The sequence below is a fragment of the Miscanthus floridulus genome, chromosome 18 (assembly GCF_019320115.1).
Source record: "Miscanthus floridulus cultivar M001 chromosome 18, ASM1932011v1, whole genome shotgun sequence".
Lineage (NCBI taxonomy): Eukaryota > Viridiplantae > Streptophyta > Magnoliopsida > Poales > Poaceae > Miscanthus > Miscanthus floridulus.
The window spans coordinates 57,025,427-57,097,515 of NC_089597.1; the positions used below are offsets into that span (position 1 = coordinate 57,025,427).

A 72,089-nucleotide genomic window follows, 5' to 3' on the forward strand; every position below is an offset into this window, starting at 1 on the left:
ACTAGACTTACGAGCTAGGCTGATTATATGGTTCAACAACAACAGTATATGTTTACTTGGACTGAAACATTTAATATTGCTCATCACAAATATAAGCAAGAACTTAGTCAAATTTGTGATAGAAGTAGTTGCCAGTTGCTAAGAAATCTGATTTTGCATACAGGAGCATAACATTCGTATTGTAACTGTATTTAACATTTACATATTCATTCACAGGGTGCCAACTTTGATGGTAGTGCAGTTTTGTATCACTCCTTTTCATGTCAGACTTACAAGGAAAATATATAATTTAGACAGATTTTATGGGTATAAGCATGCTAGCTAATTCAAAACAGTAGCGAACCATAATCGGCAGCATTTTACCTTTGCATCATGCAACTGAGAATTGGTAGATCTGATCAAAGCTTCTTTGTCAGCCACCAGGCGCCTGAGTTCATCGATGGTTGCATATGCCTGCATTCATCTTAGCCACGGAGCTCTCCACGGATCTCAGCGCCTCCTCCTTCTCGAGCAGGTTCTTTTGCAGGTCATCGATCTGCTCGCGCAGCATGGCAACCTCATCCTTGGGCTTATTTTCAGCTCCGGACAGAGAAAATGGCACAACCGAGCCGCCGTCGCCGTTGGAATCTGGGGCACTCTTCTTGGCTGCATCACCAGGGTCTCTCCGCTTTTTGGCGGATACGCTCTGTGGCAACTTGACACTTTTCAAATCACTCGCCTGTAAGAATGAGCATCCATCCGTAAGTTCATCACTACCAAATCCAAAGAGCATTTGTCATGGTAGTTTTACAATAAAGAATCACAAACTGTCATTGTGAGGTCTAATCTGAAAGAGGGGAAATTGCAACTAACATTGGAGACCGACAGAGGCATAATTACAGCATCCAGCGACCATTCTAGTTCATAATGTATCTCAGTAATTAGTAGTAAAAGAATTCACATAGTAATTAGGATTCATGTATTTCACCTCTACCTACAATCAAATTTCAAACCTGGGCAGAAATACAGTGTCTGCTATTAAATTCTGCTCATGCACCAAACAGGTTGACAAAATTAAGGTGACCCTACTTGGGTCAAGTAGCACAAATTCATTCAATATTAAATTACAGAATCGAGAAACTGTCGCAACTATCTGCTACAAACTCCAAAACATACATACAGTCCCATTTGCTAAACCTATTCTAAACAACCACGAGATTTGAGACAGTCGCCAGCAGGATGCCTATGGTGCCTATTTTACCCCATCTTTCAATAGACACCCCAATTCAGAGTATACACAGTTTATCCCAGAACTCCGATTAACAATTTCCTAGGCCCTGATAAGCAATTGAAGACCCCGATTCTAAATACTGATACAGCTATGGACAATTTTTTTTTGAAAAAAAAAGGAACTATTAGCAGATTAACAGAGCAGCCAACGCACCTAGAACCAAACAAACGCGATGGAACTGGGCACCGGACATGTCGCCAACATGTCAGATTCGAACGTAAAAAACCGACGCAAGAATAAAATCGGCAAATCCACAAACTATCAAAGGAACAGAAAGAAAGACGCAGTGGTAAATTAGGGAAGAAAGGGGGTGAGAAGGCGGTAACGAACCTTCTTAGGCGGCGCCGGCGTGTAGACCAGCGAAGCGCGGCGCGAGTAGGCCGGGTTGGCCCTCCGGTCCTGCACCCACCAGGAAGAAGAACCAACACAGAACAGCGGTCAGGCAGCGCATGGAGACGAAGCCCAGCAGGAGCGCGGAAACCCCGGTAGCCAGCCCCCCCGGCGAGATCTGCGCGCGGCACCCGGAAACTGTTACTCACCATGAGCGACTCGACGAGCGGCACCATCTCGACGAGGTTCTTGAAGAGCACCCGATCCACGTTCCCGCCGCCGCCGCCGTCGCCGGCTTCCGCCGGCTGCGGCTGCGGCTTGTGGGATCGATCGTGCATTTGGTATTTCTGTTTTCGAATCGAGTGGAAATCGGAAGAAAGGAGGTGGAAATGAAACGGCTGTCTGCTGGGCCTGGGAATTGGGACAGGAATGGAAATGGAAAATGGTCGGGTGATGTCAGGCTCGGGTCAGGGTTTAAGGCTCTCCGAGGCGTTGGGTTCGGATGCCGACCGGGTCGGCCCGGCCGCGGCTGGCTTTTCTGTGTTTTCTACGATACGAAGCTTGATGAGGAGGCTTGCCGGAACAAATGGAGATGCTGGCTTTTGGCAAAAGTGCTGTGCCACTGATTACGAGTGATTACTGCGGGAAATGCAAGTGGGATCTGGGTGTTACGCATATAAAAATTTGCTTGATAGCGTCAAGCTGAGGGCTGCTACAGTTATAATCGATCATTGACATAGTAGCCAAATTATGATTTTATGAATTTCAAAAAAAAATTATGATTTTATAAAAGTTCCTTTTGAGATTTTCTACCTTTTCTTAATATAGGAATACTAAATTTCAATAGTCAATCATTAACACGGTATTTTTCATATTACCACCATTGGGTTATAATAATTAGATAAAATAATCTCTAGATGATCCAAATTAAACACCCGAAATTATGAGTTGGATAATAATAATAATAATAATAATAATAATAATAATAATCCAAACAAGTTATTGCAATCTTATAATCATTCCAAACCTACAAATAGGAGATCATATTCATAGGTGAATAGACAATAATCCAGCAACTAAAATAATATATAGGTATCTAACATCCAAGATTATTATAATCTGTAATCTATATCATAGTAATCTCATTAATAATTTAGATTAAGCTAATCTGAATTTGGTCCAAACAAGTCCTAAGTACTCTCTTTTCAGTCACCAAATCTCGGTATTATAAAACATATTGAGTTAAAAAAAGGCACTTAAGAAAATAACAGTGAACAGATTTGTAATAGTTTCTCAGGATCAGACATATGACAAACATCATCATCTTTACCATGGCAGGTACTAGTAACATGATAGGAGGCTACCTATCGTGCTCCTATGGAAAGAGCATTGTTCTTCGCAAAACACAGAACCAAACACAATCCACTCCAACTCGAATTTTTTCACATAAGCCAAAGGAAAATGTGCGCACCATAGAGAAAATGGTGGTGAGATTGATGTAGACCTAATCAAACATTGGGTCGTGTCAGGCTATTTTTGGGTATCGCACTTTGAATCAGGTTTCTTCAAATTCGGTCGGGTCATGTGTCAAGAATCATGGCCTGAACCGATCCAACGCACCGGGGGGCTAAGTTTAAACAAGACAAGCAAAAGATGACATTGGTCCAAACCTTTGACACCCAAGCCAAGCCTTGCCCGATCTAGAGCACCGCTGAGACCCTACATCGTTGAGCTCATGCCTCTATTCACCTTTTGGCCAAAAACACAAGTATGGAGGAGAACGTAATGTTGCGACTACACAACACCTCGATGGAAAAGAAGAACGATGCTGAAAAGGAAGCTGTCAGTGACAGCCGTGAATTTTTTTTTTAATTTTAACATTTTTTTGTAAACTAATTTTAAATCTAACACTGTTTTTTTCAAAACTAACACTTTTGGCCACGCCTATTGCCATGGCGCGGCGAAAAGCATGTGTCACGTCATGTATGGTGGCGCAGCGGGTGGCTGACGTGGCGACGACCGGAAATGCTGACCGGTGACGTGGCAGGGCCTACCGCGCCACTGATCTTGGCACGGCAGAGCCGAATAAAAGCCCCGCGGCTAGTCCCGCCTGCCCGCGCCTGGCCGCCGCGCCCGCCGCCCGCCCGACCCTCCGTTGCCGCCTCCCTCCCTTCCCTTCCATTCCCCGGCCGCCTCGCTCCCTCCTCGTCCTCGTACAAGATAATGACGCACTTTTTATTTTCGTTTGAATGGTGGATAGGAATATTATGAATGTGAGTTAAGGTTAGGAGGAAAATTATATTTGGGAACTATGGGCTACGGTTTTGAAGGAAAGATATTAGTTTAATTTTATCAATGTTAAGATTAATTATTTAGTTAGAAGTATGTTTATCATGTATATTTTTGTTGCTATAAGTATTGGTTATATTATTTTAGTTGCAATGCAAATAATTATATTTTATATTAATTTGCGTTGTTTTGATTGATGTTTAATTTGAACTGTTTTATTAGATGGAAGACATGTTTCGGGAGCAGTTGTGGCGAAAACGGGTCGTCCTAAAGAATTGTACCACGACGAATCTAGCAAAGATGCCCCGTCCCTCCTGAACTCCATGTCCCTAACTGTGACTGTGGTCGTCCGGCTGACGTGTTTCAATCGAGACATCCGGACACAACAGCTCGTTGCTTCTACACATGCAGTCGTTTTAATGTAAGTAATTATTTCCGTATGATTTTTTTCTTCATTTGTATTACTAGGTTACTAATATTTTATTGGAATTTTGTTGTGTAGGCCCATGAGAGATGATTTTTCTTTCAGTGGATCGATGGTGCAGACAAGTTTGACCCCGGGTACCTTCTTTTCGACGATTGGTGGAGAGGGCGACATCCACGAGAGCACTTCGAGCGGTGGGTTCAACCTCCCCCTAACCCCCCCTCCAATGACGGCTAAGGAGAAGCACTTAGCCGTAGTTAGACGACTCGAGGAACCTCCTCTGTGTGATTGCGGAGATCGAGTTGTGATAAACTCTGAGAATACGTTGGAGTTTGTGTCCAAACAAGCATGAAGTAAGTGCAAAGTGTATGTGTTGAAATGTTGAGCAAATAAATGGACGACAAGTTGCCACGTAACATTTTCATTGGTTCATGAGTCTGCATGTTTCGGACGACAATATTCGTTCGACGTAACGAACTATGTCACAGGAATATAAGGATCCCTCGAACGCCTCTTGGAAACCTCGTCGTGCGGTGGAAGAAGGGGATCATTGTACTCCACCTCAAGAAGGGGGTACATCTAGTGCGGCGTGGGAGGGGCCATCCTGTTACAAATTGATAAACAAAGGGTTAGAGTATTCAAATTAACAATATTCAAATTAACATTATGTAGCATTGCAAAATTTGAACTACTTGTTATGCAATACGAACACAATATGAAGCACCTGCTGCCCTCGTCTTCTATGCCTGCTAGCCTTGTGACCAGATTCTTTGCAAATGGAGCAAAGATTCCTGCCACGGGTCTCATTGAAGTCTCCCCCGCCGTACATGTCTTCGTCGTACCCTCTCATAGCGTCCATATTCCCCTTGAGTCGCTTCTTCTTCCTCCTATCCTTCCCTACCTTCATTAAATCCGGATGCAGCACGTAGTCATAACCATTATAAGGTGGTCACTATATCGGGTCAAGGTATGACTCGAAGCTCATCTCCCAAATACTAATGGTGTTTGAACAGAGATACAAGGGTGACATATATGGCAGATCCTCATAGTTGTACTCGCGAACCCTACAGGCCATGATCATATGAGAGCAATGGGCATGCATGATCTGAGGGACATTGCAACTGCACTATACCTTTTCAAGATCAACTTAGTAGTTTCATCCACAATAATGTTTGCCACCCAAGCTTGTGCCACCCTTGCCCCGTACACTAAAGATATGGCGCGCGGGGTCCATATGGCTCGGCGGTGTGCTGCTTGGCCAATTCCTTAGCCTCCTTCAAATGTTCAGCTCCGGCCTTTCTAAAACGCCCCTGCTCAGCTATATTCCTCTGCGCAAGTTCCCACCTCTTCATAAAATATTTGTTGCACTTATGAAAGAACTCAATAATTCCAGACACAGGCAACGATCGAACTCCGGTGAATACACGGTTGAAGGACTCTGAGGAGTTAGTGGTCATGATGCCATACCTGAAACCCTCTCGTCATATGCTAATGCACACTGAGCCTTTTGTTCCATCTGCGCCTCTAACCAGACCTTTCCCGCTTCATTTACCATCTTGTCTAGTTCTCTCTTTGTCTCCTTGAACTGGTGCTCTGTACGTACACAATATAGAGTCTTTACCTTATTACATACCTCCTGCTTCCGCTGGCACCGCCAGAAATTAGCGGCAAAGTGTCTCATGCACCATCTATACACTAGAGGCGGGAATCCATCTATATGCTTAGCTACAGCATTAAGAAGCCCTGAGTGACGGTCCGAGATCAAACATATAGTGCGAGATAGGCTAAGCACTTGTACACATAGAAGCTGCATGAATCATGACCACGATTAATTGTTCTCTCCCTCTGTCAAAGCAAAAGCTTGGGTACTATCTAGTCTTTAGGATCAACAACAGCAGCCATCATCAAGGTGCCCTTATACTTTCCTGTCAGGAAAGTGCCATCAACAAGTACGACTGCCCGACAAAATAGGAATGCATGTTTCGTTTGCGCGAACGACCAGAACACACGATAGAGGACATGCCTCAATGGGTCTCGAACACACATCCCTCCGATGTCCACAAACCATTTCAAGCCAGGGTTATAGTAATGCATTGCACATAAGATGTGGGGCACCCTGTTGTACGCTTCCTCCCAACTACCCCATCAAATCGCCAGGGCAATTTGCTTAGCATGCCAAGCCTTTCCGTACTTTACATCATACTTAACGAATCCAAATATGGATTGTTGTAAAGAAGACACCGAAATGTCATTATTGTCATCAACGAGCCCCAATATACGACGGACAAGGTAACGTGCAGTGAGTTGCTGATCATTTTCCTTCCCCCAATTGGATAGGCAAGTGTGCGGTTCGACAACTTTACTTATCCTCCACTTGCCATCACTCTGTCTCTTTCGTGCATTTAACCTCCACATACAACCGTTTTTGCATATCACGTGGTACCTCAACTCCTGGTCCGAATGAGTGACGGTGTATGTCAACGAAATATGGTCGGCAGTCCACCGAGGGGGGTGCCCGTGGTGGTAGATTATCGGTAGACGGTGCGTGTAATCAGGAACCAGATGGTGACACAAGGCGCAGAGACAGTGATTTAGACAGGTCGGGCCGTCTGATCGACGTAATACCCTACGTCATATGTCTTTGGTGTATTATATTGAGATGTATACAGATTAACTTGTCCTCTAGGGAATCCTTGTCTCTCCTTATATACTCCGAAGAGACAAGGTTACAAGTAAAGTATCCAATTTGGTACTATTACAATATCTAGTACAACTTGTAATCTTGATGTGCACGCCTTGATCTTACGGGTCGGGCCACCTCGGATGGTGTGGCCCATGTACCATCTTGTGGTACCCGGGGGTATATCCCCCACAGCTAGTCCTCGAGCGCCATGTATTCTGATGCGACACGCCATTTTAACCTTCCCCAAACAGTGAGGCTTGAGTTCTTGACATCTCCGACCACCGTTGTCGCCGGAGAAGTAGGTTGTCTGAAGAATGTATGGTGCTCTTAAGAAGAAAGAAAAAGATTTCTGTCCCAGGAAGTGTGACCACTTGTATTTCTGAAAAGAAATGTAAGTGCGTCTTGAAGCGTAGCATCTTTGATCATCAGAGGCGTAGTGGTCGAAAAACAAGCACATTCACCGCAAGGTGAAGTGTGCCCATTTAGTCCCCGAGCCTGGTAGTAGGTGACATAGGCACGTGGTGCCAGGGTCTAAAAAGAATTCCTAGTTAAGTTGAGAATCCAATCGTCGTACAGGCGATACGAGATGCACCGGCAGGTGCATCGTACCGATGTAGTCCCCGAGCTTGCTGGAAGGCGAGGTATGAGCCTTGTAGCAAGGTCTAAACGAGAAAGAATATCCCAACTGTATGCGAGTCGCCAGTCGCATGTAGTTGAGACGCAAAGTCCCCGAGCTGTGGTCACAGAGTGGTCGAGGCAGTCCCCGAGCACAGGTCGAGGAGCGAGCGACGAAGTCCCCGAGCTGTGGTCGGAGAGTGATCGAGGCATTCCCTGAGCGTAGGTCGAGAAGCGAGCGATGAAGTCCCTGAGCATAGCTCGAAATTCCTACAATATAAATATGTAGAATGGTAGTACATGATGTACAAAATAATAAATTATGGAGAAAAAATCAGCAGTGAAGAAACAATGCTCAACAGTCATTTGCAAATGAGCATGATGTGATAAAGCAGTTGGTGCTTTGTAAACATCAGTGTTAATGTGAAGTTTGTGTTTATACTTAATATAAACCGCCCGACCAGTTAGTATGTAGCAGAGTCTCTAGCCCTAGCTAGCCCGTGAACCATAACGCGGGGCGCGGAGCCCATGCATGTGTAGGAAGAACAAAGCGTCGCTAAGGAGCCGCTGCCGACCACCCATAACACAGAGGGCAGACGCTCGTGCACGTGTAGGGAGGAGCCAGAGACAGGGCCGTCTCTGTAGGCATCGAGCGTCAACATGACTGGTCGAGGATTTGCATTAAGTATAGCTGTATGTTATATTTAAGATGGTATACATGGACAAACGTTATTTGAAGAATAATCATGATGAGGACGTTGTGGAGGAACGTCGTAATGAAAATTGTGTTAAATATAAATATTAGAAGTGTACTTATCTTTGATAGAAATCTGGTCGGCGGTGATGAAGTCGTCCGGTCCTTGAGCTTTTCGGCCTGTTGTGACGTTGGTCGTAGTTGTCATAGCGCCGTTCTTTGTGGCGATCATCATTGCGACGTGGTCTGGTGGTCAGAGCTCGGCGGAGCTGCTCGGGACGTGGTCTGGTGGTCTGGTGGCCGGAGCTCGGCGGAGCCGCTCGGGACGTGGTCTAGTGGTCGAAGCTTGGTGGAGTCGCTCGAGACGTGGTCTGGTGGTCGGAGCTCGGCGGAGCCGCTCTAGACGTGGTCGACGTGGTCGGAGATTGGTGGTGTCGGTCCGCGTACGAAGATGTGTAGTCGATCTACTTCATTAACATGCAGCCTTCCTTCCCCATACGTGGATGCATGTGTACAGGCAAGTCTTGGTAGCTTGCATGGCGGTGTAGATGCAAGTACGTAAAGCCTGCACGTGATCTATGTATATGCAAGTTGATCTGTTGTATCTTGGTTTGGCTTGCATGTCTTCTCATATGTACGTGAGGCATGTACAGATTGATTGACTTGGCTTGCATGATGATCTAGCTTGCTGGCTTGTTGTCGTTCGGCTGACGCAAAGGCACATATTCATGTATGTACTCATCCATAACGAATCTGTCAGGTCTCACGGACTCGACGATAGGCTCTTCGGCGACGGGGAAGCAACGGACTCCACGGAAAACAGAACGGCAGCAACAAAAAGAGGCTCTAGGCCGTGCGACATGTAGCAGATGCGGTGCCCGGACCCGCCTAGATCTGGCGCCTTTTTGTACTGGTCCGGTGCCTTCACCAAGTTAATGGAAACCTACCGGCCCCACCTTAATCAGAGTAGACGTCGGGTTCGATTGTTGCATGACCACGTGAGTCTTCGATCTAGGTTGTTGGTCTTGGCACGGTGACTTGAGTTCGGCAGCAAATCTCCATGTTGACGTCGTAGGCAAGATGAAAGTCGATCTCACCAGGAAGTAAGTCTTGAGATCCCATTTGGTTCACCATGGATCAGCACACACACCCCCTACCTGGCGCGCCACTGTCGACGAAATATGGTCGGCAGTCCACCGAGGGGGGTGCCCGTGGTGGTAGATTATCGGTAGACGGTGCGTGTAATCAGGAACCAGATGGTGACACAAGGCACAGAGACAGCGATTTAGATAGGTTCGGGCCGTCTGATCGACGTAATACCCTACGTTTTGTGTCTTTGGTGTATTGTATTGAGATGTATACATATTAACTTGTCCTCTAGGGGACCCTTGTCTCTCCTTATATACTCTGAAGAGACAAGGTTACAAGTAAAGTATCCAATTTGGTACTATTACAATATCTAGTATAACTTGTAATCTTGATGTGCACGCCTTGATCTTACGGGCCGGGCCACCTCGGATGGTGCGGCCCATGTACCATCTTGTGGTACCCGGGGGTATATCCCCCATAGCTAGTCCCCGAGCGCAATGTATTGTGATGCGACACGCCATTTTAACCTTCCCCGAACAGTGAGGCTTGAGTTCTTGACATCTCCGACCACCGTTGTCGCCGGAGAAGTAGGTTGTCCGAAGAATGTATGGTGCTCTTAAGAAGAAAGAAAAAGATTTCCGTCCCGGGAAGTGTGCCCACTTGTATTTCTGAAAAGAAAATGTAAGTGCGTCTTGAAGCGTAGCATCTTTGATCATTAGAGGCATAGTGGTCGAAAAACAAGCACATTCACCGCAAGGTGAATTGTGTCCACTTAGTCCCCGAGCCTGGTAGTAGGTGACGTAGGCACGTGGTGCTAGGGTCTAAAAAGAATTCCCAGTTAAGTTGAGAATCCAATCGTCGTACAGGCGATACGAGATGCACCGGCAGGTGCATCGTACCGATGTAGTCCCTGAGCTTGCTGGAAGGCGAGGTATGATCCTTGTAGCAAGGTCTAAATGAGAAAGAATATCCCAACTGTATGCGAGTCGCCAGTCGCATGTAGTTGAGACGCAAAGTCCCCGAGCTGTGGTCGGAGAGTGGTCGAAGCAGTCCCCGAGCACAGGTCGAGGAGCGAGCAACGAAGTCCCCGAGTTGTGGTCGGAGACTGATCGAGGCAGTCCCTGAGCGTAGGTCGAGAAGCGAGCGACGAAGTCCCCGAGCATAGCTCAAAATTCCTGCAATATAAATATGTAGAATGGTAGTACATGATGTACAAAATAATAAATTATGGAGAAAAAATCAGCAGTGAAGAAACAACGCTCAGTAGTCATTTGCAAATGAGCATGATGTGATAAAGCCGTTGGTGCTTTGTAAACATCAGTGTTAATGTGAAGTTTGTGTTTATACTTAATATAAACCGCCCGACCAGTTAGTATGTAGCTGAGTCTCCAGCCCTAGCTAGCCCGTGAACCATAACGCGGGGCGCGGAGCTCGTGCATGTGTAGGAAGAACAAAGCGTCGCTAAGGAGCCGCTGCCGACCACCCATAACGCAGAGGGCAGACGCTCGTGCACGTGTAGGGAGGAGCCGGAGACAGGGCCGTCTCTGTAGGCATCGAGCGTCAACATGACTGGTTGAGGATTTGCATTAAGTATAGCTGTATGTTATATTTAAGATGGTATACATGGACAAACGTTATTTGAAGAATAATCATGACGAGGACGTTGTGGAGGAACGTCGTAATGAAAATTGTGTTAAATATAAATATTAGAAGTGTACTTATCTGTGATAGAAATCTAGTCGGCGGTGATGAAGTCGTCCGGTCCTCGAGCTTTTCGACCTGTTGTGACGTTGGTCGCAGTTGTCATAGCGTCGTTCTTCGTGGCGATCATCATTGCGACGTGGTCTAGTGGTCTGGTGGTCGGAGCTTGGCGGAGTCGCTCGGGGCGTGGTCTGGTGGTCGGAGCTCGGCAGAGCTGCTCGGGACGTGGTCTGGTGGTCTGGTGGTCGGAGCTCGGCGGAGCTGCTCGGGACGTGGTCTGGTGGTTTGGTGGTCGGAGCTTGGCGGAGCCGCTCGGGACGTGGTCTGGTGGTCAAAGCTCGGTGGAGCCGCTCTGGACATGGTCGACGTGGTCAGAGATTGGCGGTGTCGGTCCGTGTACGAAGACGTGCAGTCGATCTACTTCATTAACACGCAGCCTTCCTTCCCCATACATGGATGCATGTGTACAGGCAAGTCTTGGTAGCTTGCATGGCGGTGTAGATGCAAGTACGTAAAGCCTGCACGTGATCTATGTATATGCAAGTTGATCTGTTGTATCTTGGTTTGGCTTGCATGTCTTCTCGTACGTACTTTAGGCAAGTACATATTGATTGACTTGGCTTGCATGATGATCTAGCTTGCTGGCTTGTTGTCGTTCGGCTAACGCAAAGGCACATATTCATGTACGTACTCATCCATAATGAATCTGTCAGGTCTCACGGACTCGACAATAGGCTCTTCGGCGATGAGGAAGCAACGGACTCCACGGAAAACAGAATGGCAGCAACAAAAAGAGGCTCTAGGCCGTAAGACATGTAGCAGATGCGGTGCCCGGACCCGCATGGATCTGGTGCCTTCTTGTACTGGTCTGATGCCTTCACCAAGTTAATGGAAACCTGCCGGCCCCACCTTAATCGGAGTAGACGTCGGGTTCGATTGTTGCACGACCACGCGAGTCTTCAATCTAGGTTGTTGGTCTTGGCACGGCGACTTGAGTTCGGCAGTAAATCTCCATGTTGACGTCGTAGGCAAGACTAAAGTCGATCTCACCAGGAAGTAAGTCTTGAGATCCCATTTGGTTCACCATGGAAAAGCACGCACACCCCATACCTGGCGCTCCACTGTCGATGAAATATGGTCGGCAATCCACGAGGGGGTGCCCGTGGTGGTAGATTATCGGTAGACGGTGCGTGTAATCAGAAACCAGATGGTGACACAAGGCGCAGAGACAGCGATTTAGACAGGTTCGGGCCGTCTGATCGACGTAATACCCTACGTCCTGTGTCTTTGGTGTATTGTATTGAGATGTGTACAGATTAACTTGTCCTCTAGGGGACCCTTATCTCTCCTTATATACTCTGAAGAGACAAGGTTATAAGTAAAGTATCCAATTTGGTACTATTACAATATCTAGTACAACTTGTAATCTTGATGTGCACGCCTTGATCTTACGGGCCAAGCCACCTCGGATGGTGCGGCCCATGTACCATCTTGTGGTACCCGGGGGTATATCCCCCACAGCTAGTCCCCGAGCGCCATGTATTCTGATGCGACACGCCATTTTAACCTTCCCCGAACAGTGAGGCTTGAGTTCTTGACATCTTCAACCACCGTTGTCGCCGGAGAAGTAGGTTGTCCGAAGAATGTATGGTGCTCTTAAGAAGAAAGAAAAAGATTTCCGTCCCGGGAAGTGTGCCCACTTGTATTTCTGAAAAGAAATGTAAGTGCGTCTTGAAGCGTAGCATCTTTGATCATCAGAGGCGTAGTGGTCGAAAAACAAGCACATTCACCACAATGTGAAGTGTGCCAACTTAGTCCTCGAGCCTGGTAGTAGGTGGCGTAGGCACGTGGTGCCAGGGTCTAAAAAGAATTCCCAGTTAAGTTGAGAATCCAATCGTCGTATAGGCGATACGAGATGCATCGGCAGGTGCATCGTACCGATGTAGTCCCCGAGCTTACTGGAAGGCGAGGTATGAGCCTTGTAGCAAGGTCTAAATGAGAAAGAATATCCCAACTGTATGCGAGTTGCCAGTCGCATGTAGTTGAGACGCAAAGTCCCCGAGCTGTGGTCAGACAGTGGTCGAGGCAGTCCTCGAGCACAGGTCGAGGAGCGAGCGACGAAGTCCCCGAGCTATGGTCGGAGAGTGATCGAGGCTGTCCCTGAGCGTAGGTCGAGAAGCGAGCGACGAAGTCCCCGAGCATAGCTCGAAATTCCTGCAATATAAATATGTAGAATGGTAGTACATGATGTACAAAATAATAAATTATGGAGAAAAAATCAGCAGTGAAGAAACAACGCTCAACTGTCATTTGCAAATGAGCATGATGTGATAAAGCAGTTGGTGCTTTGTAAACATCAGTGTTAATGTGAAGTTTGTGTTTATACTTAATATAAACCGCCCGATCAGTTAGTATGTAGCTGAGTCTCCAGCCCTAGCTAGCCCGTGAACCATAACGCGGGGCGCGGAGCCCGTGCATGTGTAGGAAGAACAAAGCGTCGCTAAGGAGCCGCTGCTGACCACCCATAACGCAGAGGGCAGATGCTCATGCATGTGTAGGGAGGAGCCAGAGACAAGGCCGTCTCTGTAGGCATCGAGCATCAACATGACTGGTCGAGGATTTGCATTAAGTATAGCTATATGTTATATTTAAGATGGTATACATGGACAAACGTTATTTGAAGAATAATCATGACGAGGACGTTGTGGAGGAACGTCGTAACGAAAATTGTGTTAAATATAAATATTAGAAGTGTACTTATCTTTGATAGAAATCTGGTCGGCGGTGATGAAGTCATCCGGTCCTCGAGCTTTTCGGCCTGTTGTGACGTTGGTCGCAGTTGTCAAAGCGCCGTTCTTCATGGCGATCATCATTGTGATGTGGTCTGGTGGTCTGGTGGTCGGAGCTCGGCGGAGCCGCTCGGGACGTGGTCTGGTGGTCGGAGCTTGGCGGAGCTGCTCGAGACGTGGTCTAGTGGTCGGAGCTCGGCGGAGCCGCTCGGGACGTGGTCTGGTGGTCGGAGCTTGGCGGAGCCGCTCGGGACGTGGTCTGGTGGTCGGAGCTCGGCGAAGCCGCTCTGGACATGGTCGACATGGTCGGAGATTGGTGGTGTCGGTCCGCGTACGAAGACGTGCAGTCGATCTGCTTCATTAACACGCAACCTTCCTTCCCCATATGTGGATGCATGTGTACAGGCAAGTCTTGGTAGCTTGCATGGCGGTGTAGATGCAAGTACGTAAAGACTGCACGTGATCTATGTATATGCAAGGTGATCTGTTGTATCTTGGTTTGGCTTGCATGTCTTCTCGTATGTACGTGAGGCATGTACAGATTGATTGACTTGGCTTGCATGATGATCTAGCTTGCTGGCTTGTTGTCGTTCGGCTAAGGCAAAGGCACATATTCATGTACGTACTCGTCCATAACGAATCTGTTAGGTCTCATGGACTCGGCGATAGGCTCTTCGACGATGGGGAAGCAACGGACTCCACAGAAAACAGAACGGTAGCAACAAAAAGAGGCTCTAGGCCGTGCGACATGTAGCAGATGCGATGCCCGGACCCGCCTAGATCTGGCGCCTTCTTGTACTGGTCCGATGCCTTCACCAAGTTAATGGAAACCTACCGGCCCCACCTTAATCAGAGTAGACGTCGGGTTCAATTGTTGCACGACCACGCGAGTCTTCGATCTAGGTTGTTGGTCTTGGCACGGCGACTTGAGTTCGGCAGCAAATCTCCATGTTGACGTTGTAGGCAAGATGAAAGTCGATCTCACCAGGAAGTAAGTCTTGAGATCCCATTTGGTTCACCATGGATCAGCACGCACACCCCCTACATGGCACGTCACTGTCAACGAAATATGGTCGGCAGACCACCAAGGGGGGTGCCCGTGGTGGTAGATTATCGGTAGACAGTGCGTGTAATCAGGAACCAGATGGTGACACAAGGCACAGAGACAGCGATTTAGACAGGTCCGGGCCGTCTGATCGACGTAATACCCTACGTCCTGTGTCTTTGGTGTATTGTATTGAGATGTGTACAGATTAACTTGTCCTCTAGGGGACCCTTATCTCTCCTTATATACTCTGAAGAGACAAGGTTACAAGTAAAGTATCCAATTTGGTACTATTACAATATCTAGTACAACTTGTAATCTTGATGTGCACGCCTTGATCTTACAGGCCGGGCCACCTCGGATGGTGCGGCCCATGTACCATCTTGTGGTACCCGAGGGTATATCCCCCACAGCTAGTCCCCGAGCGCCATGTATTCTGATGCGACACGCCATTTTAACCTTCCCCGAACAGTGAGGCTTGAGTTCTTGACATCTCCGACCACCGTTGTCGTCGGAGAAATAGGTTGTTCAAAGAATGTATGGTGCTCTTAAGAAGAAAGAAAAAGATTTCCGTCCCGGGAAGTGTGCCCACTTGTATTTCTGAAAAGAAATGTAAGTGCGTCTTGAAGTGTAGCATCTTTGATCATCAGAGGCGTAGTGGTCGAAAAACAAGCACATTCACCGCAAGGTGAAGTGTGCCCACTTAGTCCCCGAGCCTGGTAGTAGGTGACGTAGGCACGTGGTGCCAGGGTCTAAAAAGAATTCCTAGATAAGTTGAGAATCCAATCGTCGTACAGGCGATATGAGATGCAATGCAGGTGCATCGTACCGATGTAGTCCCCGAGCTTGCTGGAAGGCGAGGTATGAGCCTTGTAGCAAGGTCTAAATGAGAAAGAATATCCCAATTGTATGCGAGTCGCTAGTCGCATGTAGTTGAGACGCAAAGTCCTTGAGCTGTGGTCGGAGAGTGGTCGAGGCAGTCCCCGAGCACAGGTCGAGGAGCGAGCGACGAAGTCCCCGAGCTATGGTCGGAGAGTGATCGAGGCAGTCCCTGAGCGTAGGTCGAGAAGTGAACGACGAAGTCCCTGAGCATAGCTCGAAATTCCTACAATATAAATATGTAGAATGGTAGTACATGATGTACAAAATAATAAATTATGGAGAAAAAATCAGCAGTGAAGAAACAACGCTCAACAGTCATTTGCAAATGAGCATGATGTGATAAAGCAGTTGGTGCTTTGTAAACATCAGTGTTAATGTGAAGTTTGTGTTTATACTTAATATAAACTGCCCGACCAGTTAGTATGTAGCTGAGTCTCTAGCCCTAGCTAGCCCGTGAACCATAACGCGGGGCGCGGAGCCCATGCATGTGTAGGAAGAACAAAGCGTCGCTAAGGAGCCGCTGCCAACCACCCATAACGCAGAGGGCAGACGCTTGTGCACATGTAGGGAGGAGCCGGAGACAAGGCCGTCTCTGTAGGCATCGAGCATCAACATGACTGGTCGAGGATTTGCATTAAGTATAGCTATATGTTATATTTAAGATGGTATACATGGACAAACGTTATTTGAAGAATAATCACGACGAGGACATTGTGGAGGAACATCGTAACAAAAATTGTGTTAAATATAAATATTAGAAGTGTACTTATCTTTGATAGAAATCTGGTTGGCGGTGATGAAGTCGTCCGGTCCTCGAGCTTTTCGGCATGTTGTGACGTTGGTCGCAGTTGTCATAGCGCCGTTCTTCGTGGCGATCATCATTGCGACGTGGTCTAGTGGTCTGGTGGTCGGAGCTCGGCGGAGCCGCTCAGGACGTGGTCTGGTGGTCGGAGTTTGGCGGAGCTGCTCGGGACGTGGTCTGGTGGTCGGAGCTCAGCGGAGCCGCTCGGGACGTGGTCTGGTGGTCGGAGCTTGGTGGAGCCGCTCGGGACGTGGTCTGGTGGTCGGAGCTCAGCGGAGCCGCTCTGGACGTGGTTGACGTGGTCGGAGATTGGCGGTGTTGGTCCACGTACGAAGACGTGCAGTCGATCTGCTTCATTAACACGCAACCTTCCTTCCCCATATGTGGATGCATGTGTACAGGCAAGTCTTGGTAGCTTGCATGGCGGTGTAGACGCAAGTACGTAAAGCCTACACGTGATCTATGTATATGCAAGTTGATCTGTTGTATCTTGGTTTGGCTTGCATGTCTTCTCGTATGTACGTGAGGCATGCACAGATTGATTGACTTGGCTTGCATGATGATCTAGCTTGCTGGCTTGTTGTCGTTCGGCTGACGCAAAGGCACATATTCATGTATGTACTCGTCCATAACGAATCTGTCAGGTCTCACGGACTCGGCGATAGGCTCTTCAGCGACGGGGAAGCAACGGACTCCACGGAAAACAGAACGGCAACAACAAAAAGAGGCTCTAGGCCGTGCGACATATAGCAGATGCGGTGCTCGGACCAGCCTGGATCTAGCGCCTTCTTGTACTGGTCCGATGCCTTCACCAAGTTAATGGAAACCTGCCGGCCCCACCTTAATCGGAGTAGACGTCGGGTTCGATTGTTGCACGACCACGCAAGTCTTCGATCTAGGTTGTTGGTCTTGGCACGGCGACTTGAGTTCGGCAGCAAATCTCCATGTTGACGTCGTAGGCAAGATGAAAGTCGATCTCACCAGGAAGTAAGTCTTGAGATCCCATTTGGTTCACCATGGATCAGCACGCACACCCCCTACCTGGCGCGCCACTGTCGACAAAATATGGTCGGCAGTCCACCGAGGGGGGTGCCCGTGGTGGTAGATTATCGGTAGACGGTGCGTGTAATCAGGAACCAGATGGTTATAGAGGCACAAGACACAAGATTTATATAGGTTCGGCCGCCGTGTTGGCGTAATACCTACGTCCCGTGTCTCATTATTCTGTATTGATTGAGGTGATCCATTGTAGATGTTTTTGAGGGGGACCCCTGCCTCTCCTTATATAGTCTGGAGGAGGAGGGTTATAAGTAAAGTATCATATTTGGTACTATTACAATATCTAGTACAACTTGTAATCTTGATGTGCACGCCTTGATCTTACGGCCGGGCCACCTCGGATGGTGCGGCCCATGTACCATCTTGTGGTACCCGGGGGTATATCCCCCACAGCTAGTCTCCGAGCGCCATGTATTCTGATGCGACACGCCATTTTAACCTTCTCCGAACAGTGAGGCTTGAGTTCTTGACATCTCCGACCACCACTGTCGACGAAATATGGTCGGCAGTCCACCAATGGGGGTGCCCGTGGTGGTAGATTATCGGTAGACGGTGCGTGTAATCAGGAACCAGATGGTGACACAAGGCGCAGAGACAGCGATTTAGACAGGTTTGGGCCATCTGATCGACGTAATACCCTACGTCCCGTGTCTTTGGTGTATTGTATTGAGATGTATACAGATTAACTTGTCCTCTAGGGGACCCTTGTCTCTCCTTATATACTCCGAAGAGACAAGGTTACAAGTAAAGTATCCAATTTGGTACTATTACAATATCTAGTACAACTTGTAATCTTGATGTGCACGCCTTGATCTTACGGGCCGGGCCACCTCGGATGGTGCGGCCCATGTACCATCTTGTGGTACCCAGGGGTATATCCCCCACAGTGTACGACCTATGGTGGTACACAGCATAGTCCTGAAGGAAGAGCTTCATCTCTGATATTGTATTGAATATCATCTCCTTCCTAAGGGTTTCTTTCTCATGGTCATACAATAATTTCCTACACATCTGGAGACCAGTGTCACAAACTGCCATATCCGTCGTGCTGACATCCCTATAGTTCGGAACGTCTCTGAAAGGTACGTTCATCGACCTTAGTTGCTCAAGCTCAATCGCTGTGTAAGGTGGTGGTGGAGCATACTGCTGCGCTTCGCTAATTCTAGCCCATGAATCATAGGTGGTATCATCTGCTATCAAATCTGTGACTAGTCTACCCTGAGCCTAGATACCATGCAAAACCTCAGTTGGTACTGGTAATGGCATAGTATGAACCGGTACTGGCATGGCATCAACCGGTGTTGGCATAACATCTACACCTCCTTGGTCATCATCAGAATCGTCTGAATCACTGCTAACTACATCACCGATCCTGTCCTCCTCCTCCTGCTCCTCCTCTTCCCGTTCGAACTCATTCACATCAAAATCATTGCTTATACAACCTACTGCAGTTGAATGAAACTGCTCCTGCGTCAACTGACCATCCAAATCCATGTTATCCTGAGTTGCTTCCCCTTCGACCCCTAATTCTTGTTCATTGCCTCCTGCGTCCTGAACACCATGCATCCTGTACCTATTCTCCACCACCACCTCAGCCATGGGCACATTGGAACCTTGAAGCACCCTAGTGTAGCGGGACTAGTGAGCAGGGTCGCGCAAGGCCATGAGGACATAATGTGCCCTAGTCTTCCCAGTATCAAACCTCCCATTCAGTGTGAAATCACTGCCAAACTTTGCATTCAAATGGACACAAAGGTCGTTGAAGCTAGGAGGTTCATCAAACCATTTCAATTCTTCTTCCATATCCTCAAACATACCATCTTCTCTCCTAACACTTCCTCCATATAAAACTCTAACACAACAATCCATCTGCAAAAGCATTTCAAAAAACTTCATCAAGTCGTCGAAATCATCGTACGTAATGTCCATAGTAATATTAATACATATTCTAACTATAACTATACTAACTAATCTAATATTAACATCTATACAAGGCTAACTACAACAACTAATTAGACTAAATACAATATATAACTAGACTCACTAATTGTACTAACTAAACTACCTAACTTTACTATCTATACTAACTTACTATATTACCTATACTAACTAAACTAACTAACTTCACTAACTATACTAACTATACTTTACTAATTATACTAACTTTATTTATTTTACTAACTTACTATACTAATAATGTCGATTCAATCAACAAATGCACTAGGGGAGTACCTCGCGGCAGCGGCGCTCGTCCTCGCGGCAGCGGCGCTCGTCCTCGCGGTGGTGGCGCGCTAGATCAGGCCGGGAGGCGCGGGCGCTAGCCTCGACGGGCGCGGCGGGCAGCCGCCGTGCGTGGTCGGAGGATGTGGCGCGCCGGCGTGCTGGCGCAGCGGCCGCACCGAGCGGCCGGCGTTCATGGCGTGCCGGCATTCATGGCGTGCCGGCGTTCGTGGCGCGGGCGCGGCGGCCAGGCGCAGCCAGGCGGGCTTGCTGCTCGGGCAGGCAGGACTAGCCGTGGGGCTTTTATTCGGCTCTGCCGCGTCACAGATCAGGGCGCGGCACTGCCGTGCCAAGATCGGTGGCGCAGCAGGCCCTGCCGCGTCACCAGTCAGCCTTTCCGGTCGTCGCCACGTCAGCCACCCGCCACGTCACCATACATGGCGCGGCACATGCTTTTCGCCGCGCCATGACAATAGGCGCGGCCAAAAGTGTTAGTTTTGAAGAAAAAACAGTGTTAGATTTAAAATTAGTTCCGTGTTAAAATTAAAAAAAATTCACAGCCGTGACGAAGACTCTTGGCAGAACATTAGCAGGAGAGAGGATAAGTGGTGAATGGATAATGATACAGAGAGGATAAGACCGATCTAGATATACTCGCACTCATCTATAAAAAAAATAGAAATCTCGCTTGTCAAGAGTCAAAGAATCTAAATTTTGACAAATATATATACAATAGTTCTTAGTGCCAATATTCAACCATGTGCTTAGCTAATCTATTTCTGTGTTTCTAAACATCCGCATTTGTCCATCATGCATGATTTGCCTACACATCAAACCATGAAGCCTAGCTAGAGTATTCCATTTTTTCCTTTTTTTATCATGTTGACACACTACCATGAAGCTTATGTTTTTAATAACAGAAAATAACATTCGGCTTCATCCTCTCAAAGGAGGAATCAGACCCCGCTTATTACAAAGTTCACCACTCAAAACGGTCGCACAAAACTCAGAAGACAAAAAACGACTAAAACTCAAGTCTAAAGGTAAAGGACTACCATGAAGCTTATAGGACATCTAAATTATGATAACCTAGGCTGATGTCGTACTAATAATCATTTTGAATTTACTCTCTTAGGCTTTCCTTTTAAGAGATAGGGAAAACTAACATATAGCGCAAAAGTGACATTACACATGAATGCCTTATTCAAATGTTTTCGTTGATCACACAAATCAACAAACATAAAACATGTTCGTATGTGGTTTTAGATGCTTTAACATGACATTTTTTTGTAGCCTATATTGTTATGTGAAAAAATTTAAACGCGAGTGTTTTATCCATATTGCAACACAGACATATTTGCTGGTAAAAGCCAAAGTTGAGTAGCTTTGAAGCCACGGCCTGTTCTTACTATCGTCCTACTAGAAACATAACTAAATGCTAACAGTAAATAATAGTCATTCCATGCCTCGTACGTTCTCTTGCGGCCTTGCCGACTAATTCTAGTACTTACAAGCTCTTGAAGGAGATGATAACCACAAGCCATGCTGAATATAATAATAATAATAATGGCCAATTATATTCACTCGTCTTAGTACAGCACGGACGAAGAGCAGGAAGGAACCACCGTACGGCTTACCGGGCGGCGGGTATGTAGCCACGCTTATTATGCTAACGAACGACTGAAGGAGGAAAGGCCGCCCGTACGTCCTGCGTGTCTCGTCGACACAAATCGACTTGCACGCTACTTGATCCCAGTCCCACCTCCAAGTTTCAGAAGAAACGCTCCCGTTTGGCGGCCGCTCAGCAACATGGCCGCCGCGCGCCCGCTGCCCGTCCGGCCGCCCGAAATTTTTTATTTTTCGGCCCTTTTAAAAAAAAATATTTACAAATAAACCCATGATGGTTTGATTTCCGTTTATGAGCCCTAACTTCGGCGCCATGGCTTTTTGCGCCGAGGAAACACGGGCGCCGAGGAAACACGTCTCGGCGCCATGGACAATGGCGCCGAGGTCTTGGCGAGGCGTCGGACGTGGCGGTGACCTGGCGCCGACGTGGACAAGGCCTCGACGCCATAGATCTTAGCGTCGTAAATCTTGACGCCGAGCTGATAAACAAGTATAATTGTTCCGAGGAACATGCAACAATGCCATTGCGGTTCAGCTAGTTAGGACGCACGCGGCTTAGCTCAAAGGCCCGGGTTCGAACCGCAGCGTTGAATCTTTTTTTGCTACATTTTTATAAGCAATAGAACAAAAAAATTATTTCGAGAAACATGCGTACTAATGTGTAGTACAGGTAAAGCCCTATGCATTTTAGTAGTCTCTGTTTCATATTCCATGGGAATATTAAGGAAGATGTCTGTGACAGAACACTGGAAGTTCCGTATGGTGTGTGGTCTCTGAGCTCTTATCCATCTTTTATTTTGTTTCTGAAAAGATAACAAATTTGACATTAATACTTCATCTGATAGCAGTTAACTATCAATTACAACTTGGAGATGAACTGATACCAATTAAGTACTCAATAACTCAGCTCACCTCAAACATCATACCAAATAAAAAGTCACCATCACAAAATACTGTTATTTCACTATTCAGATGTCCTCTTCAGCAAATGTTCTGGAACACAACTTATAAGGTTGAAGAATCTGAGGATATCTCAAGTATCTCCCCATGCTAAATTGAATGCCCTACAAGTGAAACATCAACATACACAACACCCTCTGATTGTACCAGACAACAAGCATGTGTTGGTCTTGCTTAAATAAACCATACAGCAGTATTTTTTCAGCATCCATTGGCAAAATGCCGTCCCTATCAAGTTATCATATACAGAAGATCATGGCTCGATAATGGTATCACAAATCATCCAGCTGATAGCATGTAGCAACAGTTGTTCCAGCAGTTGGTGAGACCCTCCGACCACTACAATTAATTATTAAATGCAAGCTCTATCCTGTGTTGTTTCTTTTCCTGTGATCGTAGCACCAACAAGAATTGATTACATTGAAACAAAATTAAATTTACAAGCAAGCTCAGAAAAAGTACCTAAATGAGAGGCACGACATACTTGCTGGATGATGCCGTGGTACCAATATATAATTCATAGCATAAATTGGTATTTGAATTCCATTTAGTTTCACAGACATCCTTGACAACTCAAAAGGGTGCCTACTGCCATCAATTGTTGCATCAGGTACTCTGTGACTATGACAAGTTCAGTAGAAATGAGAATTGAGAACTACAAAATCATTAATGATACAGTTCTATAAAGAAGTAGGATAAGGCTGATGTTTCAATAAAGTCAATTTAATATCGCTAAAACTAATAACAGCATGAGAACACTTTTCAGACAAAGTAAACTGTCAAAGAGCCAGCTACAGAATTATAATAATTTTTCTCGAAATAATTTTTTTTGTTCTATTGCTTATAAAAATGTAGCAAATAATTTTTTTTATTCTATTACTTATAAAAATGTAGCAAAAAAAGATTCAACACCAGGGTTTGAACCCAGGCCTTTGAACTAAGTCACGCACGTCCTAACCAGCTAAATTGCAATGGTGTTGTTATATGTTTCTCGGAACAATTATACTTGTTTAACAGCTCGGCGCCAAGATCTACGGCGCCGAGCTCGGCGCCAAGATCTATGGCGCCGAGGCCTTGTCCACGTCGGCGCCAGGTCACTGCCACGTCCAACGCCTCGCTAAGACCTTGACGCCATTGTCCATGGCGCCAAGACGTGTTTTCTTGGCGCCAAAAGCCATGGCACCGAGATTAGGGTCTATAAACGAAAATCAAACCATCAAGAGTCTATTTATGAATACTTTAAAAAAAAGGCTGAAAAATAATAAATTCTGCCCGGCCGCGGCCGGACAAATAAATCGCAATCGCAGCGGTCCAAAAAATAAACGAGAGCAGCCGGGGCTGGGGAGGCCACCATTTGGAGAGACCGGCGCCCGGCGGCGGCGCCACCTCTCCGCTTGTGCTTGTGCACGTCGTGCTCGTACAGAGCGTGTGTTAATTTTGGACCACCGCTTTGAGGTTGTTCTGACGCAACGCAGTAATAACTAATACGCAGTCAGTGTCTGTCGGGTCAAGGTAATTTAAAGGGATATAAATATAATTAAAATTAAAATATGCTCTTGTACTCCTGTACTCTACTTTGTGCGTTCACGTTGATTTTCCTCACATATACTCTCTCCGTCAAGGAAAGAATGTAATTATGGGATCTGTGTTAGTCAAAATAACTCAAATTTGACTGATTTTATAGTAAATAATATTAACATTTATGTCTCAAACAAAATTTATTATGAAAATATATTCTATAACTAATCTAACGGTACTTATTTTATATCATGAATGATAGTAGTTTTTTTATATAAATTTAGTTACAGTTTAAACGGTTTGACTCCTTAAAAAATGAGAATTGCATTCTTTTATAGACGAAGGGAGCAGTAAGTATGTTGGGGCAACCGTGCAATGTTCTGATCTTTTTTTGCCTAGCTGCCGGAGGCATTATAATGCTTTGCAGGACGGAGGTAGTACCTTAAAAATAAAACTTCGATCCAAGTTACCAAGAAAACTGGAGATTCACAGTTCTAGAATGAGCTTATGGGTATTATATGACAACTTCTTGGCATGGGGATGTTTAATCCTAATAGTGTCTAATTGTCTATCAAATTATATTTTAGGGACATAGGTGACCACGAAACCAGCCCTTAAAAATCCAATACCCTACATTATTCATAGAAAACAAGCCACAATTGCTCACAAGAAGCTATTTGTGTTTGACAAATGTAAACCAAAACTATTTTACAAGTTAAAAAAAATGAGATCCAACCGAGGAGGACCTAAGTGGTTTTTCATTAATAAGGAGAGAAAAAGACATCCAATTTTAGTTGAAAAGATGACTTGAACCTGAGTGATTTGTACATGACCACATCTCTCACCCAACCAGTTGAGCTAGGCTCGCTTACTACTATTTTACAAGTTCTATTCAAGATGAATGTATTGACTTCGGCTATAGGCACATTTGTGATAATTGTGGATAAACTCCTCTTTTCCGAAGGTTGAAGCACATACTTCCATACATTGTGTTAAAAAAATACACTTTTTTATAAAATTTTAGTAAAAATTAGAGGAATTTAACTTAAAACCATCGTCGGAAAAAGTACATGACAATCAAACATCAAACGAGAACCACCGACCATGTGAAGCCAATAATGTTCGAAATGTGGCTTGCCGAGAAAATGAGCTAAAATACAATCATCTTAATGCCAAGGTCAAAAAAGCCTTTTTCTGTCAGATTTGAGGAGAAAAAAACTGAATTAGTAAATAGCGGGTAGCCCCTATTTTGAGGGCACCATACTACTTTTTGTGTGCTCAAGATAAACCCAACAAAATCCTAACTCTGCCCCGTACCGTACACGCAGGCACAAGTTGGGCTTGCTCTTTACAACGAAAAATGGGCTGGGCTAGGAAGATTTGACGAGGACTGTCCGGACTGGGCTAGGAAAATTTGACGAGAACTGTCCGGACTGGGCTTTTTAATTATGTGGCGCTTTGCTTCATTAAGCCGTGTTTGTGAAAACAACATGGATCAAAATGAATACCGAATTAGGCAAGGATAATGGAACGGTAATGCTCGGAATCGTACGTCCGTCCATGCCGGACGCCCTTTCTTGGCGGACCTACTGTCCATAAGCCAATCCGTGTCTATTCGCTCCCCTCCAGTCACTGCAGATTAAAAAAAATTCACGCATCACCGCTACTGTGCTCCGCGACCGGCTCTGCTGCGGCTCCCGCACGCCCCCTCTCTGTCGCGCCTCTTGCCGGCCTTCCTCTCCACCATCGTCATGCTTGCTCTGCCGCTGCATGCTCCCCCCATGACCGCACCGCCGCGCACGTGCTCACCGCTCGAGGCCGCACCACCCGATTACTTTTCTCGCCTCCACCGCGGGCACTGAGTGCGCCCTATCGCCGGCGGCAGCGCAGCCGCTCACCGGGGGTCGCATAGCCACCCGCCCCGCTGCCATCCTCCTCCACTGCGACCACACAGCCAGATCCCGCTGTGCTGTGCTTTGCCCACATGGCTACCATGTTTGTTCAAAGCGCATGTTGTAAGCGTATGTTTTGAGTGTTTTAGATGTTTCACAGGTATGTTGCAATATTTTAAATAGATGTTGCAAAAGTAGATCAGGATGTTGCATATATTGCAATGGTTGTATACGTATGTTGCAAAGGTCTGTTACCAATGTTTCATCTGTGTTTTTTGGATGCATGTTGCAAGTGTGTTTATCTACATGTTGCATATGTTTCGCACATCCGTTGAATGTGTTTTATCTGGATGTTGTGTATATTTGCAATGGTTTTCTAGTGTTTTCATGTGTTTTTTCAAGTGTTTCAAAAGCATATTTCAAGTGTTTCATCTACCTTTAAATGTATGTTGCAATTGTTGCATTTAGATATTTCAAAAGCAGATCAGGTGTTGCATCTCTCCTCCTCGCCTTCTGTTGCATCGTCTCGGTGTTTCCTCCTCCCGACGCCAGCAGGGCATCCATACAACGCCGCGGCCAGGTCCTTCAGAATTAGAGGTTTGGACTGGAGCTCCGGTTTTGGGCGAATCTGACCCCAACGGTTAGATCTGAGAGAGCCGTTTGAGGGGGGTTGTCCATTAGTTCGAGGAGGGGCTAGGAGATAGTGTGGGGGGCTTGTCCAGGTGCCTTATCTTCTCCCCCTCCTCTCCCACTCACTCTTCTTCCCCACTTGCTCATTTGAGACCCCAAAGGAAGAACAAGCTCTCTCCTCTATTAACTCTCTCACTCCCAAGGATTTGTGCTCCAATCAAGTGAGAGATCGAGCTCTAGTGTTGATCTTGAGAGTTTCAAGAGCATCTCCTCCCTCTCCTCTCTTCTTCAAGATTGGTGCTCATTCATGAGAGAATTTGGGGGAAACCCTAGTGTGTGCATTTGAGGTTGCATATTTGGTGGCACTAGGTGGTGATTGTGATTGTGGATTCCTTATTACTCTTGGTGATTGCCGTCACCTAGACGGTTGGTGATTTGTTGATTGGTGAGGGGATTTGGTGATTGTGTCCGCCCCTAATCAAGGTGCTTGTGAGGGGTTCTTGAGCCTTCCCCGTGGGAGATCACGAAAGGCATCTTTAGTGGATTGCTCGTAGCTTGTGGATCCCCATCTTGTGTTGGTTGTGTGGCACCCAGGTTGCGGATTAGGCATGTGATGCCTATTAGCGTGTGAACCTCCAAGTGGGTGAATCGCTACAACTGGGGACGTAGCTTGCCGTCAAGCAAGTGAATCTCAGTGAAAAATCATTGTGTCATCTTATCTCTGAGGATTTCATTAGTATTCTTTGTGACCGATTGATTATCTCTTGCCACGATAGTATAACCCTCACTCTCTTGTATTTACTTTCTAGTGTAGCTAAGCTCTTTAGTGTAACTAGTTTGAAGAGCTAGCTTGTGTCTTGTTTGTTTGGTTAGTGAGACTCTTTAGTTAGTCTTTGAGAGCTCACTAACTTAGAGAGTAGTGACTTAGCCCTTGTGTGAAATAGAGATCATAGCAACTAGAAATGTGGATAGGTGGCTTGCATTTTTAGTAGGCTAGCGCAGCATTTGCTTCGCCGCTTAATTGTCTAACCACTTGGTTTAAGTGTTGTTGTAGAAATTTTTATAGGCTGTTCACCCCCCTCTATCCATTAGGACCTTTCAAGTGATATCGAAGCCATGGTCACCATGATTTGAGGCTTAACAACCTTCGGTGTCAAAATGACTCAAATCAACAACACCAAGAAGCCACCTGAATTTGATGGCACAAATTATCCATATTGGAAGGTAAAGATGACCGCCTATATCAAGTCAATCAATAGAAAGGTGTGAAAGGTGGTGGAGACCAAGATTGAGATTGCCAATGCAGGAAACTCCCACCGCGTCCAAAAAAGTATTGCTCCAAAACAATGACATTGCTCTTAGTGCCATTCATGATGCTTTGGATGAGAGGATACTTGAGCAAATCAAGAACATTGAGATGACTCATAAGGCATGGAAGAAGTTGGAGGAATCATTTAAGGGCACTCAGGCGGTGAAGGGTGCCAAGGCATACATTCTTAAGGAGAAGTTTGCAAGCTTCAAGGTGAAGGATGATGACAGTGTGCCGAAGTTCCATAGGTTACAAGTGCTTATCAATGATCTCAAAGCACTTGGTGAAGAGGTGAAGGACAAGGACTTCTTCCACAAGTTTTTGAGATGCTTACTATCAAGATTTGGCACATTGGTCACCATATATAGTAAGGAGTGGTTTGGATACCATGACACCAAACCAAGTATTAGGAGATGTGATGACCGATGATACATATAGAGATGATGATGAGAAGGAAGAAAAGAAGAATGACAAGAAAGATGAGAAGAAGTATGAGAAGAAGAAGAGTGTGGCATTCAAAGCCACATCATCCTCCAAGGGTAAGGCAAAGCAAGAAACATCAAGTGAAGATGAGTTCTCAAGCTTTGATGAAGGCGATGATGAGAAGATGGCTCTCTTTGTGAAGAGATTTGGCAAATTCATGATGAAGAAGGGCTATCGTGCTAGAAGAAAAAAGTCATCATCAAGGAGCAAGGATGAACCAAGAAGATGCTTCAAGTGCAATAGCAAGGATAATCTCATTACCGATTGTCCATACAATGGTGACAATGATGATGATAACAAGAAAGACAAGAAAGAAAAGAAGGATAAGATGACCTTCAAGAAGAATAAGAAGGGTGGTTCATATGTGGTCACTTGGAATAGTGATGCTTCCTCAAGTAATGATGATGATAGTGATGATGACAAGATCACCAAGAAAAAGGCTCTTGTAAGCATTGCTATAAATGAGAAGCCTTCTCTCTTCAATACTCCATAGACATGTTTCATGGCTAATGCCACTATGGTACAATCCGATGATGAGTGTGATGAGAACAATGGTGAAAATGAAAGTGATAGTGATGATGATGATGAACCAACTAAAGATGAACTATTTGACATGTTAGAAGATACTAAAACTCATTTTGACATGTTAAGAGAAGAGAATGCAAAGACTTAAAAAAGGAGCTTAAAGCCCTTAAGCAAGCCTTTGATGAGCTCAATGCATCTCATGAGAGGCTATCGGAAGCCCATGAAAAGCTTGGCAAAAGCTCAAAAGAAACTTGAAAAGGCTTATTCCACTCTTATTGAGCAAAATGAGAAGGTGCATGTTGTAACATGTGACATAGGCTTAACTTGTGATATTATTGATGAATCTTTCTACAAGCCTATTGTTGTTGCTCCCACTAACCCATCTTGTAGCACTTTCACTTGTACCTCATCTAGTAGTGATGGTTTCACTTGTGATGCCTCATTAATGGTTGAGAATTAGACCTTAAAGAAGGTCAATGAGCTCACTCGCGCCTTAGGCAATGCCTATGGTGGTGAGGCCTGCTTGCTAAAGTGCTTGAGTAGCCAAAGGTTTTCTCACAAGACTAATTTTGTGAAAGGCAATGGTCGGTTTTGCAATAGATGCAAGTAAGTTGGGCATGTAGAGCAATATTGCAAGAATAAGAACAAAGATGCCAATGTATCCTCAATTAAGTTCGATTCTTGTTATTTGCTTACCAAGGGTGTTAATGGGGTGGATGCTAAGTTTGTTGGTACTCCAATTGTGGGTTCAAAGAAGAAAGTCATTTGGGTGCCAAAGAGCTTAGTGACTAACCTTCAAGGACCCAAGCAAGTTTGGGTACCTAAAAAGAATTGATCTTCTTCTGTAGGTAAATTACAAAGCTGGAGGAAGGCATTGGGTTCTTGATAGTGGGTGCACTCAACACATGACCGGTGATGCAAGAATATTCAATTCAATCAACTCCAATGACAATGATGGTTAGGAAAAAGTCTACTTAACCCCCCCACCTTTCATACTTGGTTTACTTCACCCCCAACTATGAAACCATCTGTTTTACCCCCCCTGAACTTTCCAAAACCGTCTATTTTACCCCCTGGACTGTTTTCAGTGGCGGTTTTGCTACAGTAACAGCGTTTTGCTACAGTAACAACGGTTTGCTACAGTGCCGGCGTGTTTGAATTTTCTTTTTTTATTTATTTTCGGTGAATTTTTGAAAAATCATAGTAAATCATAGAAAAATCATAAAATGAAAAATCTAATTTTATTGGACTCCACATGAGTAGATCTACACAATGAATATATAATATGGTATGCTTTAGTACAAATTATTTTTGTAGCTTTAGATTAATTGGAAAATACAATTTTATCTGTAATTAATTAGAATTAATCTATAACTAAGTTATACATAGTCCAATGAGTACGAAATTTTTACTATAGTTCAAGCATACAATAATTAGAAAAATTTCACCACAATTGGACCATAGAAGGTGCAGCTATGAATTATTCCAATTAATTACAGACAAAATTAGATTTTCCAATTAATCTAAGGCTATAGTAAAAATTTTGTACTAAAGCATACCGTATTATATATTCACTGTGTAGATCTACTCATGTGGAGTCCAATAAAATTAGATTTTTTATTTTATGGTTTTTCTATGATTTACTATGATTTTTAAAAAATTCACCGAAAATAAATAAAAAAAGAGAATTCAAACCCACACCACTGTAGCAGACCTGTTGTTACTGTAGCAGACCCGATGTTACTATAGCAAAACTGCCGCTGAAAACCACCCAGGGGGTAAAATAGACGGTTTTGAAAAGTTCAGGGGGTAAAACAGACGATTTCATAGTTGGGGGGTTGAAGTAGACCAAGTATGAAAGGTAGAGGGGTTAAGTAGACTTTTTCCATGATGGTTATGATAGTATTATATTTGGTGATAATGGCAAAGGCAAGGTCAAGGGGCTTGGTAAGATTGCAATATCCAATTACATGAGTATTTCCAATGTGTTGCTAGTTGAGAGCTTGAACTTCAATTTGCTATTCGGGCTCAATTGTGTGATCTTGGATTTAAGTGCATATTTGGAGTAGATGATATAGAGATCATAAGTGTAGATGGCTCTATTTGATCTTCAAAGGCTTTAGATAAGAGAATCTATACTTGGTTGATTTCAATGCTAATGAAGTTCAATTGTCAACTTGCTTGTTCACTAAGTCTAGCATGGGTTGGTTATAACATAGAAGGCTTGGTTATGTTGGAATAAAGCAATTTAATAGATTGGTTAAGCATGATCTAGTTAGAGGCTTGAAAGATGTGGTATTTGAGAAAGATAAGCTTTGTAGCTCTTGTCAAGCCGGAAAACAAGTTGGAAACACCCATTCTAAGAATAGCATGATGACCACTAGTAAGGCATTTGAGTTGTTGCACATGGACTTGTTTGGGCCAACACAATGTAACACCCCAGTGTTAAGCTTTGCATTTGGCACCTGCATTTCATGAGCACAAGCATCATCCAAGCATTCATGAACATGAACATATGAAATTTCATCTCATTCTTATACCTTATCACATGGAATGTTGATTTTATATATATGCTTATGCTTGCAATCATGTATGACCAATGTATGAAATGGTTGTAAGGGCACCAATACACCTTAGACACATCTAGGGTGGTAAATGGAACAATGTTTGTATTCATGACATTGACCAATTTTGCTTCTAAGTGTTGGTGTACTTTGAAATGTCATTTTCATGATACTAGTTTGACCAAAGTTGAACAATAGCTTAGAGTGTTAGCATGGCTATGTGATCTAAATAAAAGTTGTAGTTCACATCAAGGGTAACAAACTTTATTTAAGAGTCATGAGCTGAATCAGTGTCTAACTTAGTTAAATAGGGCTCACAAAAAATCAACAAAATGTTGTTTTGATACTTAGAAAGTTTTGCTGAGTCATGTGCTGACTATAGTTTCAAAGTACTCTACTTTGGAGCTTTATAGCTTGAAAACCATTGGGAATTTGGCCAAACTCCTTTAAACATTTTTGTAGTACTCACTTAGCTCTACAAATTTGATTAAGAAAGTTTCCAAAAATTCACGATAGATTAGAAGTTATAGTCACGAAGTCGTGCTGTCAGTCGGGTTCAACGGCGTCTGAATCGATGCCGCGCGCGTGTGTCGTGGTCGATCGGCGTAGGCCGCGCGCACTGCGTGGTGGCCGTATGCCGACGCCGACCCCACCAGTCAAGCCAACATGGGCAACAAAGCCATGCGACGCCGCTGCCCTCCCTCGCTTGCCCGCATTCGCGCTCCTCTGCCTCACTTCACCTCTCTCTCGCCACGCCAGAGCAAAGCCGCCGCGCACCGCGCCATCACCGCTGAGCTCACGTGCCATCATCGCAACACCATTCCCCAATAGCTCACACACACTGCTCGGCCATTTCCCCCCCCACCTCGCTGTCCACCCATCGCCTTAGCCCGAGCCAAGGTAAACGCCTAAGGGCAAGTCCATCGTTGCTGCACCCTCACCGGAGCGCCACCGAGCTTGCGCTCGCTATGGCCGTACTCCATCGACCAATCTCGCTCACGCGTTCTGCTTGTTAGGGATAGTCTAGGGTTAGGGTTAGGTCACACCGCTGGCTGTTGAGCCAATGCCAGCACACCAGCGCTGGAATGCCACTACAGACCGCCATGCTCGCGCCACCGTGCCGCCATACACACGGCCAAGCTTCACCGCCACTCCACCCTGACCTAATCCACGCCGTAGAGCTTCGCTAGGGATAGTAGATGCCGTAGCCGCGCTCGCCTGGCCATGCCATCATCGGGGATGGCCGGAGCACCACCGCGCACCATCGCCGAGCCGCCATGCTCGCCGGCGAGCTAGCTCCGATGATCCTCCGAGCAAACTGAGGGTACCTGTAGGTGCGGAATAGGATGGGGAACACGTTGGTGCCGACCTCATCGTCGATGAGTTTTCTACCGGTCAAGCCACGTCCCTACTCTGTGTGTCGCTAACATGTGGGTCCCATTGACCTGCGGGTCCCAGCTATCAGTCAATATTTGAAATGTTTTTCTTGATTTATTTTCACATATTTGAATGCAAACTTCAAAAATTTATAACTAGAGCTAGGAATGTCCAAACTGAGTGAACCAAATTTTGTTAGATTCATCATGAAGTGTACTATTTGATAGAAATATGGAATCTACTGTTTAGGGTATTTTTCTAGGAGAATTAAATTGAGCAAGATAAGTGCTTCTAAATGTGTTTATATCTTGTAAATTGCATAACTTGAGCTAGAAAGGTGATAAAATTGTGATTCTAATTTTGCTAGTTTTGTGTTGACATGCTCTAGCTAGGAAAAATATTAAACCTATAGTAAGTATACTTAAAATATGGTCTTCCTATTTAATCTTAATTAAATAAATGAATATAAATAAATTAGTTATGTTTAACCATGATGTTTTCTATGGTGCTTGTGATTCATATGATCTGTTGATGTTATTAGTTAGGCTCAGAAGTAATTGGTTGTATGCAACTAGTTAATTTTTGCTTTATAATTCAACTAGATGGCTGCATATATAGTTTCTGTTGTGGTAATAATTTGATAATGATAATGACCATTTCTATGAAACTTGTTAATAACAAAGTTGTAGATAACTTATTTATCTACATTGTTTCAAATTTTCATAGTCATAGGCCTTATGGTTTAAGAATTATAGCTGTTAGAAGTCTATTGTTAGAAATGCTTGCTCTCTGGATAGATCTAAAAGATTGAATTGTTTGACCTAGATAGCTGCTGAATCACTATTATATGATTAAAACAAAGTTGTAGAAAATTTCATAAGCTTTTTAGGAAGTCCATAACCATATTATTTAGATGTGTATAACTCTAGTTATGGTCAAAACAAGTGGATGATATCTTGTAGTTCAGAAAATGATTTACATAAGTGTTTGTTTAAGTTACTAGAGAAGAAATATACACCTACTCAGTAAAAGAAAATGTAACTTATTATCACCTTAAGGAAATGTTGCTGAGAACACCTATGAGAATGCATTTCATCATACCCCACCATATCATACATGTCGTTATATATGCATCCACGATATCTTATTCTGTGATCATGCATATAGGATCGTCCGAGGGGATAACTCTTTTGGAGTTCAACGAAGAAGAGGAGGAATAGCAGGAGACACCTTAGGTCATAGCTCCAAAAGGAGAGGAGCAAACTCTTAAGGACCACCCTGAGTGCCCGGTTCATAGGCCAACCTCTTTCCTCAAAGGCAAGCCCCAGAGCATTCTAAGTCTCCTATATTTAACAAAACTTCACTTGAGTCCTTTTATGTTCGATGCATTAGGTGATAAGAGTTGAATTGAAATCACTTGATGTATAGAACTACCTTGTCCAGATATATACACCTTTAACCCTATGTAGGTCTAGGATCAAATGCATGCTTAGCCATGCTTAGACCGGTAGAAGTCATGTAATTTCCTATCACCTACGAGATATAGGTGGACACCGAAGCACAGTTGGCTATATTTGTACTCATGGAAAGAACCATGGGGTAATGTAAATGGAGGCCGGGTGGAGTCTATGTGTAGGTTGACTCATGTGAATCCGTCTGTACTAATTAAGGACCGTACCGTTGTTGGGCGCTTCTAACAAGATTGAACGCATGCCTCTCACTTACCTGGTTGTATAACTCATTCCGACCGCGAAGCCGAGTAGCTCAACTCAGGTCGGGCCCCGTTCTATAAAAGTGCGCACTCTGGATGGTAGTAAGGATGTGCAGGGAGCCAGATATGAGCCTAATGGCAGGTCAAGCCTGAACGTCCTAGAGCTGGTTGTCCCTAATTGTGCGGCGCTGGGTGAACCCATGAAATGTGGACCTAAGTTGTACCTAAGGTGACCTAAGGTGATCGTTGATCTAGTCTGCCTAGGCTTGTGTTAGGAATAAATTCATAGCTAGATGAAATCGATTCGAATCGCTTGTCTCTCCCGAACAGTGAGAAACTTGGCAAGTACCAACATCGTAGTAACTGTATTATGGAATGATGGTTATGATGAACATGGAATTATTATACTGGCTATGGTTACTATTGTTATGCTACTAAATGATATACCACATGTTTGGCACAGGTTAGTTGCTAATCTAGAGATGAATAGCTATAATTAACTTGATGACCGAATTATAAAATGTATAGTTGAATTAGTGGCATTTTATGAAAAATGTTGTCAAGCTAGCTCCACTTATAAAGCCTTGCATAATCCTTGGAGTCACTTTATTTTTTGTTTATGATGGGTAAGTCTAGCTGAGTACCTTCTCGTACTCAGGGTTTTATTCCCATTGTTGCAGATGGTACAGTTTATCATGGCTATTCCAAGAACTGCTTCTGTCCCACCGTGGATGAGGAGTAAGCCCTGGGCAGGCATCTCTTATTAATCCCTCTCTTATGCTTTTGTGGAAGTGTGATCATGAGCTTGCACTATATTTAAACTAATGTTGCAGATGTTGGTTTCAATCTTTTAATTTGCTTCCGCTACTATCTTACCTGAACGTGGTTTGTAAGAACTTTAATTCGTACTCTGATGGATGAACTGTATTTGTGAACTTTATGTAACGTGTGACATATATGTTGAATCATGTATGATCTTGGTTGTATGTTGATTGAATCGAGACCCTTTGCGGTACTCGATGGACTACCTGGGTTTATATAGGCTCAAGTATGATAGTGCGAACGCTTGCGGACTGCCATTATACTTATGCTCTTATAAATTGGTCGGTTCTACTACAGCTGGCATCAGAGCAAGATTCAACATTAATTGCCACATGTGTATTTAAAACAAAGGTTTTTGTTTTCCAGAACCTAGTTTCTTGCAACTTATAGCTATATATATAGGTGTTTAAAACCTAGAGTTTGAATCTAAAGTGTGCCAGTGATCACTTTCCTTTATGCCCAGGTAAGGACTTCAGGTGGCTAATTAAGTACTAACTTGGGGGTTTTCAATTTTGTCATCCATATGGCGTGTTATTGTATGGATGCCATTTACTTGAGTGGTAATATATGGATCAAATGCTTCTACACCCAAGGTAAGATGCCACTCATCATCACAGTGGCATGACTGCAAGATGTGAGCTTGTGGTCTATGGGGAGAGTTAGCTTTGATACTGAAGTGTATATATGCCTCATATATATATGGAAGTATTTAATTGAGGGTTAGCTTTGATATTGTTATATATGCATATTTATATGTATATATATGATGTATTTACTCTCGGGTAGCTTTGATATGGAAGTATATATATATATGGGTATATATATGGAAGTATTTAGCTTGCAATCTAGAGCCTAGATTTACATTCTGCATATATAATTGTGGGGTTGGGCTAAAATGAAATTCTTATGTAGGTACACTAACTAGTGAAACCTATAGCCCAACTAGTTATGTTATATGTGAGAGAACGCTTGTATGCTACCTTGTATGCCTGTTAGAAGTTTTAAATTTTCCTAAGTTCGTGAGGACGTACGAACATGCACGCATCATGATAAATCATTATTATTACACTTGCATTGTTCTTCCCCTTATGGATTTCTTACTCGGTTATATAATTGTTATCCATTATGACGTTGTCTCATGAGAGTTGCACCATGTTGTTGGTACAGATGGCTAGCACTAGGTGGAAGTGAGACTTTCCTGTTGATGTTTGGTACCCCTGCCCTACTTTGGAGAGTCTTTCATTATGCAGGGGTATTACGAACCGCCCCTCTATTACTAGAATGAAGTATACCTAGAGGGACAACCATGGTATGCAGTACAGCTGACCATACTAGCTCATAACCAAGTACCCTTCTAGCAGGAATGGAGGGTAGAATATGAAGGAAGAACTCCTTGGGAAGCTGCCCAAGTAGTGGCTTTTGAGGTGCTGAGTCAGATATGTCAGCAGCACGGGGATGAGCTTACGGATAGTGCTGCTGGTACTTTTCCTCAGGTGGATCCATCTATAGCAGTATGGGCATAGCGCAACCGCAATGCATTAATCCAAGACCGGGATGAGCGAGCAGATAGTTCTAGTCCCACCATGAGTGCAATGTTTGCCAGTGATGAAGATGACTGATTGGGATGAAGAAGAAGTGGAACTAGAGGATGAGGATGATGCTATCTCTGACTTCGACAATAAGCACATTGAAGATTAGAGTTGCCTAGTGACTAGTTAAAGTGCTAGATGTATCCCTATTATTCATGTAATGGACTTGTAGCTTGAAGTTCGGTATTCATGATTTAACTTCGATGTAATATTGGCACTTTAGCATGTTGTCTCACTATGGATTGAGCTTTGATGAAATTCTAGTTTCATTTTACTAGGTGGATTATGACATGCATATTAATGCGTTGCAAGTATAATAAGTGATCTAATTGGTGATGTCATGTTGTGAGAATGGATGATTATGCCTTTGTTTTATTGTATGAATTTGAGATTCTCTCCAGTAATTTTAGTTTGGCATGATTACACAATTCATCTGCAATCTCTTGACATCATCCAATAATCACTTATTGTTGCAACTTTGCAGATGACTCACACTCCGGCTAGGGCAGGCACAAGCCAGGGTGGCAATGATGATGACTTACCACCACCGCCATCACCGTCTGTGAATGAATTCTTTGCACAGTTCCTAGGTAATCAGAGAGCCATGGAGGATACATTGCGCCTCATTAGCGCAGAAACACCGCTCATGCCCGTCAGCAACATTAGGGGCCTGAGCCAAATCAATATAGCTCTTTTAAGGATTTCCAAGACACCAAGCCTCCTATCTTTAAAGAGGCTGAAGAACCGCTCTAGGTAGATGAATGGCTTAACACTGATAGAGCAGAAGTTCCATCTATTGAGGGTTACTGAGTATCTAAAGGCTTGAATATGCATCCCATCAACTACAGGGACCAGGCCGGGATATGGTGGACCCATTTCCTATCCTCTTTACCTGACAACGCATGGGTCAAATGGGAGTAGTTCAAGTTAGCCTTTAGGGGACATCACATTCCCTCGGGGCTGATGCACATGAAAGCTATCGAGTTCATGTGACTTACTCAAGGGACTAAGACCCTCACTGAGTACATGCACGCTTTTAACAATCTTTCCCGATATGCCCAGAGTTTGTCAACATAGAAGAGAAGAAAATAGAGAGCTTCAAGGGAAGCCTTAGTACCAAGATAATGAAGACCATGGCCAACTCTAGGTGTACCACATACAATGAGTTCAGTTAGTGATGCCTTGACCCAGGAGAACCAAAACAATTTGCATGCTGCAGCAAAGGGCCACAAAAGAGTAGCTGAGGCAAGGCGCCTCAGGATCTTCCTAGTCCAGAGCTCTAGTGGTGGCTAGGCCACTAGTTTTCATCCACCATCACCTAAGTTTAGGCCTCCTCCGCCAAAAGCTCAGGCCAATCACCCCTAGAAGACATTCCGTAGGGCGTTCACCATTGCCCTACCCAAGGGAAATGGAGGGCAAGGAAGCTCAGCAGGACCAAGGAGCAATCAACCATGCTGCAACTATAACCAGTTGGGCCATTAGGCCAAAGAGTGCCCCCATCCCAAGAAGAATGGCAATCAAAACCAGGGTAATCAAAAATAGGTAAATCCAAAGGCACGTCTTGGATACATGCATTACACAGCTATTGAAGAAATCCCTGCGGGAGAAGTTGTCACTGCCAGGTATGTTTCTTGTTAACAAACATCCCTGCCATTGTTTTATTTGATTCTAGGAGCTTCTCATTTATTTATGAGCCAAGCATTTGCATCTAAGTATGATCAGAAAATAATCGAGGTAAACAAGGGTGGTTATAGTATAAGTTCAGTTGGGGCTACTATCTCTACAAATCAAATAGTCAAAGATGTGCTCATCTCTATACAAGAGAGGGAGTACACAGTGGATTGATAGTATTGCCTAGGATTAGCCATAGATGTGATCTTAGGCATGAAATGGATGAGTGATCATGGGGTTCTCATTGAACACTAGCACTAGAACAATTATGTTGAGAGAACCAAAGGGAGGTAATGCTTTTCTAGTACCACTTCCCCAAAGTTTTGATCTCCAAAACTTGTCTTGTGCTATCCAAGCCACTACCCTTTGTGATATTCTAGTGGTTTGTGAGTTTTCTGATGTATTTCTAGATGAGTTGCTAGGGTCCACCGCCTGATAGGGATGTGGAATTTAAGATCGAGTTAGTGCCAAGTACTGACACCTATCTCAAGAAGACCCTATCGAATGCCACCAAATGAGTTAGTTGAACTTAAAATTAAGTTATAAGAACTAGCTAGACAAAGGTCTCATTCAACCTAGTTCATCTCCATGGGGATGTTCAGCTTTATTTGTAAAGAAGAAGGATAAATCCTTGCGGATGTGTGTGGATTATAGGCTGCTTAATGTTGTAACCATTAAGAACAAGTATCCTTTGCCTCATATCGATATTTTGTTCGATCAACTGGCAAAAGCAAAGGTATTCTCTAAGTTTGACTTGAGGTCCGGTTATCATCATATTAAGATCAGGCCAGAAGATGTACCTAAAATAGCTTTCTCCACTAGGTACGGCCTATATGAGTATTTGGTCATGTCATTTGGACTAACAAATGCTTCTATCTACTTCATGTATTTGATGAATTCGGTATTCATGCCCGAGCTAGATAAGTTCAGTGGTTGTGTTTATCGATGATATCTTGATTTACTCAGAGAATGAGGCAGACCATGCAGAGCATCTAAGAGTTGTTCTATCCAGATTGAGGGAACAAAAGTTATATGCCAAATTCAGCAAGTGTGAATTCTGGTTGAGCAAAGTACCCTTCTTGGGTTACATCTTATCTGAAGATGGAATATATGTAGACCCATCTAAAGTACTAGGAAGTCATGGATTGGAAAGCCCGACTTCGGTTCATGAAGTTCGGAGTTTTCTAGGGCTAGCAGGCTACTATCGTCGTTTCATTCCTGATTTCTCCAAGATAGCTAAGCCCATGACCTAGACTCCTTCAGAAGGATGAAAAGTTTAGTTGGACTGCTAGAGTGTGAAGCCAGCTTTTCACACCCTACGGACATTGCTAACTACAACTCCTATTTTAGCACAACCCGATATTGAAAAGCCTTTTGATGTGTTCTGTGATGCATTCGGGTATCGGTTTGGGGTGTGTGCTCATGCAAGAAGGTCAAGTTATTGCCTATGCTTCTCGATAGTTGAAGAAAGCATGAAGTCAACTATCCTACACATGATTTAGAGCTCGCATCAGTTGTTCATGCAGTTGAAGCTATGGAGACATTACTTGTTGGGAAACGTATGTCACATATATACTAACCACAAAAGTCTCAAATACGTCTTCACTCAACTTGAGCTGAACATGAGGCAACGAAGATGGTTAGAGCTGATCAAGGACTATAATTTGGAAGTGCACTACCATCCAGGAAAAGCTAATGTTGTAGCAGATGCACTTAGTCAGAAATCTCATTGATAACACCTTAGAAGCCTTGTTGGAAGATGGATTTAATTTGTTACATCCTGTGGTGCTACACAATATCACCATCAGTTGTTCACTTGAGAGCAAAATCATCAAACTACAGAAGACAGATGTAGGTGTGTTTCACATCAAGAGAAAGATGAAAGAATAAGAAACCAAACATTTTAGGTTAGATGAAAGAGGTGTGTTGTGGTTCGAGGATAGACTAGTAGTACCAAAGGACCGTGAGCTTAGAAATCAAATTTTAGATGAAGCTCATTCATCCAAGTTATCTATCCATCCAGGTAGTAGCAAAATGTATCAAGAATTGAAAGAGCCATTTTTGGTGGACCAAGATGAAGAAGGAAATCGCCTGCCTATGTCGCTAGTTGTGATAATTGCAGTAGAGTCAAGGCCATTCATTTGAAATCTACTGGATTACTTGAGCCGTTGCCTATCCAGGCTGGAAATGGGAAGAAATAAGTATGGACTTTATTACAGGCCTTCCGATGACACAAGCAAGGACATGATTCTATATGGGTCATTGTAGATCGCCTTACCAAGTTAGCACATTTTGTACCAGTTAACATAACATATCTAGCTAGAAAGTATGGCAAACTATATGTTTTCCAGATCATGAGGCTACATGGAGTACCAAGGATCATAATATCAGATCGGGGACCATAGTTTATAGCTTGTTTTTGGGAACACTTGCATCGAGCCTTGGGAACTAAACTAATCAGAAGTTCAGCATATCACCTACAAACTTCTAGACAGACCGAGTGAATCAAATCTTAGAAGACATATTGAGAGCTTATATAATATCTTCCAAGGGTTCATGGGAGAAATGGCTACCTTTAGCCGAGTTCTCCTACAACAATAGTTATCAAGCGAGCATCAAGATAGCTCCTTTTGAGGCCTTGTATGGTCGGAAATATAGAACTCCCTTGAATTGGATTGAGCTCAGAGAAAGAAGATATTATGACATTGACTTTGTCACCGAAGCTAAAGAGCAGGTACGCATTATCCAACATCATATGAAAGTAGCTTAGTCTAGACAAAAGAGTTATGCTGATAAAAGAAGAAGACCACTAACTTTTGAAGTGGGAGATTATGTGTACTTAAAAGTGTCGCCCATGAAGGGAGTGCGGAGATTTGGAGTAAAAATAAGCTTGCGCCTAGGTATGTAGGCCCGTACCGGATTATTGAACGGAAGGGAGAGGTTGCCTACAAGTTACAACTTCCTCCTAAGCTAAGTGTGATATTTGATGTCTTCTATGTTTCTTAGTTGAAAAGATGTCTTTGCATACCTGAGGAAGCCATTGCACCCACCAACATTAAGCTCCAATCGGATTTAACTTATGAAGAGAAACCAATCCGAGTGCTAGAAGAAATGGAAAGAGTAACACGAAGCAAGGTCATTAAGTTCTACAAGGTGGTGTGGAATAATCATAGTGAACAAGACGCCACAGTGGGAATGGGAGGATTATTTACATGAGGTTTATCCTGCCTTTTTATGAGGAATGGTAGGTCTTTTAAATCTTGAGATGAGATTCCTATAAGGGGAGGGGCTGTAACACCCTAGTGTTAAGCTTTGCATTTGGCACATGCATTTCATGAGCACAAGCATCATCCAAGCATTCATGAATATGAGCATATGAAATTTCATCTCATTCTTATACCTTATCACATGAAATGTTGATTATATATATATGCTTATGCTTGCAATCATGTATGACCAATGTATGAAGTGGTTGTAAGGGCACCAATACACCTTAGACACATCTAGGGTGGTAAATGGAATAATGTTTGTATTCATGACATGGACCAATTTTGCTTCTAAGTGTTGGTGTACTTTGAAATGTCATTTTCATGATGCTAGTTTGACCAAAGTTGAATAGTAGCTTAGATGTTTGCATGGCTATGTTACCTAAATAAAAGTTGTAGTTCACATTAAGGGTAACAAACTTTATTTAAGGGTCATGAGCTAAATCAGTGTCTAACTTAGTCAAATAGGGCTCACAAAAATCAACAAAATGTTGTTTTGATACTTAGAAAATTTTGCTAAGTCATGTGCTGACTACAGTTTCAAAGTACTCTACTTTGGAGCTTTGTAGTTTGAAAATCATTGGGAATTTGGCCAAACTCCTTTAAACATTTTTGTAGTACTCACTTAGCTCTACAAATTTGATTAAGGAAGTTTTCAAAAATTCACCATGGATTAGAAGTTATAGTCACGAAGTCGCGCTGTCAGTCGGGTTCAACGGTGTCAGAATCAGTGCCGCACGCGTGCATCGTGGCCGATCCGGCTGCATGCCGCGTGCACCGCGTGGTGGCCGTACACTGGCGCTGGCCCCACCGGTCAGGCCGACGTGGCAACAAAGCCACGTGATGCCGCTGCCCTCCCTCGCTCGCCCACATTCGTGCTCCTCTGCCTCACTTCGCCTCTCTCTGGCCATGCTAGAGTAAAGCCACCGTGCATCATGCCATCGCCGCCGAGCTCCACCAAGCTCACATGCCACCGCTGCAGCACCATTCCTCGATAGCTTGCGCACACCGCTTGGCCATTTCCCCCCTCCACCTCACTGACCACCCATTGCCTTAACCTGAGCTAAGGTAATCGCCTAAGGGCATGTCCGCCGTCGCCGCACCCTCGCTAGAGCACTGCTGAGCTTGCGCTTGCTATGGTCGTGCTCCATCGAGCCATCTCGCTCACGCGTTCTGCTTGTTAGGGATAGTCTAGGGTTAGGTTTAGGTCACACCGCTGGCTATTGAGCCAATGTCGGCACACCAGCACCGGAACGCCACTGTGGACCACCGTGCTCGCACCGCCGTGCTGCCATGCACGCCGCTGTTCCACCCTGACCTAATCCACGTCGTAGAGCTTTGCTAGGGTTTGTAGATGCCATAACCACGCTCTGCTAGCCATGCCATCACCGGGGATGGCTGAAGCACTACCGCGCACCACCATCGAGCCACCATGCTCATCGACGAGCTAGCTTTGGTGATCCTCTAGGCAAACCAAGGGTACCTATTGGTGCGGAATAGGATAGGGAACACGTTGGTGCCGATCTCACCATCGGCGACCTCGCTGTTAATGAGTTTGCCGCCGGTCAAGCTGTGCCCCTGCTCTATGTGTTGCTGACATGTGGGTCCCATTGACCCGTGGGTCCCAGCTATTAGTTAGTATTTGAAATGTTTTTCTTGATTTATTTTCACATATTTAATTGCAAACTTCAAAAATTTATAACTAGAGCTAGGAATGTCCAAACTGAGTGAACCAAATTTTGTTAGATTCATCATGAAGTGTACTATTTGGTAAAAATAAAAAATCTACTGTTTAGGGTATTTTTCTAGGAGAATTAAATTGAGCAAGATAAGTGCTTCTAAATGTGTTTATATCTTGTAAATTGCATAACTTGAGCTAGAAAGGTGATAAAATCGTGATTCCAATTTTGCTGGTTTAGTGTTGACATGCTCTAGCTAGAAAAAATATTAAACCTATAGTAAGTATACTTGAAATATGGTCTTCCTATTTAATCTTAGTTAATTGCTAGTTTCTAGTGAAATTAATTGGGATAAGAATACATAACATATGATCATGCAAATTTTTACACAGTATTCTTGTGCTAGTAGGAAAGTAAGAAAAATATTAAATTTATTGCTTGACACTTTTCATTAGGCTAAACTATTTTTGCTAAAATAAGCCTAGGTAACTTTTCATTTTTGTAGAGGTAGCTATACTTATCCAAATGGCATAAATTTGTATAGTAGACTATTAGAGTTATTTGTAGGCTACTGTAAGTTTCTTAGAATTTATTGAGCACTAGAAATATTTACTCTATAAATCCCCTTATTATCTAAGGAAATCAATAATAATATAAATAAATTAGTTATGTTTAACCATGATGTTTTCTAGTGGTGCTTGTGATGCATATGATATGTTGATGTTATTAGTTAGGCTTAGAAGTAATTGGTTGTATGCAACTAGTTAATTTTTGCTTTATAATTCAACTAGATGGCTGCATATATAGTTTCTAGTTGTGGTAATAATTTCATGATGATAATGACCTTTTCTATGAAACTTGTTAATAACAAAGTTGTAGATAACTTATTTATCTACCTTGTGTTAAATTTTTATTGTCATAGGCCTTATGGTTTAAGAATTATAGCTGTTAGAAGTCTACTGTCAGAAATACTTGCTCTCTAGATAGATCTGAAAGATTGAATTATTTGACCTAGATAACTGCTGAATCACTGTTATATGTTTAAAATAAAGGTGTAGACAATTTCATAATCTTTCTAGGAAGTCCACAACCATATTATTTAGATGTGTATAACTCCAGTTATGGTCAAAACAAGTGGTTGCTGTCTTGTAGTCTAGAAAATAATTTACATACGTGTTTGTTTAAGTTACTAGAGAAGAAATATGCACCTACTCAGTAAAAGAAAATGTAACTTGTTATCACCTTATGGCAATGCTGCTGAGAACACCTATGAGAATGCATTTCATCATACCCCACCATATCATACATGTCGTTATATATGCATCCATGATATGCTTATAGGATCATCCGAGGAGATAACTCTTTTGGAGTTCAACAAATAAGAAGAGGAGGAACAACAGGAGAAACCTCAGGCCATAGCTCTAGAAGGAGAGGAGCAAACTCTTGAGGACCTCCCTAAGTGCCTGGTTCACAGGCCAACCTCTTTCCTCAAAGGTAAGCCCCGGAGCATTCTAAGTCTCCTATGTTTAACAAAACTTCACTTGAGTCCTTTTATGTTCGATGCATTAGGTGATAAGAGTTGAATTGAAACCACTTGATACATAGAACTACCTTGTCTAGATATATACACCTTTAACCCTATGTAGGTCTAGGATCGAATACATGCTTAGCCATGCTTAGACCGGTAGAAGTCGGGTGATTTCCTGTCACCTGCGAGATATAGGTGAACACTGAAGCACGGTTGGCTATATTTGCTATCGTGGAAAGAACCATGGGGTAATGTAAATGGAGGCCAGATGGAGTCTATATGTAGGTTGACTCATGTGAATCCATCGATGTCGATTATGGACCATACCGTTGTTGGGCGCTTCTTACATGATTGAACGCATGCCTCTCGCTTAGCTGGCTAGATAACTCGTTTCGACCACGAAGCCAAGTAGCTCAACTTAGGCCAGGCCCCATTCTATAAAAGTGCGCACTCTGGATGGTAGTAAGGATGTGCGGGGAGCCAGACGTGAGCCAAGGATAGGCCGGCCTGAACGTCCTGGAGCTGGTTGTCCCTAATTGTGCGGCCCTAGGTGAACCCGTGAAATGTGGACCTAAGTTGTACCTAAGGTGACCATTGATCTAGTCTGCCTGGGTTTGTGTTAGGAATAAATTCACAGCTAGTTGAAATCAATTCATATCACCATCTCTCCCGAACAGTGAGAAACTTGGCTAGTACCAACATCATAGTAACTGTATTATGGAATGATGGTTATGATGAACATGGAATTATTATACCGGCTATGGTTACTATTGTTATGCTACTAAATGATATACCACATGTTTGGCAAAGGTTAGTTGCTAATCTAGAGATGAATAGCTATAATTAACTTGATGACCGAATTATAAAATGTATAGCTGAATTAGTGGCTTTTTATGTAAAATGTTGTCAAGCTAGCTCCACTTATAAAGCCTTGCATAATCCTTGGAGTCACTTTATTTTTGGTTTATGATGGGTATGTCTAGCTAAGTACCTTCTCGTACTCAAGGTTTTAATCCTATTGTTGTAGATGGTACAGTTTATCATGGCTATTCCAAGAACTACTTTTGTCCCACCATGGATGAGGAGTAAGCCCTGGGCAGGCATCTCTTATTAATCCCTCTCTTATGCTTTTATGGAAGTGTGATTGTGTGCTAGCACTATATTTAAACAATGTTGCTGATGTTGGTTTCAAACTTTTAATTTGCTTCCGCTACTATCTTACTTGAACGTGGTTTGTAAGAACTTTAATTCGTACTCTGATGGATGAACTATATTTTATGAACTTTATGTAACGTGTCACATGTATGTTGAATCATGTACGATCTTGGTTGTATGTTGGTTGAATCGAGACCCTTTCCTATACTCGACGGACTACCGGGTTTATATGGGCTCAAGTATGATAGTGCGACTGCTTGCGGGCTGCCATTGTACTTGTGCTCTTATAAATTGGTTGGTTCTGCTATAGCTGGCATCAGAGTGAGATTCAATATTAATTGCCACATGTGTATTTAAAACAAAGGTTTTTTGTTTTCTAAAACCAATTTCTAGCAACTTATAGCTATATATATAGGTGTTTAAAACCTAGAGTTTGAATCTAAAGTGTGCCAGTGATCACTTTCTTTATGCCCAGTTAAGGACTTCAGGTGGTTAATTAAGTACTAACTTGGGGGTTTTCAATTTCGTCATCCATACGGCGTGCTATTGTAAGGATGACATTCACTTGAGTGGTAATGTATGGATCAAATGTCTCTATGCCCAAGGTAAGGTGCCACTCATCATCACAGTGGCATGACTACAAGATGTGAGCGTGCGGTCTATAGGAGGAGTTAGCTTTGATACTAAAGTGTATATATGCCTCATATATATATGGAAGTATTTAATTGTGGGTTAGCTTTGATACGGCTATATATGCATATTTATATATATAGGACATATTTACTCTCAGGTAGCTTTGATATGGAAGTATATATATGGGTATATATATATATATATATGGAAGTATTTAGCTTGCAATCTAGAGCCCAGATTTACATTCTGCATATATAATTGTGGGGTTGGGCTAAAATGAAATTCTTGTGTAGGTACACTAACAGCGAAACGTGTAGCTGAACTAGTTACATTATATATGAGAGAACGCTTGTATGCCACCGTGTATGCTGTTAGAAGTTTTAAATTTTCGTAAGTTTGTGAGTACATACGAAATGTGCATGCATCATGATAAATCATTATTATTACACTTGCATTGTTCCTCCCCTTATGGATTTCTTACTCGGTTATGTAACTGTTATCCATTATGATGTTGTCTCACGAGAGTTGCACCATGTTTGAAACAACCATGAGTTTGTCATTTGTCAAGGGCATACACAATGAGTTTGAAACAACATTAAGAGAGTTTGAAGTGACAATGGTAGTGAGTTCAAGAACACTAGAATTGATGAGTTGTGTGATTATTTGGGAATTATGAAAGGTCCTAATGGCTAGAGGGGGGTGAATAGCCTATTAAAATTTCTACAACAACACTAAGTCAAGTGATTAGTAAAAGAGATGGCGAAGCGAATTTTGTGCTAGCACTATACTTGTGTTGTAAGCCACCTACCCAATTCTAATCTCTATGATCTCTAGTATATCACACAAGAGCTATGTCACTAATTTATACCTAGGTGAACAAGCTAGCTAGAGAACTACAACTAAAGAGCTACACTAGTTACAAGCACTACACAAGGTAAATACACAAAGTAATGAGGGAGAGTGGTAGAAGTGATATACCACCATGTCAAGTGATCAGTCAATGAATACCAAAGAATACCAAGGAGACAATGATGACATAATCAATTTTTTCTCTAAGGTTCACTTGCTTGCCGGCAAGCTAGTCCCCATTGTGGCGATTCACACACTTGGAGGTTCACGCGCTAGTAGGCATCACATGCCTAACCTGCAACCGTGTGCCGCACAACTGAAATGTCCTAATGGCTAGAGGGGGTGAATAGCCTATAAAAATTTCTACAACAACACTAATCAAAGTGGTCAGACAACAATTAGGCGAAGCGAATATTGCGCTAGCCTACTAAAAATGTAAGCCACCTACCACAATTCTAGTTGCTATAATCTCTAAGCACACAAAGGCTATGTCACTACACTAAGTTAGTGAGCTCTCAAAAACTAACTAAAGAGCCTCACTAACCACTAGTCCCGACACAAGATAGCTCTCAAAACTAATTATACTAAAGAGCTTAGCTACACTAAGAAAGTAAATACAAGAGAGGGGATGATGTTTATACCGCCGTGTTGAGGAATGAGCTAATCACAAGATGAAGTCAATCAATCACAATGAATACAAAGAAATCCTCAGGACAAGATGACACAAGATTTTTTACCGAGGTTCACTTGCTTGCCAGCAAGCTAGTCCTCGTTGTGGTGATTCACACACTTAGAGGTTCACGCGCTAATAGGCATCACATGCCTAACCCACAATCGGGCGATGAACAACCAACACAAGATGAGGATTACACAAGCCACAAGCAATCCACTAGAGTACCTTTTGGCTCTCTGCCGGAGAAAGGTCAAAACCCCCTCACAATCACCACGATCGGAGCCAAAGATAAGCACCTTCCTCTGCTCGACGATCCTCGTTGCACCAAGCCGTCTAGGTGGCGACAACCACCAAGAGTAACAAGCAAGACCCGTAGTGAATCACAATCACCAAGTGCCTCTAGATGCAATCACTCAAGCAATGCACTTGGATTCACTCCCAATCTCACAAAGATGAAGAATCAATGATGGAGATGAGTGGGAGGGCTTTGGCTAAGCTCACAAGGTTGCTATGTCAATGCAAATGGCCAAGAGAGTGAGCTTGAGCTAGCCATGGGACTTAAATAGGACCCCCCACGAAATAGAGCCGTTGGGCTCTCACTGCAACCCAACTTGGGGCATTCGGACGCACTGGTCAGATCGACCGGATGCTTGGCCCCCCATGTCTAGTTGTGGGATTGCTGCCACATGTCTTAGCTTCAAACCTGCGCTATTCGATCTCAACGGTCAACTCGATCACGCGCTCAAGTAAATGAACTACCAGACGCACCATGCCAAGATTGGACGTGGCTGCCTAGCGTCCGCTTGTGCCCTCACCTGAGGCACCAACCCAGTGACCTGATGCACCACCACCTTGACTGGATGCGCCACCAACGTGGTGTCCATTCACTTCCAGTATGGGTCTAGAGACGCAAATTTGTGACCGGGCACGTCCACTAGGGGTGACCGGACTCAGGCCAGAGTCTGGTACTTCTTTTCCTCTACTTGCCAAGCCACGCAACTAATGTCAGCATACATCATAGGTGACCGAACGCACCTTCACCAAGTCTAGTCAGAAACAACTCTAGAGTTTAGTCAACAAAACCAAAACTATGCCACTACTGCAACATTGACCAGACGCGTAGGTCCAGCGTACGGTCCTATGTTTGGTCCTACTTCCGGTCAGCACCTATGAGCTCCACGACTTCACCAACTTCACCAACTTTGCCACCCTTGCTCAAATGTGCTAACCACCAAGTGTATCACTTTGTGCATGTGTGTTAGCATATTTTCACAAACATTTTCAAGGGTGTTAGCACTCCACTAGATCTAAATGCATATGCAATGAGTTAGAGTATCTAGTGGCACTTTGATAACCGCATTTCGATACGAGTTTCACCCCTCTTAATAGTAGGGCTATCAATCCTAAATGTGATCACACTCGCTAAGTGTCTTGATCACCAAACCAAAAAGCCCCTATCAAGTTTCACCTTTGCCTTGAGATTTTTGTTTTTCTCTTTCTTCTTTTCCAAGCCGAGCACTTGATCACCATGGCCATCACCACCATCAACATGATCTTCATTTGCTCCACCACTTGGAATAGTGCTACCTATTGCATAATCACTAGAGCCAATAGGTTAGCACTTAGGGTTTTATCAATTCACCAAAGCCAAACTGGAGCTTTCAATCTCCCCATTTTTGGTAATTGATGATTACCCTTTCAGAAAGATATGAATTGAAATTCAATTTGAATTCATGTTGCTTGCCCAAGTTTTTTACCATGTGCAAAGGATATGGACAAGTTTCATGAACCCCATTGGTAGCATTAGCTCCCCCTACATGTGTGCTCAGAGTTTGGATGGAAGCTTGCACATATGCATAGATTTGAGTTGTGAGAGAGTAATGTCTACCAAATGATGCTAAGGTATAAGAGATGGGCCTTTGAAACGTGATACCAATCGGAGTGCACCAAATATACCATCCTTAGCACCATTGCTAGTTAGATACCACTTGCAAAGACAAGAACTAGATACCTTGTGAGATCAACATTAGAAGCAAGGTTCTATTACCACTTGTTAAAATAAAGCAAGGCATATCTTACTACTACCTATGCATGCTAGTTTTTCATTTCATCATTCAAGCCTACAACTAGCATACACCACACAAGCATGGAATTTTAATTTAAAACTTGTGCCATGCAAGCATACATATGAAATGCACATTCAAATGCATCAATCAAGTTTATGAGCTTGCTCCCCCTACTTGTGTGCTTCAAGTTTTAATTGATCCCCTTACTTTCATATTTTTTCCCTATGTCAAAGTTCTCCCCCTTTGTCATCTTTTCACTATCTTTGTGCATTATTTCTCCCCCTTTGTCATCAATGACCATAAAGGTTCAATTTTAGATAGGTTAAGATTATCAATGTCAATCAATGGGATGATGATCATTTTCCTAAATTTGGTTCAATCTAGAACACTTGCCAAAGATATTTTACTCGGTTTGATCCAAGGATAAGCTTCTTCACACCTCTAAATAAGGGTTATCTTGTACAATGTTGAGTTAAACACTTATAGCTCATTTTCTTGATCAAACACTAGGTTCACAAGCCCACAAACATGTCATGTGCTACCACTAGATCAAGTCAAGCATAGAAGCAATAGTGGTACCTTACAAGCATCAAATTCATTTGATTTTCATGAATGAGCCTATAAGACATGAGGAATGACTAGATGCACTAAACATGTCCTTAGAAAAGGATGTATGCATGCCAATCAACTTTTACCTTGGATTGCTCGAAGGAGAGGCATGTCATATAAGTGGGGGATGCATCAACACATCTTTGAGAAATGCAATATGTTCAACTCATTCTTTAGCTTGTAAAACCTTTTCTCATCCAATGGCTTGGTGAATATATCAGCAAGTTGATCTTCGGTGCCCACACTTTCAATGCAAATGTCCCCTTTTTGTTGATGATCTCTAATAAAATGGTGGTGGACATCAATGTGCCTTGTTCTTGCATGTTGAACTAGATTATTGGTTAGCTTGATAGCACTCTCATTGTCACATAGCAATGTCATTTTCATGAACTTGATTCCAAATTCATTCAAGGTGGCCTTCATCCAAAGAATTTGCTTCTTTGATGACCATGAAACAAGTGATCTTCCCAACAATTGATGAGTGCCCATGGTGCTCTTCCTTTCAACCTTGCATCCCGCATAGTCGGAGTCCGAATATCCAACAAGTTCAAACTTTGCTCCTTTGGGATAACACAAACTAACATTTTATGTATGCTTCAAGTACCTCAATATTCTCTTTGTAGCCTTCAAATGACTTTCTCTTGGTGAGGCTTGAAACCTTGCACACATGCACACACTAAACATGATATCCGGCCTTGATGTGGTCACATAGAGTAGGCTTCCAATCATAGACCAATACAACTTTTGATCCACCATGTTGCCACTTGCATCACTATCCAAATTGCCATTTGTTCCCATTGGTGTGCTAATGGCTTTGCTTTCATTCATGCCAAACTTCATGAGCATGTGTTTGATGTACTTGCCTTGACTTATAAATGTACCATTCTTCAATTGCTTAATTTGAAGACCAAGGATGTAACTCAACTCTCCAATCATGGACATCTCAAACTCATTAGACATTATCTTTCCAAACTCTTCACAAAAGTCTTGATTGGTTGATCCAAGTATAATGTCATCAACATAGATTTGCAACACAAATAAGTCCTTGTTAATCTTCTTGATGAAAAGAGTGGTGTCAACCTTGCCCATCATGAACCCTTTACAGAGTAGGAAGTCCCTCAACCTCTCATAGCATGCTCTAGATGCTTGCTTCAAACCATATAATGCCCTCTTCAACTTGTACACATGGTTGGGCTTCTTGTCATCTTCAAAACTAGGAGGTTGCTCAACTTATACTTCTTCATTGATGTAGCCATTGAGAAATGCACTCTTGACATCCATTTGATATAGCTTGATGTTATGGGCACAAGCATAGGCTAGCAAAATTCTAATTGCTTCCAATCTATCAAATGGGGCATATGTTTCTCCAAAGTCAAGACCTTCAACTTGTGTATAGCCTTGTGCTACCAATCTTGCTTTGTTCCTTACGACTATCCCATCTTGATCTTGCTTGTTTCTATAGACCCATTTGGTTCCAATCACATTGTGTCCCTTCGGCCTCTCTACTAGTTCCCATACTTGATTTCTAGTGAAGTTGTTCAATTCTTCATGCATTGCATTCACCCAATGAACATCCATCAATGCTTCTTCTATCTATTTTGGTTCAATGGATGACACAAATGAGAAGTGTTCACAAAATAAGACCAATCTTGATCTTGTTTATATCTCCAATTATAGTGTCCAATGGATGATCTCTTGCAATATTGGTTGGTTGGAGTATTGGAACTTGATTGCTTGCACTTGCTTGAACATTAGGTTGAGATGATGAACTAGCCAGTTGATCTTGTTCATTGTCATGAGATCCACTTGAGATTGCTTGATTAGTATCAACTTGCACATTTGAGTTAGAGAGCACTTGCACTTGATCATATTCTTCATCTATCACTTGCCTAGGCCTCAATTCACCAATATCCATGTTCTTTATGGCATTTGAAAGTTGAATGCCTCTAACATCTTTCAAGTTCTCATTCTCATCTTAGGAACCCTTGGTTTCATCAAATTCAACATCATGAACCTCCTCAAGAGTACCACTAGCCAAATTCCAAACTCTATATGCTTTGCTTGTGGTTGAATATCAAAGTAAGAATCCTTCATCACACTTCTTCTCAAACTTGCCCAATCTAGTGCCTTTCTTCAAGATATAGCATTTGCAACCAAAAACCCAAAAATATGCAATGTTCAGCTTTCTACCATTCAAGAGCTCATAAGGTGTCTTCTCCTTCAAAGGGTGACAATAGAGTCGGTTGCTACAATAGCAAGCCATGTTGATTGTTTTGGCCCAAAAGGACTGACTCACATTGTACTTATGCAAGATTGATCTTGCCATGTCAATCAAGGTTTTATTCTTCCTCTCAACAATGCCATTTGATTGTGGAGTGTACTTGGCCGAGAATTGATGTCTAATTCCAAATTCATCACACAACTCATCAATTCTAGTGTTCTTGAACTCACTACCATTGTCACTTCTAACTATCTTGATGGTTGTTTCAAACTCATTGTGAATGCCCTTGACAAATGATTTGAATGTTGCAAATACATCACTCTTGTCCACTAGAAAGAATGCCCATGTGTATCTAGTGTAATCATACACTATCACAAAGCCATATTTGTTTTCACCGATGCTAGTATATTGTGTTGGCCCAAACAAATCCATGTGCAACAACTCAAATGCCTTGCTAGTGCTCATGATGCTTTTCTTAGGATGGGTGTTTCCAACTTGTTTGCCAGCTTGACAAGAGCTACAGAGCTTATCCTTTTTAAACACAACATCTTTTAAGCCTCTAACCAAGTTATGCTTAACCAATCTATTCAATTGTTTCATTCCAACATGACCAAGCCTTCTATGCCATAACCAACCCATACTAGACTTAGTGAATAAGCATGTTGACAATTGAGCTTCACTAGCATTGAAATCAATCAAGTATAGATTCTCATATCTAAAACCTTTGAAGATCAAGTTAGAGCCATCTACACTTATGATCTCTACATCATCTACTCCAAATATGCACTTAAATCCAAGATCACACAATTGAGCTACCGATAGCAAATTGAAGTTCAAGCTCTCAAAAAGCAACACATTGGATATGCTCAAGTCATTGGATATTGCAATGTTACCAAGCCCTTTAAGCTTGCCTTTGCCATTGTCACCAAATGTGATACTGTCATAGCCACCATTGCCATTGGTATTGATTGAGTTGAACATTCTAGCATCACCAGTCATGTGTTGAGTGCACCCACTATCAAGAATCCAATGTCTTCCTCTAGCTTTATAATTTACCTACAGAAGAAGATCAATTCTTTTTAGGTACTCAAACTTGCTTGGGTCCTTGGAGGTTAGTCACTAAGCTCTTTGGTACCCAAATGACTTTCTTCCTTGAGCCCATCCATGGTGCACCAATGAACTTAGCCTTCACACCATTTGTACCCTTAGTAAGCACATAGAAAGAATCAAGCTTAATTGAGGATACATTAGCATTTTTGTTCTTGTTCTTGCAATCATGCTCTTTATGACCAACTTGCTTGTAACTAGTGCAAAACCGACCATTGTTCTTCATAAAACTAGTCTTGCAAGGAGCAAAGGCCATCTTGCCTTTCTTGGGGGTATAGCCTAATCTCTCTTTGTAGAGAGAAGCTCTTTGGCTACTAAGCACATAAGCAAGCGGTCCTCACCACCATAGGCTTTGCCTAAGGCATGAGTGAGCTCATTAACCTCCTTCTTGAGGGTCTCATTCTCAACCATTAGTGAGACATCACAAGTGAAACCATCACCATTAGATGAGCTAGATGTGGAAGTGCTACAAGAAGGGTTAGTGGGAGCAACAATGATAGGCTTATAGAATGATTCATCAATTATATCACAAGTTAAGCCTACATCACATGTTACAACATGCTCTTTCACATTTTGCTCATCAAGTAGAGAGGAATGAGCTTTTTCAAGCTTCTTGTGAGCCTTGCCAAGCTTATCATGGGCTTCCTACAGCCTCTCATGAGATGCATTGAGCTCATCAAAGGCTTGCTTAAGGGCTTTTAATTCCTTTCACAAGTATTTGCATTCCCTTCTCTTAATGTCAAAATGTTCTTTAGCATCTTCCAATATGTCAATTAGTTCATCTTTAGTTGGTTCATCATCATTTTCACTTTCATTATCATGTTCCTCATCACATCCATCATCACAAGTTTGTACCTTAGTGTCCTTAGCCATGAAGCATGATGGAGTGTCGAAGAGAGAAGGCTTCTCATTTATGGCAATGCTTGCAAGATGCTTCTTCTTGGTGGTCTTGTCATCATCACTATCATCATCATCACTTGAGGAAGCATCACTATCCCAAGTGACCACATATAAACCACCTTTCTTCTTCTTCTTGAAGGTCATCTTGTCCTTCTTCTCTTTCTCTTCCTTCTTCTCCTTCTTCTTGCTCTTCTTGTCACCATCATCATTGTCGCCATTGTATGGGCATTGAGCAACAAGATGATCCTTGCTTCCACACTTGAAGCACCTTCTTGACTCTTCCTTGTTTTTGGATGAAGACTTCTTCCTTCTAGCACAATAGCCCTTCATCACCATGAACTTGCCAAATATCTTCACAAAGAGAGCCATCTTCTCATCATCCATCTTATCAAAGCTCAAATCTTCATCTTCACTTGATGATTCTTGCTTTGCCTTGCCCTTGGATGATGTAGCTTTGAATGCCACACTCTTCTTCTTTTTCATCCTTCTTCTCATCTTTTTTCTCCTTCTCTTCTTCCTTCTCATCATCATCTCTATAGGTGTCATCGGTCATCACATCTCCCAACACTTGGTTTGGTATCATGGTGTCCAAACCACTCCTCACTAGAATAGCGACCAATGTGCCAAATCTTGTAGATAAGCATCTCAAGAACTTGTGGGAGAAGTCCTTGTCATTCACCTCTTCTCCAAGTGCTTTGAGATCATTGACAAGCACTTAAAGCCTATGGAACATCTCCGGCACACTCTCATCTTGCTTCATCTTGAAGTTTGCAAACTTTTCCTTGAGAATGTATGCCTTTGCACCCTTCACGGCTTGAGTGCCCTCAAATGACTCCTCCAACTTCTTCCATGCTTCATGAGCCCTCTCAATGTTCTTGATTTGCTCAAATGTTCTCTCATCCAATGCATCATGAAAGGCACTAAGAACAATGTCATTGTTTTGGAGTAGCACTTCTTCAACAGCGGTGGGAGCCTCCTCATTGGCAATCTCAATCTTGGTCTCCACTACCTTCCACACCTTTCTATTGATTGACTTGATATAGGTGGTCATCTTAGCCTTTCAATAAGGATAGTTGGTGTAGCACCCGGTTTTAAAGACAAAAACCAGATACACACTATATGTGAGCCTAGGAAGTCAAATCTCACATATAGCCACAAATAAGGGTAATATCAAGAGACAATACTTATTACATAATGTATTAGTAAAAGAAAAGTACCCTCAGAGTATAGACAGTGGAAAGTTACTCCGATCTTCAGGCAAAGACTCCAAATCCACAGGGGCGACTGACTGGTTGACCACAAGCCTAACTCCTCCAAACCAGCAATCTGGTGTCCATCCGGGATTTTTATCCAAAGTATAGAAAAATAAAGCAAGCGTAAGTACATGTCGTACTTAACAATTATATCATGGGGTTCATGAGGCTCAAAAGGGCTGACACTGGTTTACTACGATTAGCTTTAATAGATCATCTTTATGCAGTTGGGTAGCAAAGGATTTATCATTCCCTTAAACACATGATCAGGTAAACATGAATAATGTATAGCATAAACAGTTGATCATTAGTACCATTATCCATTAGTGATCATCTCTATTCCATAAGGGTCCAAGGCCGCTCGTGTCCGTGAGCACGGCTGTTATAACAGTTTTATACTCTATAGAGTTTGTACACGTTCACTGTGAGTTGTGATTTACCCTTTCGCCCGAGGTAGCTATTCTCTTGACCCACTTCCAAGGAAGGTCAGTAGGGTTCACTATAAAGCCTTTCAAAGAATTCGTCTAACAAGTTAGGGCCGCCAGGCGTATGTGGCCCATCTCTAGGAGTGGCAAGCGTGGGCATCGTAGCACGGTACACACTTCCCTAGCAGCAAAGGAAACATACCCTGTGCCTCAAAGGTAACCACTAACAAGCTAGAAAAGATCCTCATACTGAGCTAAAGCCAGAGCCATATGGCCCTCATAGCTGTACTATAAGTCCTAGATGATCGCTTATAGATAAGTCCTTAGGGAGAGGAATCTGAAGCATATAAACACTCCAGCCCCCTGGTTCCATGTTACTAAAAAGTCATGTTTTAATGTTTATTGCATGTACCATTAGTCAAGTTACAAGATCATGGTTTTGATTAAGCACTAGCAAAAACTATCCAATGCAATTACCCAAAGGTTTTCAAGGTACAAGTTATCAAATATCTAGGATATCCTTAATGGTAACAAGGGAGACACATGCAATATGAATTAAGTGTTTAAATGTGAATAGGTAACAAGGATAATCTCATGCTATACTTGCCTTACACACCGATCCTTCGGTAAGCTTTATTCTTTGATGTCTTTCTTCTTCTTCTTGGATCACCACGTATATCTCTCTGACTGGACAATCATAGAACACCACACAAACATCCATACACATACATGCATAGCATACAGTTGCATCTATATCAGAATAGTACACCAATCATAGAAAAATTAAGTAAAAGAGATTGATATACGATTCTACGCATCACTACGATCACACAGTCGCGAGAAGCACGCTAATCGAAGCTACGGTTGAAAAGTTACAACTACCGAGAGATTTGCCTAATACATGGTAAAGAAACTATAGGATTCATTTATGTTAACTATAGGAATTCATATACAAAAGACATTTTATAAATAATATAGATTATATTAAGTCAACTTTAGATTTGAATTATAAAACAAAAGTGAAACAAATTATATTTTATGTATAAAACCTAGTTGCATAATCATTAATCAAGATATGATTTAAACCACGTTATTTAAGAAATATCAATATAGTAAACATTATTACTAATGCGTAGATCTCGTTGTTATGAAACAAACGCAACTTGAACGGACTTTTTCGGAGTTAAAATGAATAAGTTATGATTTAAACAAGTTTTACTTTAGTTAAATAATAGATTAAATCTACTCATGAATTTCAAGTGTTGAAAACATGTCTAACAGTTGTATAATCATGTAGAAAATGTAAATACGATCCTAACGCAATTCGAACCGGTCAAAACGGACTTAAAACGCAAAAGTTACACATGAAATAAGGTCCAATGGCATTCCTGTAAATATTTGAACTCAATTTTGATTTTAAACAATTAAAATTCTGAATTTAAATGTATTCTGGACTGGGCATACTATTTTTGGAAACTACAGGGTCCTAACTGAATAAAAACAGGACTGATTTGAATTTATTTTGAACTGCTACGGACTGCGGGTTATTTTCTTGAAACTCCAGGGGCTAATCTGCAAAACGTGCACGGCTGACCGGATGTTGACTGCGTGCTGACTGGACAGGCGGGCACGTGGCAGCATGTGATTGGTGCGGTGCACCACACATTCGGTGGACGCGGTGCGCTGGCGCCGTGGACCATGTCCACGAGTCCATGGTGGACCAGCCACTTAACCCCGAAGGGGTATCTAATCCTAACCATGCAAAATAGATCCGACGGCGCAGGGTGAGTGCGGATGATTGCCGGCACTGCTCCTCGTCTCCGGCTAAGGGCGCCATGGCTGGTGGCGACCGGTGCTTGTGGGTGCAGGAGTTCTAGCGCGCTTTTTGAGGAACGGAGAACACTGGGAGGTGGAGAATCTCACCACGAGGTCGATGGTGGTGGTCGCGGCATCTGGAAGGCCTCCGAAGGCATGGTCGATGACAGCGGTGATCTAAGGAGAGAGGGAGGGCACTGGGTGAGCAAGAAATCCAAGAAAACTACGACCAAAACCCCAAATTGACTGTACCTACAGCTGCGGTGAAACACGGCGGAGCTCTGGAAATCGTCGGTGTCGAGGTTAGTGCTCGGGGAGGGGGAGTTCGCCGGCGGCAGTGAGTTGCTTGAGCGTGGCCAGGAAAAGGGAGAAGGAGAGGGGGTCTAGCTCGGGCTTTTATAGGCGGGCGGGGCTATGGCAGTGGAAGGAAGGAAGCGGGGCACTTGGGCGAGATCTTGGTGCTTTCCAAGTAGGCACGGGCACGGCGGCTGACCATGCACGGGCTGCGCCATCAACGGTGAGGAGGAAAGGAAAGAAGGCGCGGGGAAGAAGGAAAGGGAGGGCAGGCGTGACGCTGACCAGCGGGACCTGGGTCGCAGCGAGAGAGAAGAGCGAAGCGCGTGCAGTGGCGAAGGCTGAACACGTGCGGGCGACTGACGACGTGGGCCAGCGACGCAGTGCAAGGGAGGAGCGGACGGCGCATGTGCGATGCGGGCGTAGGCCGAAGTGGGCCAGCGGCGTGAGCTGGGCCGATGACTTGCACATGCGAGATGGGCTACCAAGCGGGCCGAAGCCAGGGAAAACAGGATTGAGGGGAAGGGAGGGGATGCTGGGCCGAGAACACGAAGGAGGCTGGGAGTTGGGCTAGAAGAGAGTTTTTCAAATCAATTTCTTTTTCAATTCTTTTTCTTTTCTTAATTCAAAACAATTTCAAATGTGATCCAAATCAAACATAAATATGATTTCAATATACTTTCTAATTCCAACATAGATGAACCAATTTTTGGTAAGTTTCCAAAAATAACTTTTTAAGTTCTTACATTTTCCAATTCCTTTTCTTTTTCTAATCTTCCAATTCTAAGCTAAATTTAAATCCAATTCGAGTATGGTTTCAAATATATTTTCCCATTCAATAAAAATGGACAATTCTATTAGGCTTTCCAAGATAAACTTTACAACTTTAAAAATACTTTTATTTTCTAATTTTCTTTCTTTCTTTCTTTATTTCAAAGCCATTTTCAAACTCTTTTCAAAAACATTCCAATTTACTTTGGAGTTTTGGTTCAACACCATCCATCACAATAAATAAGATGCAACAGCATGTATGCTCACACATGTTACTACCTTATGTTGAATATTAAATTAATGAAAAATTTTATTTCCTATATTTCATGTGCATAAAAATTCATAAATAAATAATTTGAACTCTATTTCAAAAGAGGCTAATTTTAGGGTGTTACAGTTGGAGCCATCAAATTGAGGGTCATCTTAGTCTGATAAGGAATCACGGTGATCACAGCTCCGATACCACTTGAAAGGTCCTAATGGCTAGAGGGGGTGAATAGCCTATAAAATTTCTACAACAACACTAAGCAAAGTGGTTAGACAATAATAAGGCAAAGCGAATGTTATGCTAGCCTACTAAAAATGTTAGCCACCTACCACAATTCTAGTTGCTATAATCTCTAGGCACACAAAGGCTATTTCACTACACTAAGTTAGTGAGCTCTCAAAAACTAACTAAAGAGCCTCACTAACCACTAGACCCGACACAAGCTAGCTCTCAAAACTAATTACCTTCGTCCGCTCGATGATCCACCAATCACCTGGGCCATCTAGGTGTCAGCAAACACCAAGAGTAACAAGATCTCCACTAGCCCAAATCGCCCAACTAGTGCCACATGATGCTAGACCACTAAGCAATGCACTAGAGGCTCTCCAATCTCACTCAAGATGATGAAATCAAGTGTGTAAGTGAGTGGAGTGGTATGCTCAGCTCCCAAAGGGTGTATGCAGGTGTGGGATGTGCCAAGAGAGTGGCCAAGGACCGACCACCACCTCTATTTATAAGCCCACAAACAAATAAAGGCGTTACCCCTTTGGAACAGCTTTTGCGAGGTCATCGGACATGGCAGTGGTGGCACCACCCTAGGGGTGATAGTGACCCAAACGGTCGGCCCAACTAGCTTGATTGGCTAGGCAGGCACCGGATAGGCGGTGGTGGCACTGCCCCTAGGGTGGTGGTGACCACCCGGCCAACCCTCTGAAAAACCAAGTCTCTGGAAGAATACGGTGGTGCACTGCCCTCACAGCGACGGTGATAGTGGTAGTGACCAACCCGGTTTTCCCCACTCTCTAGAAAAATATGGTGGTGACACCAGCCCCACCAGTGGCAGTGACCAGGCGGTGCACCACCCTCACCGCGGCAATGTACACTAGACGCACCGTTGCCCACGCTGACTTTGATGCTGCTCGGCTAGGGTCAGTGGGCACCGCCCTAGGGGTGGCGGTGCCACCAAACAGGGTGGTAGTGCCCCACCCAAACACCTCCTTCTCGGCATCCATAGCCGGTCACCACCACAAGGGTGGCGGTGCACCGGATAGGGCATGGCGATGCCTATGGGGAAGCACCCCAAGCCTGGCTATGCCTCCTTTTCTTCACCTTTTCCACCACCTTTGCAAATGTGCTAACACTCCAAGTGTGTTAGCATTTTTACAATCATTTTTCAAAAGTTAATCACTTCTCACCGAATGTGCGCTAGGCCTAAAATGCGCATGCAAGTTTTCCAACACCTAGTGGCACTAGATGATCGAGTTGTCCGATAAGAGCTCCCCTCTTAATAGTATGACCATCTATCATAAATATGATCATTGTTGATGGTAGTTGACAACCATTATAAATCATCAATATAACTTGTATAAGGACATAAATATGATCACCAACAAAGGTATAGGGGTTTAAACTAACAAATTTCACAAGTTTTAGTGAATCTGTATTTTCTGTAGGGTTTATCTAGAAAACCATCAAGGTGGACCTAGATGTCAGACTTAATCATGCTTATTCATAGTGAAAACAACCCCAGAAGGTTCTAAAAGACTCGAGAGAACACCACACCAAAGCGGAGGGCGAGGCGCCTGCTAGGTGGGGCCTGGCCAGCCCCACCTATATGCCAGCCAGCCCCTAGGGCCCACCTATCAGTCCCCATTGCTATGTCGGTTCTCCATCGCTCCTAGATTGCATCTACGCCATTTATTGAAGTCAATTTGATCCGAGGGCTTAGGATTGACGCTCCTGTCCTATATATACCTAGCCCCTGCCACCCCCCTGAGGCATCAAACCCTGAGAAGTCATTTGAGAAGACAGAAACCCTAATCATCCTCAGAGCTCCATCATATTCTAGGGCTTAGCTAGTTAGGCTAGGTCTAGAGGGAGGCAAATAGGTTTCTCTTGGATTCCTGATCAGTGTCAAGAGCGTGGTTTGCTATAATCATTGTAGCCCTCTCTCTTTTGTATCTCTCATTACTTTTATATGTTTGCTACAATTGTTATGACATTATTATTCATATCGTTTATATTCCTAGTTATAACATGTTCATCGTCTACTTTGATTATATGCTTAGTATAGTTGGATTATCAATGTATTCATGCATAAGTTCGTATAGCACTCGCTCTAGTGTACACGGGGTAAGTAGTCGACATTGTGTAAGCAGTGGTGCTTATATGTTGTTTACCTACGGATACACCCTAGATTCCGGGTCCTGTAGTAGATCACAGATGTGACACTCCCGTTGAGTCCTTTGTAGTCCACTCCCTAAATATAGGACAAGTAGGATCTAGTTATGAAGGAAGACAAGCTCTGTTCTTAATCTTCCTTAGTAATATCCTTATGTGTAGATATGAAGTTGATCTTAGCCATGATTACTAAGTGTAATTGCACTAATCAATGTATGCTTTGACTTGTAATTAAGAATGACTTAGGAATTATTCCTCTAATATTCTACTTAACCATGCTAATGCCATAGAAAGGAGTACTCTGAGTGATCAATGATTAGTTATTATGCATAATTCATATATACATTTACCTCTTGACTTACCCCTATTGTGAGTAGAATATTGGCTATGGTTTACTTCTCCATAAATAGCATAAGTTATCAATATATTTCCTTGTCAGACCTTCCCTGTGTTAAAAATATAAATAACAATACCTGGAATACTCCCGGGTGAAGTGCTACAATGGTACATTATCTGTGCGCTTGCAAATCCCTTATATATATATATATATATATATATATATATATATATATATATATATATATATATATATATATATATATATATATATATATTCTTCCTAGTCACATAAAATAATACAATACTACTTAGTGTTATTCTAGTAGTAATACTAGGTAGTACCAACAAGCATCTCTAGCATCATCACTAGGGATGACAACCTAGTAAAGTAATGTTAAGAGATGTAGACATACATTAGGTGGCTACTAAAATAAGTGACAAGTAATAAATACCAACAAGCATTTCTAGCGCCGTTGCTGGGGATGGATTCAACTCTGTTCTTAGTAACGACGCTAAGGAATATCAACAAGCATTTCTGGCGCTGTTGCCGGGGAAGGTAGCAAGGCAAAGGAAGCATTGATAAGCTTATACTTATTGATGTGATTGAGATAAACCAGTGACCTCTACTTAAATAGGCTTACCCTTGTTTTGTCTACTTTTGCATCTTATGCACAGGTAATGTATGACCGGTTTTGACCTTCTGAACAAAGTATGTTGAAGATCTAGAAGCATTAATTCAGGAGAACTAGAGCTAAACTCAAGAAAGTTTTAGCTTTAGAATCGGAAGACAACCAGATAAGGCAAAGCTTAACACCAAAATTTGAAGCCATGGCTAACAAGACTCTCTGTGAATTCTCTGCTCCAACTACAACCAACATCCGTACTAGGACCAACAGTTGATGTTGGAGACAATGGATTTGAGCTCATGCCAGCTCTCATCAATATGGTGCAAGCATGCCAGTTTTGTGGGAAGGCACATGAAGATGCAAGTGCACATCTCCAACACTTCCAGGAGATCTACAGCACTTTCACCATCAAAGGAGTGACCAAAGATGACATACTAATTTGCCTCTTCCCATTCTCACTCTTGGGGAAGGTGAAGCAATGGTTCTACTCCAACAAAGATAGAAACACTACATGGGATAACTACTCCACTGCCTTCCTAGCCAAGTTCTTTTCCACTAGGCAAGACCAATGCTTTGTGTGGGAGAATTTCAAGTTTCCAACAACAACATAATGAATCTGTCCCTAAAGCATGGGAACGCTTTCAAGATTACATTACAGAATGTCCTAATCATGGGATGTAAAATTGGCTACTTATGAAGACTTTCTACCATGTGTTAGACCAACAGTACCCGTGAGACTATGGATGCTGCTATTGGAGGTGCATTCCTATCACTCACCATACCAGCTGCGATAGCTCTTGTGGAGAAGATGGCCTCCAACCAAGGTTGGAATGAAGAACGTCTTCAGACCCATAAGAGAGGTGGAGGTATGCATCAACTCAAGGAGGTAGACATACTATCTACCAAGATGGATCTACTAATGAAGAAGCTCGAAGATTCAGGACATTGAGAAGCAAGAAGTTATGCACATTCATGATTCCCACATGACATGTGAAGAGTGTGGAAACACTGGGCATTCAGGAAACAGCTATCCTGAAAATTCATGAGGATGTGAACTTTGTCAACAACTACTTTCGTCCTCAACAAAATCAATGATGGAATCAGCAATAGAGGCCGAACTACCAAGGTAACCCTCAAGACAATGTTTTCCTAAACGGTAAACGGTCTTTACACGGTCGCCCTTCGTTTAGCGTTTAGGCTGTTTACACAGGTGTTTAAATAAAGTTAAACGGTCTAAATGGTTTTGTACTTTAAAAAAATACATATAATTATATATGTGCATGTAAAAAATCAAGTATTCTAGCATTTATACATATTTATTCGAGTAAAAATCAATTATTTTGGTATGTATATATATTTATGCATGTGAAAAGAACCAAATATAGATATTTATGCATGTAACATATCAAGTGTACACATTTATAAATATAATAAACTTAAGTATATAAATTTATCCATATAAAACTGAACTAGATTTACCTCGTGTTCGCCTAAACAGCCGTTTAAACAGCTGTTTAGCTCGTTTAATACTGTTTATCTCTATTCCATTTAGGCCATTTAGACCGTTTTCCCATTTTTTGACCATTTAAACGGTCAACCATTTAATTTCGTTTACCCCCTAAACAAAATAGTTTACCACCATTTACCGTTTAGTGGCCGTTTAAACGGCTGTTTAACTCATTTAGGCGAACAACTGCCTCAAGGTAGTAATTTCAATCAACCACCCTTGAGAGAGTTGATTTCTAGCCAAGCTAAAATAATGGAGGGCTTATCTAGGAAGTTAGCTTCCAATGATAGAGTTTTAGAAAATATAAATAATAGAATGGATAACCTCTCCTCTACTATTAAGAACCATCATAGCTTTAATAAAATGATAGAATCACAAATAGCTCAGCTAGCGGCTGCTGTTCCTCCGACCGACAAAGGTAAGATTCTAGGGCAATCAGAAGATCTAAAAACTATGAATCTTATCGATATTCACAATGCAGCATACTACTGTATACAACCATCGATGAGAAGATGGATAGATTATACCTTTCCTAAAAAGAAGAGAGATCCAGGAAGACCTATCATCCCCATCGCCATTGGACCTCACATTTTCCTAAGAAGCTATTTGTGACTTCGGAGCAAGTGTCAACATCATGCCTTAGGTAATTTATGATCAAATTAATGGAGATACTTTGTTGTACACAAACATGCGTTTGCAGCTTGTAAATTCAGTCACTCTGCTACCCCAAGGGAGTTCTTGAAGACGCCATTATTCGAGTGGGACAATCATATGTTCCTAGTAGATTTTGTGGTTTTGGATATAGGTGGAGATGTAAGGGCACCCATTATCTTGGGCCGACCTTTCCTAAGCACCATAAAAGCCATCATCTACATGGACAGTGCCAAGATCTGCTTCACAATCAAGGATAAAAAGGAGAAGTTTTCTTTCAAGAATCATATCTTGCAATCTCCTTAGATATCCATAGACATCGTACCTACCCGAAGAGACGATATTAAGCAAGAAGAAAAGTAATCGGAGAAGAAGGAAGAACAAGGTCAGGCAAGCCACAAGAAGAATCAGTCAACTATGATCAACACACTCCGATCAGAGTACGACCACCTCCTCACTTTACCATTCCTAAGAAGGATGATCCAGGCGTACCCATGATCGAGTGTACCATTGGAAAAAGAATCTTCCACAACATCTTCTACGACATTGGATCGGGTGTCAATATAATGTCCAAGGTAATGTATGAATACTTATTTGGTGATGAACCTTTGTTTCCTACATATATGCAATTGCAAATGGCGGGCCAAACAATCCAATTTTCAGAGGGAATATCGAAAGATGTCATGGTAAGAATACATGATCACTATGCCCTTACAGACTTCATGGTTCTTGACATGGGTGAAGAAGAAGACGACACACCCATCATCCTTGGAAGACCATTCCTCAACACCACCAATGCGATCATCTATGTCGGATCTAGACAAGTCCACTTCCAATTCTCTGAAGAGAAGGTACGCTGCTATTTCAATAGTTATACCACTTATGAGCAGCCAAAGAAGACCTGCTCCAAGAAAGACGTTGATCATCCCGACGCCAAAAGAATCAACTCCCTAGGGGATGAAGATGAAGAAAATGAAGAACCTGTGAAAGATGGGCCCAGTCCGCCAAAGTCAAATCCACAAACTAAGCAGGTATGGAAAGAAAAGGTGGCAACATCTGAGTCACCATCACTAGACATGCAACCATCAAGGACTCCATCCCTAGGACCAACAGATGCACCAAAAGAATGAACAAGATAGGAGAAGAGTCCTGCCCGAAGGACTTATAAATCTGAACCATCATTGTGAGGTAACAATGATAGTTATCCATATTTACTTTCTCGCATTGCATGAATCATTTTTCTCTTTAGCATATTTACTTTCCTGCATTTACATTGTGCTAACAAAAGAAAGATAAAAAGTTTCGTGACTGCATTTTATCATTGCATTATAAATCCTAAGCCCCATGTGAATAGATCTACGATGTAAATACCCATGGGAATATGCACTGTGGAGGTATAAAAATTAAAAATACCATGCATACATATTTTCTATTCTACATATCAAAAATAAGAAAATCTAAAAAATATGTATTAGGTAAACATCCTGCTAAAATTCTGCCAATACAAAAATATTTCTAACCCTCAAGAACAACTAATCTCTAGATGGCTGACCGCTAACCTTTTTATCCTAATCCGTTCCATGAGTTTTGTTGTTCTTGTTAGTACTTTGTAGGATGATATACATGATTTAGAGCAAGTTCACCTGGTCATCTTCACCTCATTCCACTCATGGACGAGAAGGACATCCGTTGGCAAATCTACTCTGAGAAGGATCACTCAACTTCAACATTTGACCACGACAGCATCCAGCTTGGGGAAATGGCATCCCTCGTGTATCTAGCTAAGTATTTCTTTCCCTTTTATTTTACTATTCTTAAGTTTGCTTTACATTTCCTAGTTAAAAAAGAGATGCATAACTAAAAGCAAAATAAAAATTTATCTTTGTCTTATACATATATTAGTAAGGTGTGTCTAGATTTTTAAGAGCTAAATAAATGGACTCTGAGGATAATCTCTTGAATAGAAATGATGAATAGTTGCTCTATTGTAATTCCTTTCAAGTACCTAGTTTTCAGCCTTGAATTCTCCTGAGTTTTGGATACGACTACTTTGATATAAGAATTTACTCTAAACTTGAAACTCATGGGAAGCATATGCTTGATCTATGTCTAGGTAATTGATGGATATGATATGAAAAGTTCTGAGCTGTTGTTTATCCTGTTCCAAGTGATACTAAAGTTCTAGAGATTTATCTTTTGACAAACATAAAAAATATTTCATGATGAGTTCCTGTACGACAAAGCTTGAATTCCTATTGTTGGCGGTCCTTAACTCACACTTTTAACCGCCAACTCTCGCATAAAATCCACCGAAATAATCACCAAACTTAGACACAGGGCTTTAGAACTAACGATTTCCATGAGTTTTGGTGTTTTACCATTTACAGGAGGACATGTTGGAATAACAAGGAAAACACACCCAAATATGCAATATGACAAGGCGTAACATCAGCTGACATGAGCCTAGGAGGAGAAGGCCCACTTACTAGACAAATCAGGGCCCTATCATATGGAGAAAAGGCCCAAAACCCAAAGCAAATGTGCTCCAAACAACACAAAACTTTGCAGGCCCACTCTAGAAGGTCACAGGAGGCCACCAGCCAAACCTAGGCTCATTTGGGCCAATTTGGGGTGCGGCCGCACCCCTAGTGTGCCCATACCACCACTAGCGTGCCTTGGGCCCAGCTTTGGTTGGTTGGTTGATGCCTGCCTTTGCAATGATGGTTACATAGGTGCCCGGCTAGGTTCAATGCATCTTGAGGTCGGTTTGGTACCTTCCATGAGGGGAGGAAGCATTTTCCAAAGAGCCCCCTCTTCTCCACCTATAAAAGGAGGACCTCTCCCCCTCATTCCAACAACACCTCAAGGAGCAAGATCAAGACAAAGAGCACCACTCTAAGGCTTAGGCCATAGCTAGCTTGAGTTGAGTAGTAGGGAGAGATGTGAGGGAGAGTTCAGGGAAGTGCCAGACTTATCGGTATTCTCCCCAAGCTTGTACCTCGGCGACCACTTTCTTAGTACCTCAACGGATACATCAGGCTAAGTAAGTGTTCGTGATTCTTATGGTAGAAAGTCTTTTGATTAGCTAAGCTTTACTCTTACTCGTTTGTGGGTTCGTTGTCCGTCCCTGTGATGGATACTCTAGTAGAGGGCTCCCAATAAAGATGGATCACCCTGTACAACGCTAGAGTAGTAGTCGATAGTGTAGACGTGGTGTCTAGGCTAGAGGCTACCTTCATTTGCCTCGTGCCCCATGGTTGAGGGGTAGGTAGCAGGTGGTGACAGCCATGTCCATCTCTTGTAACCCCCCATGTTCGGGTACAGCATAGAGCTGGAGGTCAGCATCACTTGGTAGACCAGGTGAGATTCGATGCCCCAAGTAAGCGAGTAATATCAGAGTTTATCTATCCTTAGACTTTAAACCATAGGAATCCTCTCTACCCTCTACCAACTCTACCCTTGTGTTATCCTTGGATGAACTAAATAGAAGATTTACCTCCATTCCCTATGGAAATACTGATACCCTAAATACTTTCGAGTGAAATGCTACAACGGTAATTGCGTGTGCTTGCGAATTATTTCTGTTTGCGTTAAGAAATACCAACACCTACCAGAGCCATATATGTTATTTAGACTAGGAAAACTTCCACATTTATGCTGCTTGTTTGCATTGAGTTTAGTCAAGCTTTGTTGACCCTTATGAGAGGTATGTCATGCTCTTAAAATCAAGATCACGTACACACCACCCATATATGCACTACTCCTACACTAGGGGTAGGCACAAAAACATGCCATTCCATGTAGATCTCCCCAAAAATGCTTTCCACCTACACTGGGAGTAAACACTAAAAATATGCTTGATAGGATTTTCCACCAAATAAATGCTCTAAGTTCTTATTGCTATCTCTCAAAAGTTTTGTTGTAATAAAGAGACATGGGGCTATGCAAAAGTTATTCATAAAAAAAGAGAAAAGAAAAAAGGGAGATGAGAAAAAAAATGGACAAGTGTCCAAGATATTGAAAACAATAGGTACTCAGATGCCCGCCTAAAAAAAGAGAAAAAGAAAAAAAGAGATGAATAAGATAGCCCATGTTTTCTTACAAAGTATTTTCTAAGTTTCAAAAGAGAGATATGTTTTCAAGGAGCATAGTAGAATTAGGTTAGCCACCATATATATTCCACCACATATATCCACACACATGCACATCTTGATTTGATTGTATGACTTAACTCTCTTTGGATCCAAGGTTTGACTTTACAATATATGTATTACAAGTATGCTCTTTCATGTTTTTTCCACTCCTATGAGCTCCACATAAGCCTTAGTTGTAGGAAGAAAAAGGCATAACATCACTATTGCCTTGGTGAGGATCCATAAATACAACATATGTTAAGAGACTTAAGAGTGTCATACAAAGGAAGATCTGAGTTTTATTTTGAAAACCTATAAAAACTCCAGAATAATGGTTAAGCAAAGAACTTGAGACATAGTGCTTGACTTGATCGTTCTATCTTTCAATTACTCAAGACCCAAGTAAAGGCTCAAAAGCCCCATGGTTGAAGGTAATATGGGTAAGTTTGAAAGTTAGATCGGTTCATTCTAATCTAGAGGAAAATTCTTGTTTGAACACATGTGTACTTTTAAGGAGTAAAAACATTGATGCAACTCCTGATCCATTTACTGAGTTTAGCTTTGCTAAGCGAACTAGCAAAGGTTAAGCTTGGGGGAGTTTGTTGATGGTAGTTAACAACCATTATAAACTATCAATATAACTTGTATAAGGACATAAATATGATCATCAACAAAGGTCTAGGGGTTTAAACTAACAAATTCCATGGGTTTTGGTGAATCTATATTTTCTGCAGGGATTATCTAGAAAACCATCAAGGTGGACCTAGATGTCAGACTTAAATATGCTTATCCACAGTGAAAACTACCCTAGAATGGTTCTAGAAGACTCAAGAGGACACCACACCAAAGCAGAGGGCGAGGCGCCGCCAGGTAGGGCTGGTCGGCCCCACCTATAGGCCGGTCGTCCCCTAGAGCCCACCTATCAGCCCCCCGTTGCTATGTCGGTTCTCCACCACCTCCTAGATTGCATCTACACCATTTATTCAAGTTGGTTTGATCCGAGGGCTCAGGATTGACACTCTGGCCTATATATACCAGCCCCGGCCACCCCCCTAAGGCATCAAACCCTAAGAAATCATTTGAGAAGACAGAAACCCTAATCATCCTTAGAGCTCCATCATATTCTAGGACATAGCTAGTTAGGCTAGGTCTAGAGGGAGGCAAGTAGGTTTCGCTTTGATTCCTGATCGTGTTAAGAGCGTGGTTTGGTATAATCTTTGTACCATTTCTCTTTTGTATCTGTCATTGATTTTATATGTTTGCTACAATTGTTATGACATTATTATTCATATCGTTTATGTTCCTAGTAATCATGTTCATCGTCAACTTTGATTATATGCTTAGTATAGTTTGATTATCAATGTATTCATGCATATGTTTGTATAGTCGCTCTGTTGTACATGGGGTGAGTGGTCGACATTGTGTAAGTGTGGTGCTTATACGTTGTTTACCTATGGATACACCCTATATTCTGGGTCATGTGGTAGATCGCGGATGTGACACTCCTAGTTGAGTCCTTTATAGTCCACTCCTCGAATATAGGACAAGTAGGATCTAGTTACGAAGGAAGACAAGCTCTGTTCTTAATCTTCCTTGGTAATATCCCTTATGTGTAGATATGAAGTTGATCTTAGCCATGGTTACTAAGTGTAATTGCACTAATCAATGTATGCTTTGACTTGTAATTAAGAATGACTTAGGAATTATTCCTCTAATATTCTACTTAACCATGATAATGCCATAGAAAGGAGTACTCTGAGTGATCAATGATTAGTTATTATGCATCATTCATATATACATTTACCTCTTGACTTACCTCTATTGTGAGTAGAATATTGGCTATGGTTTACTTTTCCATCAATAGCATAAGTTATCAATACATGTCCTTGTCAGACCTTCCCTATGGTAAAAATATAAATAATGATACCTAGAATACTCCTGGGTGAAGTGCTACAATGGTATATTATCTGTGTGCTTGCAGATCCCTTTATATATATATATATATATATTCTTCCTAGTCATATAAAATAATATAATACTACTTAGTGTTATTCTAGTAGTAATACTAGGTAGTACCAACAAGCATCTCTAGCATCATCACTAGGGATGACAACCTAGTAAAGTAATGTTAAGAGATGTAGACATACATTAGGTGACTACTAAAACAAGTGACAAGTTAATAAATACCAACAAGCATTTTTGGCGCCATTGCTGGGGATGGATTCAACTTTGTTCTTAGTAACGACGCTAAGTAGGTTTCATCAATTAACCAAAACCAAACTAGGGCTTTCAATCTCCCCCTTTTTGATAATTGATGATAACCTCTACAAAGATATAAAATAAATTCAAATT

General features: G+C 42.7%; 1 non-coding gene and 2 pseudogenes across 1 annotated transcript; all 3 read right to left on the minus strand.

Annotated features, from left to right (window-relative positions):
- The window catches only part of LOC136521783 (protein MICROTUBULE BINDING PROTEIN 2C-like), a 3,804-nt pseudogene extending 1,753 nt beyond the window's left edge, over nt 1–2,051 (minus strand).
- Nucleotides 2,052–22,482: 20,431 nt separating this feature from the next.
- Nucleotides 22,483–23,613, minus strand: LOC136523887 (probable NADH kinase; annotated as a pseudogene).
- A 40,401-nt stretch (nt 23,614–64,014) lies between these two features.
- LOC136524941 (small nucleolar RNA R71) lies at nt 64,015–64,123 on the minus strand. Its single transcript, XR_010776287.1, has one exon. It is a non-coding gene; the product is annotated as a small nucleolar RNA R71 (small nucleolar RNA).
- Between the last annotated feature and the right edge of the window lie 7,966 nt (nt 64,124–72,089).